Source organism: Dicentrarchus labrax, unplaced genomic scaffold, assembly GCF_905237075.1.
Source record: "Dicentrarchus labrax unplaced genomic scaffold, dlabrax2021, whole genome shotgun sequence".
NCBI lineage: Eukaryota > Metazoa > Chordata > Actinopteri > Moronidae > Dicentrarchus > Dicentrarchus labrax.
This window is the reverse complement of record NW_026136705.1, coordinates 11,886,609-11,956,957: the sequence shown is the minus strand read 5'-3', so window position 1 is coordinate 11,956,957 and position 70,349 is coordinate 11,886,609. Positions and strand designations below refer to the sequence as shown.

The window sequence follows — 70,349 nt, the reverse complement described above, 5'->3', positions numbered from 1 at the left end:
CTACAAGGTAAGCTTTGATTTTGATGTTCAAAAGTTACTTAGTGGTCATTACAGTGGTCTGATATCTTCCTCACTGTGAGGACCTTCAAACATGAGCAAATCATATTTGGAAAGCATATAGTAGGCATCCTGTTTCGCGTGGCTTTGATTGTCTAATGGAGAGTTATTCATGCCAACATCTGTTCTTTCAGCATGAAATGAAACTTTGTTTTGCTGCTCCATTCATAGCATCATTCACTGGTGATTTGTAATGTTGGTACATGCTGAACGGGATCTGCGTATAGCTTTACTTTTTATTTGGTTCATTCAAAAATGGCAGCATTACTGGCTAATCAAAACAGGCAGGTGTTCGAAGCAGCTCTGTAGTAAATGACTGCAGGATCATTTAACTGAGCGCTTTTGTGAATTGTTTTCTGTTTGTTTTATCAGATTCTTTGGGAGGCAATAGCCACACTTTGATGATTGCATGCATCAGCCCTGCAGACTCAAACATGGAGGAGACCATCAACACACTTCGATATGCTGACAGAGCTCGCAAGATTAAAAACAAACCTATTGTCAATGTTGACCCCAGAGCTGCAGAAATGAACCGTTTGAAACAACAGGTACAGAAAATCTCTTTTCAGTTGACCTCATAATCAGATTTCAAACTGCCATTGAATTATGTAACAATGCTGCAAGGTAAATGTAGTTCACTTACTTGTTTACAAGTTTGAAATGTTTGTTTGTATAGATTACTGTTTAGGAAAGAGATCAGGGATTGATAGACAGAAATTGTATGCTACACACCTTAACTCTTCTATTTAGAATTGAATAAATATAATATAAGTGTCCTGATTCATACACATGTTTAGGTTCAGGAGCTGCAGGTGATGCTACTTCATGCCCGTGGAGGAGTAGCTCCGGTGCTGTCTGGGTAAGACATAAATTTCCCAATAAACCGATGTCCAGCCAGGATGTCAGCTAGATGCATCCCAGGGTACCTATTACCCATAACAAAGAGCCATAATGGTTACTCAGTCCCTCTGTTACAGGTCAGAGTCAGCAGAGAATGCGGCTAAGCTGTTGGAAAGGAACCGCGCTCTGCAGGACGAGAACAATAAACTAAGCAGGGAGCTGAGTGAGGCAGCTGGACAGACTGCCTTCATGTTTGAGAAGATCATTATGGTGAGCCAGACCTTTTAATAACATGTACTAATCCTTCCTCCACAGCTGCTGAAAGCTGATGGGAAAACTGTGACTACAAGTGATCATGTGTTTGTTTGTAGCAATGGGTGGAAAAAGGCAAATTGAAATTGGCATAAAAATAAAACATAAACTAGTAAAAGAAAAAATTATTAAATTGTATTAAATTACAATTATAGCCATTTTTTTGCAACCATTATGTTTATCACAGTGTGTTTGTTTTAATTTATAGACAGAACAAGCAAATGAGAAACTACAAAGCAAACTGGAACAACTGCAGCACCATGCAGCGTAAGTTCACAAAGGCATGGAGCCAGGAGGGCTTCATGATTCAGCTGTTTCTTGTTGACTGCTGCAATGATCATACTGAGCCACACTCTTTGTTTACCTTTGTTTCAGATGTACAGTGGATCTTGAGAAAGTGTTGGAGACACTGGAGGACCAGGAGTTGAAGGAGAACGTTGAGGTTATGAGGAACCTGCAAGACATCATCTTGGAGCTTAAGGTACACAAGTCGGCTTACATTGTAAGGCATCAAAAGAAATATGCATTGAACATTATGTTTGACTTTTTATTGACTAAATTGATTAATTTGGTTATAATTAATGTGATACTACAAATATTTTTTGGTTGTTCTATAAGAACATATGTAGCGAGTGGAACAAATTTGACTCCAGCACTGTTGATTTAGATGTTCATAATAGTGAATTTCATGGTTTTATGGTTTGTTTGTTTTCTAAGAATGAGAGCGCAGGCATCGCTGCCTCCATAGATGCTATGGCTGCTGGAGAGGATGGACCGGAGGCATCTGGTAATGGCAGCAAAAATTCAGCAGATGAGTCCTCATCAGTACGTTTTTAATTTTGTTCTCTTTATGTTTAAATTGATTTGAGATTTCTGCAGTGCTTTCCATTACAGTAAACATGCACATTTTACCCTTTTTTTAATAAGATAATGATATTCAATATATATATTTTAATCAAACATACTGGAGTAACATGTTCCTTGTCTTGCACACACTGTCTTTCTCCTCAGCTCTTATTTTATTTCTGGACCAACTGTAAAGTAAAATGTTTGTCACCTCTAACACATTAAACAGGATGCCACTGCCATCGCTGGTAAAGAGTCTCCGGAGGGCTTTACAACCCACCATGCACTGCGACAGGCCCAGCTCTCCAAGGAACTGATTGAGCTGAACAAAGTGTTGAGCTTGAAGGAAGCTTTTGTGAGGAAAATGTGCCAGAATGACACCCAGTTGGAGCCGATGCAATCGGAGCACCAGGTGAGAGGATTTTGTATCCATTTTTTACATTACATAACATAAACATTAAAATCACTTAAATTTCAGTTTGACTTAGTGTTATTATTTTGGAGAATTGTATTAATTGTACATTTGTGTATTTGTGTTGTTTATGACCTTTTTGTACTTACTGAATTTTTTCAACATGTGTATTTGAAGTGTTTCCAATATCAACATGAGCGATGTAGTGTGGTGTGTATAATAACACCTGTGGTACTAGGTTTCGGTGAGAGTTGAAATGTGTTAAAGCACAGTCTTTTTGTGAGTTTGTGTTAATCATGAGTGTTTTCAAAAATATTGTAAGTTTTAATCTTCTGTGCATTTTGCCCAACAGAAAAATGTCCATAGTCTACAGACAGCGGTGGATTTGCTGCAGAAGGAGAAAGAGGACCTGGTTTTTGCACTTCAGTCTGCAAAGAAAGACACTAACCAGGCTAAGTAAGAAACACTTTTTGGGTTGTGGCTGTATTAATTTTTATAAAGTTCATTTGTTTTTAACATGAAAGTAAAGTAATCACATAAGCCTTCACCCTTCACTTCCTTCTTTATCTGACATGCACCACCTTTTTTTAGGCTTAGTGAGCAGCGGAGGAAGAGACTGCAGGAGCTTGAGGGACAGCTTGTAGACATGAAGAAGAAGCTTCTCGAGCAGTCCAAACTGCTGAAACTCAAAGAGTCTTCCGTTCAGAAGGTTGGCAAGCTCATGCAGGAAATACAGGTAACCAGTGATTTTCTTTACTGTCATTGAGCCCTTTGATGGTGAGGGTTGCATTGTGTATGTTAGGTTTAAACACTAAATACCAGTTTAGTTGCAGTTCTTTCTTTCTAATATTTTCATTCCATAGATATTGACAGAGGGTTACTTTTTTTTAGTCTTTAACCAACAGAGAAATACATTTTATGTGAAGTATAAAACGCCATCTTGTGGCCCATCCCTCATGGGATTATAAAGCACCTTCATGTGAAATGTATGTTCATGTGCTATAAACTACAGTGAATCAGGTTTCACATCCTGCACTTTTCCTCAGAAACCCAACAGGTTTGAAGATCTGATGTTGATAAGTATTAACATAATCTAATCAGATATTCAGAAACTGAACCCCTAATATTAAAAAAATTATGTTACTTTGCAAAAAATTATAGTTATAATTATCGTATACTGGTAGTTATAAACTGTGTACATGAACAAATGATACCATCATAGAACTTGGGTCAAAAACTCAATAATATTAAAATATATTTGTTAGTCTATTCTTTTAATGTCACATATGAAGTACCAATGACAATAAATCATTGATCTATTTGGTCATTCACTCGAGTATATAGAACATTGGAGAAGTAATAATTTACAATACAATAATTTGTAAATATCTATCTCTATCTCTATCTCTCTCTCTCTCTCTCTCTTTGCACTGAGTTGGAGTAGAGCATTGCTAATATTTAATACTACTTGTGACACGCATAAGGATCAGATGCCAAATCCAAGCACATTAACACTGTGTTCTCACAGGCCATGAAGGGCCAGCGTACACAGCTGATGAGGCAGATGAGGGAGGACTCTGAGAAATTCAGACAATGGAAGAGCAAGAAGGACCGGGAGGTGCTGCAGTTAAAGGAGAAGGTATGTGAAAACCAAGTTCTTCTCGAGACACTGAAGGACATTTGGTTTGACCGACATTTTATTCACAAATTGCCTTATTTTATCTGTTTTACAGGACCGTAAACGGCAGTATGAGTTGCTTAAACTTGAGAGGGATTTCGAAAAACAGGCCAATGTTCTGCGTCGTAAAACTGAGGAGGTGAGGCCTCTTGGTCTGTTGTCTGTCTCAACATAAGTTCATTATATTTTATATTTTAAATATTAGGCTAATGTCAAACTGTTAATCTGTATATGGAAATTATTTCAAGCAGCTTATTACAAGTTTTTTCCCCCTACAGGCTGCAGCGGCAAACAAGCGGCTAAAAGATGCCCTACAAAAGAGAAGTGAGGTAGCAGAGAAACGCAAAGATACCCATAACAGAGGAATGGAGGGAGCTGCTGCAAGAGTTAAGGTAGTAAAACTTGGCTGGTGGGCTGTATGTGGTCTACTAGACTTAACCAAGTCAAAGCAACTATTATTTATTATTTCTAGGGAGGCACAATATATCTGTGGACAATGTATTATTGGAAGATAAGAAAATAAAATTATTACTTTATGAACTAGGAGCGACACTTTAAAACGGATTCTGAGTGGCGATTTTACCTTTCTGCCTTTCCCCTTTTTTCTCCTCTGCTCTGTGTCGGTGCTGGTTGACAACTAAGTTATCAAACACATGTTGAACAAGCAGAACAGACTAGTAGAAATGTGACAGACTGATAGTCCAGAACAAAATAAATAACAGTGTTGTTGTCCACATGTAAACATACCCAACAGTGTCAGACAATGAGAACTTTGTTCCCCTAACTCTGACTGTATTCTTGTGATCAGACATGGTTTCTCAATGAAGTGGAGGTGATGGTCAGCACAGAGGAGGCCCGGCGCCACCTCAATGATCTGCTGGAGGACAGAAAGGTCTTGGCTCAGGAGATCAACCACCTCAAGCAGCAGATAGAGGCAGGGGATCGTCCTGCGGCCAAAATCAGGGTGAGATGTACTTTTTTTTTTTTTTTATGTTAAGCACACTCACTTATGAGAATAGGCAAAAAGTTGAGAATAAATGAGACATCCAGTGCACTGACAAAGTAGAAATATTAGAAAGAATCAATCTTTTGCTTTGTGGGTCCCTCCATGCAGCGTCGGACATTGATTATTTCTGAGCTGGAGACCCAGGGGGCGTTGGAAACACCTCTGACCAAACAGGTGGAGAACCTGGAGACAGAGATGGACCTCAGGTGAGTCCGACAAAGCAGCTCAGCTATATGTGCTTTTATTTATGTCAGGTCATTGTGACTCTTAAAAAACAGATCAGTTTTACAAAGCTATCTATAGGCAACACAGAATTGATTTAGTACCTTATTGCAGGAATTGTTAAGATTTGTAGATTTGTATTTGTTTTAATCTTAACAGGAATGCCCAGATAGCTGACCTTCAGCAGAAAGTTCTCGTCGCAGACAGTGAGGGCCGACTGAAACAGCGCATAGACGGTATCACAAGCATAGTCGAAGCCAAGTCTGCCCTTAGGGTCCTGATGTCTGAGGTGAGCAAATGCTAATACATTATTTTACACTCACAAGTGTGTTAAATAAGTAATAGTACATCAATTAGTTGAGCTTTGTATTTAAAAAAAGAATCCTTTTTATTTAGCTGGTGTCTACTAAAATAGCCAATGCTAAGCTGGAGAGCGAAGTCAAACAGGAGAAAGGGAATGCACAAGATTTAAGGAGGATGGTGGCTGAGGAGAGAAATGTGATGTCAACCATGGACATGGAGCACCAGCAGCAGTTGGTGGAACTAGAGCAGAGACATCAAGAGAAGGTGCTCATAGCTTTTACTCAAATACCAATTTGTATATCTTTTCAGAGGTACATGCATATTTATGAAATATTGCTTTTTTTTCTCTGTTACAGGTCCTTTATCTACTTAACCAGCTACAGAACAAACCCATTGGTGGAGAGTCAGACGAAACAAAGAAAGATGAGGACAGTTCAAAGGAGAAGGAGCTTCTCCAGCGCATCAAAGTTCAGGAAGAAGAGCTTGAAAAGCTGCGAGAACTAAGTGAGCAGAACCAGAAACTGGTGGAGCAGAATGAGCAATACAGACAGAAAGTCTCATTGCTTCACCTGGCAAGTGGGAAGAAAATCCTTGTGCCTACGACCAACAATGAAAACAGCCCAGATGACTCGTTTGACTACGTTCCTCCAAAGGTAAGTTGTTGCAGATATTCAACTTCCTGTTCGTTGTATGTATTTATACAACGTTACTTCAGGACCAACACACCTTTGATGTGATGTGAGATGAGATGTAGATGTAAGATTCTCAGAAGTATAATATTAATTTTAAAGTCCAAGTGTATTGATTTTTCCTTTGCTTATGTAGCCTAAAGGGAAGCGCTTGACCACAGCTAAAGCGCCACTGAATATGGCAATCAACATCGAGGAGATAATGTCTCCCAGTGAGGATGAGAATGATGAGGAAGAGGATGAGTGGCGTCCTGAGAAACCTGAGAAGGGACGCAGAAACTCAAAGAAACCAAAAGCAACTGGGGTAAGACGGGGTTTAGGATTGGGATTAAACCAGTAAATTCATAGAGCCTGACAGTCTGCAGTCTTCACAAATCATCATCATTGTTCAGAGCTTTAAGTAAATGTTGTAAATCTGAAAGCTTGTTACATCTCTTTAAAGGGAACTTAGTAATGAACCTGCATTACAAATCTGTATGTATTGTTGTAATAATACAACGTTTTTAGAATCCGGTTAGTCGCATTGCTTATGAACAAAGAAATGCCTTGATGCTTAGTAGATTATCTTTCTTAAGTGTGCATGTAAAGGTCGCTGTGGCAACAAGCAGTGCAGGTGCCGCAAAGGAAAGATGAGCTGTGGGGAGAACTGCCAGTGTGATCATGAGAAATGTCGGAATATGGACAACCAGCCGCCTGTGGAGGTAAGTTAGCTAATGATTTTCAGCGATCTACCGATAACATCGTTATCGTAGGTGGCGCTATTAAGAGGCTAGAATTAACACTGAAACCAGCTTCCTCAAGTAGCTGTATAGTGCTGTCAGTATTACGCTGATATGAGTTTAGTAGAGTAGTTTGAAGTAATATGGCTGATCTGGAAACTGTGCTGACTTTGTTGAGTTTTATGTGGCCTCTGCTGTATTATATTCTCTCTCTTTGAAGTTGTATCTGATCGGCTGCTGATGTGTTTGACTCTTAAGCTGTTGGTCTGGGTAGACTAACGTGCTGTTTTAGGGCCACTCAGTAAAATGTTTTTGAGGTGGTCTCTGTCAAGTTTGCCTCTACCCACCCTGGTCTGGTCAGCGCCTACTGTATCTAGCATTATCGGCTTATTACTCGCTTACACACACAAACACCTTTTTCATTTGCGTGTGTGTATGACTGTAATGTTCATTTGTGTGAAGAATGATAATCAGAAATTTGATTTAACTGGGAGTGAAAGGCTCACAGTTGAGAAGGTTTATGATGAAATGTATTTATTCATCATTGGGAATCTGTCCAGTCAGATTTGGCTTTCATTGGCAGAAATTCTTGTTTTGCTGTGTTTGAAGGATTCTTCTTCTGGATTCTTTTATGAAAGTACAGATCAATAGGCATTGTTCTCAGTTTTGGCCTTTTTTTTTTTTTTTTTTTTTCAGGACGTAAGTCAGACAGAAAGTGTTTCCAGAGACTCCGTGTCTCTACAGGATCCCACATCCGGCAGCCCTGACAACACTACATTCTTCAAGCCGCCATCTTGTACACCCACGAAGAAGGTAAGCTGGCTCCTTCTGAACACTACAATACAAGGTGTAATCATTCATGTGGTGGCCCAGGTGAACGATCGGCATGTTATGTAGATGTTAATGCTCATACATGCTGCATGTTGATACATTTAATCAGTTTAAAATCCATCCTCTTAATGATCGATCTGTCACTACTTTATTATTCCTGTTAATTCAGGCAAACACATTTCACAAAGATCCAACCAGGGACCTGGCAGTGAAATGTAATCACTGTTAGGACTGTAAATATGTCCTTTGACACGTAGTATCTGGCCTACAGTGCTTGGTATAACTGGAACCATACAAGGATGTAATGCAGAGCTAACACCACTGTACTAATGTGCACTTTCGTAGGTGCTAAAGGAAATCGGAGACATGGGACATGCCACTGCAGACCTGAAGTTGGTCAGGAAACCTAGCCTGCCAGAGGAAGAGGAGGAGGATGACTATGATGAGGAGGACAGAACAACAGTCAGCTTCCTCAAGAAGAAGAAAAGACTCCTGACAAGTTTTCAGAACAGTTTTTTCTCTGGATGCACTCCTATCAGAGAGGAATCTTAATCAGTACAGAGCAGGGTAGGGCTTTTACATTAGGTGTCTGTATGTGTTTAAATGTTGTCAAGTCTTTTTATATGTGCCTAAACTGTTGTGTACTGTAACTTGAAAGTAGCTGTTGATTCTAAAACACTTTGTTTTCTGTAGAGGATAACAAAAGGACTGTGAATAGCATTGAATCCTTTACTGGAATTCACAATGAAATGATCGAGAAACCTGTAAATAATATTGTAGTTTAACGTAGTATGTGATATTTCCTTTAAAGTAAGACTAAATTTACTTTGCTCATATGTAAAATCAGTAGTCCATCAATCTACAGTCAAGCAAATCTTAGTACAATTCAACACACCATTAGAACACAATGTCTCGGGGCGCAACCTTTAGGTTTTTCACTGTTTTTACTATCAGAGCTGAATAAAGTCTTGCAGTCAAATCTTGTTTTTAAAGAACAACATACTGTTTTTGTTTTTGTTTTTTGTCTGAATGTGTATTAGTGTTTAAAATCTCAGCATCACATGGAAAATAATTTATTTCATTCATTAGCCTGTTTTGATTAATGTTCTACTTTGGACCCATTGCTCACTTTCATTGCAGTTTCTTAGCAGCAGTTCATCTTCAGTGGAAAGGTTTTTGACATGGAAGAAATCAATCTTAACGGAAACACTGACCTAATATAATGCTAATCCAAATTTGTACTTTTTGGTAAGGTTTTAGAACTGAATATAAAGCACTCACATGTCTTGCTAACAAATCCCACAAATTCTATGAAGAACAAAAAATAATGCAGTTGTCTGCTGCATGAAAATATCCATTTTCTCCTTCCATCAGTTGGTTTCTATAATGACTGCAAAGCCTGAAGCTTTGATGTCAAGAATTTTAATAGATTTAGCTGTCAGTGGATCTTTTTTTCTTATGTATTTCTGTCACATCTGTTTTGTGCCTATTTGGGTTAACAGTCTGCTCCTCAGTTTGATTCAGATGCTTTCTGGGAGATTTCCTTCAGGTGGAATTATGAGCACAGGACTCAGTGTTCGACACAAGCATTTCTTGACACACGATCAGTAGTCCATGACATTTTGGTGAGCGACCTTTTTATATGTTCCACACGGTTTTTAGTATCCGATGAATAAAACTGCAGTTCATATACAACTAAGTTGTGTCTGTATGTAATTACTGAATGCTTAAGATCACATGTTTTTAACTGTTTAACTTTGAAAACCAATTTATTTTTGTTTATACGCCGAACATTTGATGGTTCCAGTGATTTAATGATTTGTTGCTGTTCTGTTTTTATAATTTTTTATAAATTAATATATTTGGGATTGTGGACATTTGTGATGGGAACGTCCCATTAGAGCCTGCCCAATACTGGATTTTTGAAGTCTAAACAGAAACCTGATACGACTGATATTCGTTTTTGCACATGTGTTTTGAGTAGGGCAGTGTTTTTGGTTTGTCAGTTCTGCGCTATAATGAAAACATACCTATGAATATTATGTTCCATTTCTGCCAATAGAGCCTCCTAAACGTTACACACTGGACCTTTTAAACTTCATTATTAAAGAATTATGACCAAGATATGTACCGACGGGAGAATTTCCAGTTGAAGATTAAACTCCTCGCTCCTTACTGGAGTCATATTAGTGGGTACACTGTTTCTAAATTGCATATTTTTGGCGTTTCTGTGCTGCAAATTTTGTTACCTACTGACTGATGTGTGCAGATAACTCATTTTGATGGTGCCTTAATATCTCTGTGGCCTTCCATTTTAAAACGGATCACGATGAAGCATCGTCAGGCTGTTTGGGTTTGACTGCGCTGATAATAACGGCAATAAAGAGGTCATTTTCTTTCGTACCTTTTAGCTGCTCTTGAAGGTTCTCCGGGGTCTCTGAGGAAAATTGCAGATGTACAAGGGTGCCTCATGTCCCGAGTCTGCCCCTGAGGTCTCCTGAGGCCTCATACACACCGCCTCCACAACTGGTGCCTGAGGACCAGTGGCTCCACGTTCTCCTAGACTATAGAGCTCCTCGGCTGGCAAACAACTCCTTAAGAACACAAAAGGTAGTTTAACCACAGCGTGTATTGTAGAGTAGGAAATCTCAATCACTTAAGAGACTGTGATGTGATGGCTTCTGGGTGTGAGTGCCAATAAGCTCTACATGAGCACGCTGTTGAACCCTTTTAGCAGCTGTTCATTTTTTAAATTATTTTCAATTATAAACATTAACCTCTAATGTCCTCCAGTGGAAAACTAAGTTATAGGTAAACTAGTTTTTTTTATCAAGCAGTTGAGGTGGCAGTTAGTATGACTTTTACTGCCTTACAGCACGAGGAGATTATAATATACCTGTGGGGGGTTCCAAGGTGTCACTACCCAGCCTGCACTTTATTCTGGAACAAAAACTCTCCACCTGGTAGCATTTGAAATCACTGCCAATTCTTCTCCAAACATTTTCACCTAATCAACAGCAGACGACGGTGCTCTGAGCAGGGGACATTTTTGCCTGTGATGGCTGCTTTCCCAGGCCAAAGACAAAGCTGTATTGTTCGACTGAACAATTTGTTTATTGATTTTTCAGATAAAAAGCAAAGCACATTCAGACTTCAGACGAACAATAACAGTAAAGATATTTTACCAGAATACATGAGGAAGAATACACGAGTGGCATATTACAGATTCAAGCATGAAAATAAATCCACTGGATGGGTATGAGTAAGCCAGTCTGAAAGTGAAGCAGCAGAGAAAGCAGGCACATCTGGTTTAAGAGGGGAGAGATTTCATCAAGCCTCTGGGAAATATATTCTGGAGACTCCATGAATACAGAAAAAAATAATAATTTAGTCTAAATAACAGCGTTGTGGGACAGCGGGATGTAAGAGAGGTCGCTTCCAGTTGATGAGAATCTCTCTCTCAGCCAGGAGAGCTGAGGAGGCAAAGGCTTTGTTCAGGACTTCCGAAATAGTGTCTGTAACAAAGGGCCTCTGCTCAGGAGGTTACACTGAGCCAGAGGCCTGCTGCTGTTGCAATGCATTCTGGTCACCAATAGAGGTCAGAATACATATCAAATGCTTGATGAACATCCATGTCATTTCCCAGTACCAAGGTTTATTTCTGCTGTTGTATATGAGCTGTGTAGATCATTACTGAACCTCGCTGTATCAAACAGTATCCACTGCGGTTTGACAGCTGTAAACTCTCCTCAGCAGAGACCCAGAAGGCTTTATTAAGGCTCCAACTTTCCCACATTTGATGATTTATGTGTAATGATGATCAAGAAATAAAACCTCGAAAAGAATATGAAATTAGATCTTAACCAGCAATTAGGATATGTCTGACAGGAGCCGAGATGAAGGCTTGATTCTCATTTGAAAGCAAGGAAGGGAAAAGTGTTAGAGGATTTTCATTTGTACAGTATTTAATATTTATTACGTTTCACAGTGAGTCCATAGCACGCTGCGCAGTAGGTTTATGTGTATAAAATTTTAAAGATTCAAATAAATAACTCCTAAAGTTACAAACTATATTTCCCTTATAGAAGTGTCATTATATCTTTGTAAATGCCATTCTGTCAGTGTCAACAGCCATAGTTATATTAGCACAGTGTAATACTGTTAGTACTTTTGATTCTATTCCTTTCATTTCACCTCCTAGTTACATGTATGAGATTTCTTTGTACAGATTTGTACATTTTGGCTGGGGGCTACTCCACCTTAGTCAGCTTCTACTAATCACCCTCTTCAGTATCGTGGTTTTAAGATAGGGGGCGGTGCTGATATTTGTAGTGTGTACTTGTATTTGCAGATAGATGAAATAAGAGAACTCCAAAGGAAAAGCATCAATTATGTGTATGTAGATAATTTAAAATGATTTTTTTTTTTGCAAAATCATAAAGATTAATGTAACTGTTTGCAGTTCTGATTCACTGTGTATATTTTAAATAGTGCAAATATGAAGTGCTGGGCTGGGTATTAGCAAGCTGTATACTAAAACTCTAGCACAAATGTTGGTTTATGAGACTTAAATATGGATTAGAATCTGCTGTGCACTGGACAGCACAGATACAGCAAAGTGCAGTTTCTAACATTATTATTATTTTATCTCGAATATTTCTCAGTGTTGGAAAGTTATCACCATGAAACAGCTTGTTCTTTAGACCCCCAAAACTAACAAATGCTATTAAAAGATTACAGACAAGTCAAAAATATAACTGAATATATTATTAAAAAATCTTGTTAGTTAAATAATTAAAGTGCAGTGTAAAGAAATATACTCTCCCAATGGAGTGAAGAATAGCTTGCTAGATTCACTTTAAACATTTGCAGTTAAACACACTGAGCTCCAGCATTTTCAGCTTGCTACTTAGCTACTCATAAAAGTACAGCAGCCAGTGTACGTAATGTTACACTTACACTACTTGTAAGTTTGCTTCTATCTTCATAACATTATCTTTATGAGCATGTCTCTTGTCTTAATCAAGGATCACAATGAAAATAATGAGTTCAAATAAAAGGAGTTCACTGTGAACTCCTCCAGTGAAAAGGAAATAGGAGTTCTGCAGGTTGAACCCTGATGGAGAGAAATAGTGTGAATCCAAAATGGGGCAAATATTGTAGATCCGTGTTAAAGGCCTGATGAACTGCACAGATATTTTAAAACCTTTGAAAACTTGCCTTTGTTTTTTTCTACAACATTAAATATGTCTGACATTGTACTCTGGTCCACAAAACAAGTGGCCCTTCTGGAGTTGGCGGTTCCCTGGGAGGAACGGACTGAGGAGGCACATGAACACAAGCCTGAAAAATATCAGTCCCTCATCTTTGAAAATCAGCAGAGGGGGTCGAGAGCCTGGAACCTCCCGGTGGAAGTTGGTTGCAGTGTCTTTCCAGGGCCTTCACTCTGGAGAGCATTGGAAATCCTTCGGGTCAGAGGGGCACAACCAGGCTGGCAGAGGAGAGGGAGGGCAGGGTTATGTGGTGAGACATGAGGGACTGAGGGCATGGTTCCAGGAAGCTGGTTATACTGTCTGTGTACTGTTTGTGGGCCAATTGATGAAACACCAGTGAGGGGGGTGCCCAGTTAAAAACCCTATGAAGTCACAAAGGTCCGACCCACAAGGCTCTGCCCTAGGATGATGGAAGGGCAACGGAAGAGAGCAGTTTTTTTTATCGTCTGAAGGTTAGACCATAAAAGTTGTGAAATAATAGCCTAAAGATAACTTTACATTGATGCTTTGATGCATGCTCCCAAAACCCTCCTAGCAAGTTCAGTTTTTGGACCTCTGAATTTCTACTCGAATACAGCAATGCTGGTGATGTATTCCTAAACAACAGCATCTCTGTATTAAAACACTGTTTCTAACGGTATTATTTTTTTAAAAGGTTAACACTAATCTACTTCATCGTGAATGCATGGGTGTGGTTTAATCCAACTAACAATAATCAAACAACCCAGAAGATTAGATTCAAATATTGTTAACTCCTGATTGGTGTCCAAACCAGCAAAAAGTGACAGAGAAAGACAGAAATCTCTCAATAAATGAATAAAAACTGTTCCAAAAAGAGCCAGAAAATGGCTGTTCTTATATCTGTCATATAGGATCCCATTACTCATAGTTAGAAGGTGATTGAGAATATACATTTTCAGGGCCTTTAAACACAGGCAGTCCTCTCACTGCAGCTTACTGAAAGTAGTTTTTTCAGATACAACTACCTGATGGTGGTGGATGGTCATTGAGACACGGGATCTCATTCTCAAGAGAGACCTGCAAGACAACAGCAGCAATGCAACACAAAGTTAGAGACAGACAGGACGTTCAATACAGAGACAAAATTAAAAAAAAATCATAAAAGTGCCAAAGTGGTAGTCAGATTTTAAATACCATGTACAGGAGTGAACACCCTCTCTCGCGATTTTCATAAAAGTATTTTAAACAGTTCAAATATCATCTGTTACACTGATTTCTCTAGACTTAATGTTAAAAAGTTCAAACCAGGCATCCATGTTTTCTCTATATGTGAGAAACATAGTCATCAGATATGTGAGCCCTGACTGTGTGAAGCAGAAATGTGTCTGAAGCTTTGAAGTAGCTGGAAAAGTGGACATCTTTGTGTTGTCACATGTTTGTCATGTAATAGCTTTGAAAAAGCTTGCATACTTTTTCTTTTGATCTCGTGCTTCTCGGGTAAAATTAGCATAACTGGACCAAAGTCCTGCATGTAAAACTGGGAGGAAAATATACAAAAAGCTAAAAAGTAAAGTTTGAAATATGTAATAGAGGGAATTACAGCATTAGCGAACCTCTCTTTAAAGCTCGATAGACATAAAACACAACATAAAAGTAAAGAAAAGGGAAGTAACAGACTGAATCCAGAGATTGTTTTAACATTAAATAAGTAAATTGAGCTTAAAAAAAAAAACGAATATCAACCACCTTAATCGAGTCAATCATTTCTGAAATGAGATCAAGACAAGATCAAGCTCAGCTAAGATTCGAGGGCCGCCTGTGACCTTGTGCACAAGATAATTTCATGCTCAGCAGATTGATGTTGTTATCTGATCTAAATTGCAGCAGGAGTTATTATGACCCTCAAACGCTGTCGATTCAAAGGAGCAAAAATCGGCTTTATCTGTGTGGCAGATTAATGCTGTGCACATATTCTCTCTCTTAGAGACACTGGACTCTGCACTCAGGCATACCAATCCCTTGAACTTATGAGATAAGATAGCCCAAGTTTATGAATAAAAGAGAAGGCATAACATGTAAGAAAAACGCTATTACTTAGAAGAAAAATGTCTATTTCACTATACATATTCAACTTTTTTGACTATGTTAAAGAAGTTTGTGCTTCAGTCGCAGAGTGAGCAGCATAAAACTGTGATTCTGATGAGGAAATGTCCACTAGGACAGAAAGATGGCGGAACAACAGCGTTTCCTGCTCATAAACATTCTGTTTCATTATGAATCTGTTAACTTAAAAGATGTTTGCTCCTTTTAGATCACCAGATAGCATCTCTGCTATTTTCCAGGCACTCCTCTAACAGATCAGCGGGGAAAGATATTAAGATGATATCCACGACAGAAGAGTCAGATCCACAAATCTCGGGGTACATCAGAGTAAAATATAATGGACTGATGCTGGGAGATAGGAGAAAGATAGAAGCTCCTTTAAACCAGCAAAACAGTAAACTTTAATGTTTGTCCAATACTTTACTACCAGTACTTTGTGTCACATGTCATGAATCAGTTTACAGTTGCCCTAAAGTTAAAGAATTACATATCTGGTATCATTCAGGGTCCTTTGTTGTAACTTAATCTGTATTCAATGATAAAAAAGCTTTCCTGCTCTCAGTTTACTTACTACAATTGTTATTCCCACATTATTCATAATTTGTAAGCGTCAAAGTGCACTCTGCACCCTTTTAAACACACCGTTCAATCAGCCTTTTATTGTGCTTTCCTTCACTCTTGCACTGTGACTGCAGTCCACAGTCTTTTTGCTTCCTCCTCTACTATTGCTTCATAGCCCCGAGGTTCCTATCTGCTTATTGCAGTAAAGGTGCATAGGTGTGTGTGTGTGTGTGTGTGTGTGTGTGTGTGTGTGTGTGTGTGTGTGTGTGTGTGTGCGTGTGTGTGTGAAAGATTAGGCTCACGTGCTGACACTTCAGCACATCTTGCTGTAGCGTGTGTCATTTACACCAAAACACAAAAAGCAGAGGGAGTATCTTTCCACTCATTTTCTCCACCGTTATGGTTGATAAGTCGCTGGCTCTTTTACTATGTAAATCTCAATTAATCTGTAAAAAAACAAATCTTATCTTACGACATGGTAGATCACACTGAGTTCAAGGTTTTCAAATCACAAGTAAGACTTGGCTAGATTTGATTTCTGCAGGCCATGTGAGGCAGTGAATACATATTTTGTGCAGGGGACAAAAGAGATGTGCTTGACACTGGCCCTACCCTCTGTGTCAGTCAATGTGGAATCAGGATGTTGGACCGAGGGGCAGGGCGCTGGGCCTGTTAAATATTGACTGCAAGTGTAATAATTAACCTTCCACCAACTCCTGCTCTCTTAAACTGGCTGCTCTGCCTCGCTGCCATTGCTTCGCCGTCGTTGCTGACATTTACATCTTCAATGTGCCTCCTCTAAGTTCTCTGCTCGCTGTCAATATCGCCCGTCTCAGCTTCATCTGTCTTGGTCCTCTCTGCTCCGTTTCTACTTTTCTGTATCTTCCCCTCTGCTGCTCCGGCCCGGCTCCCTGTGTCACGACACCCTGCTGCTCGTCAAAACCTTTGGCCTCGTCCTGTGAAAGCCACTGGGCCATGTTGCATCTAAAGGTGAGTACAGCCTTTCAACTGAAAACTGAGGATTCTATGTGAAATTTACAGACTTAAAACAATGAACGAGGACAACTCCAATTATTTATTTTTAAAGAAAACCTGACAAAAGGAGGTGGTAAACAAAAAAAACCCTATTTTCACCATAATTTTACCACATTAAAACAGCTCTATGTTGAATTTGTAAGACAAAATCTTTCTTCTCTAACATGCTGAAGACTTTAGAGCTTACATTTTGTGCTCTTTTTGAAAAATGTACACATTAGTGAATAAAACAAACTTGTTGTAATTCTAGTAATTCTCTAACTAATGGTAATGTTTCTATCTTTGAAGAGGCAAAAAGCTGCAATCTGATTGGTCTATTCAACAGAGGAGAAAAACACCATGTACAAGCATATATGGCTTAACAGAGCTGCTAATCATTTAATTGCTTTATTGTTCTGTTTTTCTGTGCAGAGTTTTACTGCAAGGCAAAGTCTACAGAGCTATTACTCCGCAAGCTGAGCAACATGGGATGAAAAAAAGAACAAAATGTATTGCAAGATTTAAAAAAGACAACTCGCTTAGGTTGAAACTGATCGAATATTGATCAACTATGAAGCCAATCTTTTAGTAATTATGAGGACAAATGTCAGTGTAAGCAGGAAATGCGTGGCCTACGGGTACATAGGTCAGACACACCCATATATTCACATATTGAAAAGCGGCCTCATGTTGACAGCTACCATAAAATCTGTGTTATCTATACAAGCTTTGGCCCTTTGGCCGTGCTGCTGGGAGAGTGTGAGCAATGATGCCGTCTACTTCAGGCAATAAAACTGGGAGGAGGAAATTGCTGGGTCAAAGTCACTCTCAAGTGGAGACTCCTCACCTACTAAAGCAGCTGCCTCCGATTCAAAATCCTGAGTTAACCTCGATGCTTTCTCTTGCTCCTTTTCTCCTCTCTCTCTCTCTCTCTCTCTCTCTCTCTCTGTCTGTCACTTTTGATTTCAACTCAGGTATTCCCAGAGCAGCACTCGACCCCCTCTGAAGAATCTGGAAGTGTGGTCTCATCATAGGTTTGTCCATCTGTAACACGACCGCCTTGGAGAACAGGCGAAGCTGTCGGCGATTTGCCTTCTGGTGCTTGCTGGATGTAACAGCAACTCCATGTGGAAGCGGTGTCAGTTCCAGTGGAGGTGCTGTTACCTGCAGAGAGCCACCCAACGCAAGCTCTCATGTTAACAAAGATTGTTTTTTCCCTGGTTCTTGATTCTAGGATGTTTTACTTCAATTGATCGGGAGTCTCGATGGGGCACAAGGTGATGACCTATGAATTGACAGCCAGTGGTTGTTGGCATCTGCCTGTCAGTTCTGTAGGCCACTGCTGTGTTTGTCCTCCTTAACGTGTACAGACATTAACGAGAAGGTTTTTTTTAATTTATTTTTTTGAATCCTTTTTACAACAAATAAAGTCTGGATGAGTTGCTCTGTGCGTGGATGAGTCTGTCATTTATGCCCTGTTGCTGTGTGTAATAATAAAGTGTGTTGCCAAAGAATGTCACTTTAAAATCACAGATTTGCAACTATGCATTTATTATTTAGCTTACTTTGGATATGTATAAACAAAGTAATAACACAGATACCATAACATTACATTATGATATACTAATACTTACAGGATCATTAAAGGAATTGCAAAGATTAAGTTATTTTTTATATTTTTTACAGTTTTAAAGTTAAGTTGAAATGAAACAGAGTGAAATGAGTGCCGGTGCCATTGTTGACTGGCGTTACAGCCCCATGGCAACAAGTTGCCACAGGCTACTTGACATTTGAGAGGCACAGTAATTAGGTTCATTTTCACATGAAGATAAACAAATATATCTCAAAACCAAACCATCAAATTACAATTTGTCAACATGAAAAATTGACTTAACAATGGATGTTTTAATAATATATGATGTTGCAACATGCTATGTAGTGTGTCAGGCTGCAAACAACACTAGTATGTTTGTTTGGTCTTTTCTATGAATAACTATGAAAATGTTACAGAGGATTAAATCTAATTATCTATGTGCTTGAATCTATCCAGGCTCAGCCATAAATAGTGATAATGGGATGTTTCCTATTTCACTATGTGCTAACTGATCAATGAAAAAAGTGCAATGAACAGAAAATATTGATTTAGACTAGGCGAAGGTATGTGCTAAGTGTCACCATGTGGCAGGTAACTGAAGACTAATCTGATCTGAATACCTTCATCAGAGGATATGGGGGTGGAGGGTGTGGTGATTACACACAGTCTATACCAACAGAACTCATGATATAATTCAGTGATCATATTACTACAAACATTCAAATTACTTTGTGTCCTTATAAGTCAAACCACACATTACTACAGAAATACAACAACTCTACTACAACAACTGTACAATGAGACAGATGTGAGGACATTACTTGTTTGCAGGTACACTCTGTGCTGTGTTTTCATTAAATGCAAATTTGTATTGGATTACGCACCAGGAATAAAAACAGTATGACCTGGAATGGCGGGGGCCCTGCAAGCATACACACAAGCTGAAAATGCTGCCTTTGCTGCCACCTAGTAGCACTTGATGAGAGCACACATTGCAGCATTGAATCAGTGTTAGGTGTAGTCAGATAGGCAGCAGGCCTGAAGCTCAAGTGTCAGTGTGGAGTGGTACTTGCAAGATAAGACTACATTTTGACACAGGACCACTTTTTTTTAATGAAGCACAGCTCATTTGGGCAAAATCATGTCAGTGACATTCTGCACCAATCAAATTAATCAAATAACAACACACCAGTTGACACATGATGAACCAAGGAAGATAGCGCCGTTGTTTGGTAGGTATTAATCACTGGAGGTCAGGTTAAAAGGAACAATATCAAAGATTACTCGCACACATAAAGGAAGCTGTGTAACCTGCGCACAGGATTAAAGCGAAGGCGGAAGTGGAGAGGGGGGAGTTATTCTAGTTTCGTGTACTCTTCGTGAATGTAAATAATATATGTCAATGGTTTTCAACGGCAGTGGGGTTTTATTTAATAATCACTCAAACAACACAAATGAATCGAGTGAAATAAAACGTTTCTGTGTCAGTTAATCGATTACACTCAGTGTAACAGGTTTATATGGAGAATCAAATGATGGCTGTATTTTGAGGAACTAGTGATAGAAGAAGAAACACTGATATCCAGCGGCGAGTGGCGGACCAGCACTTCCGTGAAGCGGTTTAACGCGCTAAAACGATTTTCCGGTTTGTAGGAGGGTAGCAGCATGTCTTCCGACAGCACCATGGCCAACGGTAACGGACGAGAGACCGTCCCGAACGGGGAACCGGTCCTTAAGCGGCGGCGGGAGAGCGACCCGCAGGAGCCCCGGAACAAAGTGACCGTCGTGCTCGGAGCGCAGTGGGGCGACGAGGGCAAAGGAAAAGTTGTGGACTTGCTCGCAATGGATGCGGACATCGTGTGCAGGTGCCAGGTACACAGCCACACCGTCGATTTAACTTCACGGTTAACTGTTCAAACTGACCACTTCTACCAACAACGGTGTTTGTAAGAAAGTCGTTAGTTGCCGTTAAGCTTCCGTTAAATATTCATGACCTGGTTCTGACGTCGACAGCCTTGTCAGAGCTCCCGGATGTGGATGTGCTAAAATGGTGCTGGTGACGACTGTTTAACCTAGGAGCCCCTCCTGGGCTCAGCTGCTTAATGAAGGAGCCATGTGTTAATCTGTGCTCTGGTTTACTGTAAACTGGGCTCTCGGATTTATAATGGGCGCCCACCGGTGTGTAACCCGAACCCACGGGCGCACTGGGCCGGTAGCCAGCCGCGGGAGGCCCCGTATGGCTTCCGGCCAGGAGATGTCACTGTACAATAAGGAACAGCTGCAGTCATCTGTATCATTTAGCTTCTACCCGCATACATTTATTATCTGAGCCAGACATCATAACGATTCATTTAAAATACTGCCTATACCACTAACGCACCACCGATAGTAGGGTAAGCACAGGTCGCGTTCCGTTTAGTGTAGCAGAGTCTTTACATTGGCCCCATCGTCCACAGCAGCAGCACCCGGACTCTGTTTGACCTGGATTGAATGGAAGCTTAATTAGTATTTTGAGTAACATCTGTGATTACCCTACTGTTTCATGTCAGAATGGCTGCTGTGAAAAAGGTCTTTACACAAATGATACCACACATGGTATAATCATTCCTAATGTTACACCATGTGTGGTGTCATTTGTTTACTGTTTACACATGATGTAGCAGAAGGGGTGTAGTAAGTGTAGGCAGAGGTGAGTTGTTGTGAAATGCTCGACCAGAGATTATAGTGGAGGAATAAACACGGTGGACCATCAGAGCTTTGACTGGACCTCACTCAGGGAACTTTATTGACACACATTAACATATACACACACAGCACACCACAGCAGTCCCAGTGCATCTCATTGGCTGTTATCATTGTCCGTCATACAGTACCTGCATTAATATGTATGCCTACTGTTTGTGACACTACAGCATAAAGATTATGTTTCCCAATTGAGAGCATACTTTTCACACATGTTAACAGTAAGATTTGTGAATTCATTGTTATGATGTCAAGTAGATGGAAGTTGTTTCTTACTGAATGGCAACATGTTTTTGCACAGAAGCCGGCCTCCTGCTGCTGGCTACCAGCCCAGTGTGTAAACCGAGAGTACACATTTTCACATGGCTTTTTTTTTTTTTTTCTTTCTCTGAGCCCAGGGAGGTTTCTCATGTTTTTTTATCTGCTGCCGTGGAAGCAAAATGTGTACTGAATCCAGTGAATGACCTCCACATACTGATAACCATATCCAGTGAATGTAAGGTTATGTAAGGCACTGACCGGCCATTTTCACCCAGCTCGTCCTCTGCCTCTCCGCAGTAACCCAGTGACATTAATCGTTTTTTTAATCTTGTAACTAAAGCTGACTGGACCGTCACTGAAACGCAGGCTGAGGTGTTACACAAGAACGGGACACAGTCCTCACTGTTAATGGATTCTTGTTTACGTGCCCTCATATCAGTGTTGTCTCTTCAGAAAAATGCCTAGTAGCAAGTTGAATGTATGTACTGTTTACAGGGAGGCAACAATGCAGGTCACACGGTGGTTGTGGACTCTGTGGAGTACGACTTCCACCTGCTGCCCAGTGGAGTGCTCAACAAGAAGGCCGTCTCCTTCATCGGTAAGAGATAAAACATGTTGTGTTTTGAAAGACTTGAAGTTGGCAGGAAGATAAAGATCCCAATAAAACATCAGTATGTGACCATTATCAGGGTGAAAACCACAGCAGACAGTCTTATCAGTTATGTGTCCACTTTATGGACTACATGGCTGTTATATGACACTGTTTACAGTTTATTAGGTACTATACACCTAACTAAAAACTAATACAGCACTGGCCTGTCCTAAATGCTACTGGCCATTTTTTCAGAAACATTGTGTTGGCCTCATTTCTATCAATGAGGGTACACTAAATAACAGAAGCACCTCTCAGTGTAGCACTATAGGGTTCAAACTACCACCTCTAAAATGACCAAAAAACTGAATGAACATCTCTTCTGCATTTTCTCTTTTTGGTTGCTATGTTGTTCCATTACTGTGAAAACATAAACTGAGAAAAGGGCAAACATAAAAAGGAACACTTGTGTTATATAAATAAACCTCAGGAAAAATATTAGCAGTTTGTTACTCATAAACAATTGATACGATGAAGTTATTTCTCTCTGGGACTGTTAAAGTTTTATTTTACATTACAGGCAACGGGGTGGTGATACACCTGCCAGGTCTGTTTGATGAGGCTGAAAAGAACCTACAGAAAGGCAAAGGTAATGTTTTCTAAATGAGGTTGATGCAGTGATATGAACACTTCTTCCTGTAGAAAGCACTGTCAGTATCAGTAAATAGGCGTTTTCCACAGAAGTAATGTGGGATTTGTTTGTACTGCTTGCAGGACTGCAAGGATGGGAGGAGAGATTAAAGATTTCTGATCGTGCCCACATTGGTGAGTATGCATTCTCTCATTCAGGTTTTAGATTTGGGAATATTCTCTTATTGACGATCCCGTCTGTCCGCCTCTAGTGTTCAACTTCCATCAAGCAGTCGATGGAATCCAGGAGCAGCAGCGCCAGCAACAAGAAGGGAAAAAGTAAATCTGCCCTAATTGGTTTTTAAAAATCGTAAACATCTTTACTTGGTGAAGTGTATATTATGTTCTGTTCTTGGGTTGGAGTGATTTTTTTTCTATCTTCTATTAAATAGTTTATTATGCTTATTAATGTTGTGTTTCTATATGTTCTCCAGTTTGGGAACCACTAAAAAGGGTATCGGTCCTGCCTACTCCTCCAAAGCTGCCCGGAACGGTCTGCGAGTCTGTGACCTTGTCTCAGATTTCAAGGTTTTTGAGGAAAAGTGAGTTTTCTTTAATTTTCTATGATCTAAAATTAGATAAATTGTCGAAGACTGGTGGTGGGAACCCCATATCAATGTTTAAAATCCCTATTCCAGGTTTAAAGATCCCTTTAAAACATACATGAAGACACACTGAAACAGTCAGCTTGGAACAGTAATGTGTGTGTATTTTTTCCACAAAAAAGTATAATTTCCATATTAAGATCCTTTAATAAGGCATCTACTCCTTTTAAAAATTCCAGAAAGGGAGGAAAATATTAACACATCAGTCCAAAACCTACTCTCAAATACATCATTCTGCAGGGTTAAGCACAAACATCAGACTGTAGAAACAGGAAGAAAAATTTACATTTTTCTTAAAACTTGAAAGAACCAACCAACCACATTTTCTACATTTATGGGGCGACATGATTGACATTAGCGTCCTAGTTCACAGTGAGTAGATTTATTTGTTAGATGTCGTAGTTCTGTCAGTAATTGTAGAGCCAGTATTTTGTGCTGCCACCAGGTGGCGACATCTGGCTGTGGTACACATGTGAAAACTGCTTGCTCTCTGCTTTCATGCATGCATTAAGGTAGACCCTTTTTTAAAATTGATGGCTCCATTCCTTTAAGTGTAAGATGTGTCAGTGAGTGAGAATGGAAAAGTCCTTGAACACGTAAATGGAATGCAGCCATCATTAATGTTATTAATTCCACCTGTGCTTCTCCTGGTTCAACGAGTCAATATGTCTGCTGTGAAAAGGGTCTATAACCTGCCTGTCATGTATATCATGTTGTGAAATTAAATTGTGGGGGTAAATTTGCATGCAGAGGGCTGCACATAGACTTAAATGAACATATAAGCTAACTCTTTACTCTGTGCTCCTTACAGGTTCCGTATGTTGGCAGACCACTTCCTAACCATGTATCCAAAGCTTAACGTTGACATTGACGGGGAACTGAAGCAGCTGAAGGTGAGGACAGGTTATCGTGTCAGGACATACTGACACCTGCCTGGCATTGATATTGTGACAGCAGATGTTTTTCACAAAAGACATGGTGACATGTCACAGCAGGGAAAGCACGGGTGTAAATAATAAAATGAATTATGGCTGAATATTTGTGCTGGCTCACTGCCACACTGGCATGGCTCACTGGGATTCTTGAACAGAAAAGAGCCATCATTAATATCATCAGTAACACCTGTGAATTCCCCACTATGACAACTTGAAACGTGAATTTCTCATGACATTCAAGCTTGAGAGTCATGAACAGCTCCTTTTTTAAAATCAGATTTTCAATGAGCACAGTGAAACTTTGAGCAGATGGATGTGAAAACATCAAACTTATGTTTGAGCTTCACTGTGCAGAATGATGTATGAGCAGAAAAGCATATTTTTGAGCGGAATATGACGACATTACAGTAATCAAGATTGTTTAACTACTAGTTCCCTATGACGAGGATGTGTATTTCTTCTCACTCGCAGTTTGAATGGATGACTGTTGGAGTTGTAATTGGCATTTATTGTTGAACAGTATTCAGTGTTTTCATTGTTTTTAGTAAACAGTTCAGTTCACACACACACACACACACACACACACAATAAGTTAACAGATTTCAAACAGATGCTCTAAGAATGTGTGTTTTTCAGGATTACACAGAAAGACTGCGTCCCCTCGTGACTGACGGGGTGTACTTCATGCACAAAGCTCTCAATGGACCCAGCAAGAAAATCCTGGTGGAGGGAGCCAATGCTGCTCTCCTGGATATTGACTTTGGTGAGCAACACAGGGTATTGTGGAATTAATTATGAAGATGGATGGATGTTTTGCCTCCTCAGGTTAACAAATATGTCTCCGTTCAGGGACGTATCCTTTCGTGACGTCTTCCAACTGCACTGTGGGAGGAGTGTGCACTGGTCTCGGCGTGCCTCCGTCATACGTTGGCCGAGTGTATGGTGTCGTCAAAGCGTACACCACCCGGGTGGGCGTTGGTGCTTTCCCCACAGAGCAGGATAATGTGAGTTAAAGACACGTCTGAAAAAAGTCTGTTATTCAGTGTGATGATAAAGATCCTGCTGATTAGAGATAAATGTTATGAAGGTGAAAAGTCGTCGATGTTGTCATTAAAGGATCAAATTGATCACACTCAGGCGCTCAGCAGAAGCTTTTTGTAAAATAGCCAACATACTCCACTGGGGTGAGATACTGGATGTGTTATTGTCAGATTACCACACTCACAACAGCCAAGCACATTCAGTCTTAAGATGGCAGCAATGGAGATCATTAGGAAAATGTTCAGGGAAAAACAAAAACTATTTATTAAATACTATTTCTGATAATATATAACATCACTAACTTACTGATGATGAAATATTTTTCTATATGGGTGGGTTGGATTTGTTGACATTATTTATTGGTTCCTAATAGATTTAGGTTTTTCCTCATTCTGAAAAAACTTGAACTGTAAAATAAAGGAACCAGGACAATAGTAAGTTCCGGTTTGCCTACAAAAATATGTCCCTGCAGCACTCTTTACCCTTAAAAACCCCAGAAGATTTGCTGTATTTTTTTATTTGGAACAATATATTACTGAACCAATTATAACAATTATTTTCATTATCTATTATTCTGTCGATCATTTTCTCAATTAATCGATTAGTTGTTTGGTCCATAAAATGTCACTGAAGAAAATCACTGTTTCCCAAAGCCCAGATGTCCTCAAATGTCTTGTTTTGTCTGCAACCCAAAGAGTTTTTCTTTAGAGGACTAAAGAAACCAGAAAAGACTCAAAGCAGTTAATCAATTTATCATTATAGTTGCTGATTAATGTAATAATTGACAACTAATCGATTAATGTGAAAAATGCTGCATAGCTCAGCAGTGCTGCACAGAGGTGCTGAGTAAATCCTCTCCCCTGTATGTTCAGTAACTTCTCAATTTAAGCTCACAGTACCCAGCGTGTAGCTATTACTCATTTACTCCATAAATTGAGAGGAGATGTGATTAGACAGCAGAGGAGAGTAGTTGAAGTTACCTGACATCCCATGTTGTCCCAGTAATGCAGATTCTGTGAGCCCAACAGGCCTCAGTGACATCCTCAGTTTTCCAGGTATTGTGGTCAGCTTCAGCCTTGAGGTTGCAGAGGCAGACTTGTGGTCAGATCTAGGTTAGTTCAAATCTCTGAGACTGCTGGGAAACCTTTTTGTGGTAAGAAAAATTCTGCCACTGATGTGCACTTTATCAAGAGAATTGTTGCTGCTCAGTGGTTGACAGTAGGGGATTGTGTTTGTGCTGGGAAGTGTTCACATGTGAGTGTGTGTGAAACTGAAACAGGATGTTACTGGAAAAGAGCTCGCTTAACTATCCCTAGAAGTCCAAACACGCTGAATCAACACAATCTCCCTTAAAATGGAAGTAAATATGATTGATTGATTTTGAAAGTTTTATTTATTTTCTCACACAATTGACGGTGTGTGCTTCTTGTTTGTTGTGTTTTAGGAGACTGGGGACCTGTTACAGTCCAGAGGGAGAGAGATTGGTGTGACGACGGGCAGAAGGAGACGCTGTGGTTGGCTGGACCTGATTTTGGTCAGATACGCCCACATGGTCAATGGCTTCTCTGCGTAAGGAACCATCACACCATTTCAGAATACTATCCTCACCTGCTGTTGTAATTACTGGAGTGACAGTTTACAGAACTCAACAATAAGGATTGCTGGCCTACAAGTAAAATACCACATGGGGTAAAAAAACAGCAACTTTGAATTAAAAATTGACTTTGGGCATGTAGCAAAAAAACATTAATGTTGAACCCTGGACATGAGATCCATCATGCACTCTGACAGTCCATTGTTATCAGAGTTGCACATAGTGACTTATTTATTTATGTTTTGTAGAATTGCCCTGACGAAGCTGGACATTTTGGACACGCTGCCGGAGATTAAAGTGGGCGTGGCCTATAAGGTTGATGGAAAACCTCTGCCAAGTTTCCCAGGTAGGACGTTTCTACTTGTTGTATAGAAGTGCTCTGTGTCTGCCCATTACAGAAAAATAATATCAGATGTAACAATTACTTCAGATGAGGTTTTAGTGTTGCTTTATAGTAGGGGGCAGAGTTTAATGACTGTAGGGCTGCAGCTAATTATTATTTTCATCTGTAAAAATAGTAAAAGGTTGCCACTCAATGTGATGTTCATATAGCCTTTTGTTTCTGACCTACAGTCAGACACACCATTTTCAGTGATGTATAGTAAAGCAGCAAATCCTCACACATTTGAGAAGCTGGAAGCAGTGAATGTTTGTTATTTTTACTGAAATTAAAGGCTTAGATCATTTTATAATTGATTAATAATCACATTTTTGCACCTGATGGCTGCAATGCATGTTTGGTCCTTTGGCATGGTTTGACCTTGATGTCCTAATATTGAATTGAAAATACTAATTTATCCACAAAAGTGTTAATACCAGAAACATAACTGCTGTAAGCACAAGAGAGGACCTGCCTCTACTGAAAAAGATTATTTTCAGAGCTACTACTTGGAAGTTGGTTATAGGTAAATAAACAGCTTTTATGCTCTTTAATGTCTTATTTCACATGGGTCAGCTTTTACTTGCAGGAAATGGTACAGCTGGGCTTTTTGAAAATCTGTTTTGCAGCAGATTTGAAGAGGTATTTATCTTGTGTATCTCTCTGCTTTTACCGCCAAATGGAGCAAATTGAATTGTTAAGCTAATGAGCCTCGGGAGGATTAAAAACCCCCCCCCCAATACGACACTGCAGCTGCTCTCGGCCTGCATTTTAACACTGATTTCCTTTATACATTGATCATTTTTATGGTTGATGTGCTGGATGTTTGAAGTGGCTCTTCTTCTTGATCCCGATCTGGTTGTGCTACAGTCTTTAATTGTATGTACACGTAGGAACAAGAACAAAAACATTTCACCTTTCACTCAATGTTTTTGATGTGCTTCCACTGTAGCAAACATGGACGTTTTGACGCGAGTGTCAGTGGATTACCAGACGTTTCCCGGCTGGTGCTGCAGCACAGAGGACGCTCGGAGCTTCAAGGATCTGCCGTCACAGGCACAAAATTACATTCAGTTCATCGAGGACTTCCTGCAAGTGCCAGGTCCGTAAAAAGGCACTTTACATTAATGCAGAGAAAGCAGCCAAACTCTTCTTCGCTTTGCCAAAACCTGCCACTCACAACTTTTTTTTTCTCATTTCAGTGAAGTGGGTTGGAGTCGGCAAGTCCAGGGAGAGCATGATCAAACGGTTTTGATCCGTCCGCGGACCTGAAGTCCTCCTCGACGACAGCTCAGATAATAATTTCAGGTTTTGATAGGATTGACAGAGGAATTTAAAATGCAAACGCTTATCCTAAAGGAAAAACTTCACCAGCAAGGCTATTTGTGAAACGTTTAGTTGCTGCTTGTCCATCACATTTACAGTAATTCTTAGATGTCATTTATGCATTCCACATGTTGTTTTCTATATTTATAAGAGCGTTCATTTTTAAAACCTGGTGCAAATGGATCAACCTTTCCTTATTCCATTCCACAGTAAAGCACGGTTCAGTTCTGTAGCATTTGAGGCTAATTAACCTTAATTGATATCTGTTTGTCCCATATATGAAGAGCCATGGATTAACAGACGTAGAAGCATTCATTTTAAAGGGTGCCACAATAAAGCAAAAGATTATTTTCAGGCTTTGTAATGAAATGGATAAATGATTGAAAGCCATCATGCAATCAGTAGATTGTGAACTTTTTTTATTTTACAATTTTAAAAAACTTGAAAAACATGAATGCATCTCAGTTGTTAAGTTTGTAGCTATTTTCATGATTGTTGGAATGAATAAAGTGGTTTTTAAATCATCATCAACATAAATCAACACTAAACAACTTGAGTTTGAAAAGATATTTTCTTCATAATATTTGTGTAAAAGTAAATAGAAATCTCACGTCCACACAGAAACATTGACTGGTGTTGTAGAAGTTTGTGTAAATGTGAAAAAAATGGCAAACGAGCAGTATTGTATTGAGTACATTCCATATTTCCTACGCCATTTCATTCATTTTGTCAATAATGTAAAAGACTCTTACTGTGTTTTACTCTTATCAATAAAAGGAAACTGTAACATTTAGTGGGTGTTTTTTAAATGTCTCACATGTCTGATACACAGCTACAGTTTATTCTCTTTATATGAATATTCTACGGTTTTTGTAGGAAAAGTAAAATAACAGGACCAACAATTATTTCATTTCTGGTCACTGCTGTCATATTCATCATGAGTTGAACATGATCCTTTTTAAAAAAATGCACTGGCCCACATGAAATCTGCACCTTGGATGATGTGTGATGCATCTCTAAATCAACTTTAAAGCTGCCTTAATCAATATTTTTATGTTAAAGACTGATCAAATGGTTATGCATAATATGAATGGAGTAGCTTGTATTGATAATCAGAGAACTATGACCTCAATGCTCCCCCCTAAGTAGTCAACTATTTGCCAAAACATTCCCTACATCCACTTTACAAGGTGATAATTTGTCAAATTTGTGTTCACAGCTTGTTGTTCTGACCCCAGGTGGCCAGAAAAATATATTATATAGTAATAGTAAATGCAGGTTTAAAGGAATCTACCAACAGAAAATCTACCATTCTTGAAGTTGCTAAAATCATTTATAATTCAGGATCCTACAAGCAACAGATAAATGGACCCCATTGTTCAAAAGGCAGATCGAGAATAAAGGTTTTTGGGGTCTTTTTTGTGTTATGTATTATATGTTGCATTTACTGAGCAGGACATTGTCAGTGCTTTTTGTTAGAATGTATGTATGTATGTAATGGGGACTCTGGTATTTCTGTGCTGTCATTTCCTATTACTCATAGGTTCACAAACGTATACACTGACCAATACTGATATCTTCAAAAGGCTAAAGTCAGGCAAAATTCGTCAAGCAGATTTATCAATTTAATTATTAAAAAACAGTTTTAAAGAGATCCCTAACAGTGGCTTTGGTGCAGACTTAAATGAAAGACCTCTTCAATGATGGTAACTAATTATCCTGCTGATTAAATTGGGCAGAGAAGTAATTTCCTCACCAAAAGGCCTCCTCCTCCTCCTCCTCCTCCTCCTCCTCCTCCTCCTCCTCCAGTATGACGGAACTGCCACACATCTGCAGAAATATTAGTTGTTGCTTTTTAAAGGGAGGCATGCTGGGTAGTAGACACATATTCTCCCCTGCACCTTCGCACACCTTTCAGTCAGCCAGTAATAATTTTTTTATCTCTCTCTTACTTTACACCCTCCTTAGTTATGCTGACTTCCTCTCACAATTTAAAAGCTTTTCAGGACCGGGAGGGATTAGATTAAAGTATAAAGTGGATTCCCTGACAAATCGATTGGAGGTGTAACAGCGGAGCTTCCCAGATATTCTAGGGTTTCTAATGCATTAAAGGCCCTGCACACCCACACAGGTATTTTCAGCTATTCAGGGCTGATTAGACCGCAGGTTGATATTGGGCAGAGATATGTTTGGAAGTAATGTAATTATAGTCTGCATATAACAAAGGTTGAAAAAGTTGCTACGTGTTTTACCAAAACTTACAGAACACTAAAAATAAAACTTGAAAATATACCAAAAGTTTGTTGGGCCTTCAAACTGCAGATCATTTGTCATCAGAAAAAACTATTCAATCTCAGTGTTTTCTTTGCTTTAATGAATAGGACTTTAGAGCACAAATTATATTGATTATGAGAAAATACAGAAAGTGGTAAATTATTAAAATTACATGAACAACTTTTGAATCTCAGCTCATTATGGAATGTTTCATCATTATTAGTTTATAACTTTTAATTGAGTTCAATTTTATTTCATCATAGACATTTTTTATTTCCCTTTAAACAGGAACCTGATGATCATTCTGCTGTTTTATAAAATCTCATTTAATTCAAACCAAGACATGTCTTTTTTCTGATTCCGCCCCATTAAATAAAAATGCTGTTTTTCTGATGTTTTTTATACTATGTTGAAAGTGCATGTTCCGTTATATGAGCAAAGTTGCAGACGTTTGCTAACCAATCAATTTCCAGTCCAAGAAGTCCCTGCATCATCAAAAATGGCAGAAAGTGAACTTACAGTAGATGCAAGAAGGCTTAATTGAAAATAAAGTGCTCATAATAGCGCTGTAGTCCTCCTCCCCCTCACGTTTCTGCATGTCCCCCTTCCTCTCTCTCTTTTGTTTACTACCACCTTCCTTGTAATTGTGAGCACATTTATCATCAGGTCAATCAATTTGAGCCTTTTATTCAAGTGTAGCCTCTTCTCAGATGTTCATCCCTCTTCAGGTCTCTTTCCAAAATCTGCCTCTTGTTTTTCTCCACTGGCTGGACCTTAATTAATTTATTTTCATATCGCCAACTAAACCTCTCATTAAATCAAAAGGACATCTGAAATTGAAGCCATCAACCTACAAGAAGTAAGGATTCTTTTTTATTTTGCATTTTCTTTCTTGATTTTCTTATTTCTTTGCATGTGTGATCAGGAACTTGATGGGTTTCAAAGCGGATTGTGTGTATCACATGTTGTGATATGACCAGAAACCAATGAAGCAGATACCAGAATTATTAATACGCTAATAATATTAATGATAAGAAAATCTGCCTGTGAATACTACCCTGGATAAGAATGTCCATTGTTATTGGTAGTACAGCATGACCTCTTTCAGTGTAAACTATATTAATGTTTGTATTTTGTTAGTGTTTTTCCATATTTGAACTATTTACAATGATGAAAACTCAGGAGTTTTATCTGACTATGATTTATGCAGTAGGAAGCAAAGTTTTTTGTGAGTGATGCAAAAACCACCAAATGTTGCCTTTCTTGCAGTATTCTCTCTCTGTGTGTATCCCATTGAGCTTTCTGATTAACATTGAACACTGCATTTATTTCCCCTCAGAATAAACAATCATTCCTTCTTTTGTTTCCACAAACCTTCCTCATACTGCATTGTGTCATGATTTATGTAGCCAGAGCAATGAGACACCTGTTTCATTGCAGTTGGACTGTGCTCAGTTTTCATAAGAACAGGGAGACAGCAGCTCTCACACAGATTGAATTGAAGGAGCTAAATGTGTTTAACAGTTTATTTGGTGAGTGCATAAAATAAATCCAATTCTGCTGCTCAGCAAGTAGAGATCAGGTACAAAGTATTTGCTGGAAAAGATGGAGAAAGATATGTCAAGTTCTATCTCATTACAACATACATATACTCATTTGACAAATGCATCTAAATACATTACAGCACAATGTACTTGTCTAATGTGTTGCTATGATATATGCATTTCTAATTGTTGTTTGTTACTTAAACCCAACTACCGTAATGTAATAAGAGATCATTTGTTTATTACAACTAACATTGTTAATACATGTGCACATCTTACCTAACTAGTAAACAAAATATGTGGGCGCTATAATTGTTCGTATAGGCTGAATGACATACAGCACAAAAGTGGAAATTGTACAGGATATCAGTGTTTTCTGGTTTTTGGTACCTGATATAAACACTATTCTGTACCTCTACAGTCACACTATTTATTGATACATGCTAGTATATGTAAAAACTGCATTGATCCATGTTTCTATGTTATATGAAATCCCACCTCTTTCAGTTCATGTAAAGAGTATAAGAAAAAAAAAGTTGCCAACTCATCTTTCTCAGTAGGGCGTGTCAAACATTTCATCCAATCCGATGTGAAAGAAAGATCTGCAGTTGTGCTGATCAGTAAGGCGACATCGTGCGTATGTGGGTGGCAGCTGTGTTTGTGATTAATACATATGTGTGACTTGTTTGTCCAATAAACAGAAGAAAATGTATGATCTCTTTAATTAAAATATATAATAGAAACCATTTTGGTTGAATTTTCTCACTGAGTCATGCTTAAAATCAACAACCATATTTTAATACAGGGATGCAACATCAGGTAACATACAACATTTAATATGTTTTAACTATATCATATAGATATACATATCTTCTCTGTAAATCACAAGTCCTATGTTGTCCTTTGAGAAAAAAATCTGAAACCAAATGAGAGAAAATCTAGCACTAAATTCATGGCAAACCAATATTTTGTCCTTATGCAGTAACACTAAGACAGCGTTGCAGTTTCACTGCTGTGTCTTTTTGATAAGTTGCACTTATAGTTTGGTGAGAAACATGGTGTCATGCTTCATTGAGGACCTTTGTCATTCTTTGTGGTAAGCAGGCAACTGTAGTGATCAAACTCCTTTCCAGAGGCTTTGAACAACAATCACATTAGCTATCCCGCTAAAGCCTCTTTCTTATCTAACCTACAGACATAAACACATGTCCCGTCCTTCACCTTAGCTCGTTGGAAGACCAAACAAACAAACATTAGTTAGTTAGTTAATTAGTAAAACATTTTACTGCTTAGTTGGAGTAAAACATCATGTAAGCATAGCTGTAAATATGTCTTCAGTCCGTTTAAAAACCGGTGTGATTGTAACTATTTAGTACTACTGCTAACAACACGCTGTCTACATTATACTTGTAAGCTCCAGCACAACTTTGTTAACTTCGTTGTCCTGCTGGGGCTCAGTTTGCCAGATGCTACCAATTAAACACAAAAAGAGAGAGATATATAGAGAGATATATACCCAAATACCATTTTTCCCCATACAGAACTATTTGAAAAATAAAAAGTAAATAAATATCATGTTGACATTATTCTAAATGGGATTTCAGTTAGTCAGTTAAACTGTAAAGCTGTCAAATGTGACATTTACAGACTTATGTGCAAATAAGTATCAAAATCAGTCTTTTCCTATGTTCAAATAGCCTCTGGCCGTTACAGATTTTCAAAAGATTTCATAGAGAGTTGCAGTGACACAGCAGAACAGCTTCACACCTTCGTCGCTCAGTAACATCCAACCACACCAGTGAGCTAATGGGATCACTCGATCTGCTCCCAGCAACCTGCTCTTCTGTCATGGCCTGTCGCAGTTTTCTACCACCTCTCACTTCACAGATAGAAAATGTAGAGACAAACCAACAGCACAGAGCTCCTTCAGACCACTTTCTTTGAATTATCACAGGTATCTTATGTTTGACGGTGCCTTTATGATCTCTGGCTATTCTCAGCTGTGTTAAACTTTGCCTGCTTGCAAAATGACATGTACAAGTCCATGTTTCTCTGTCCTCACAGCTAAAGAATATTTTCCTGCTCTGTTACTGTCAGTGGTGGCTGCCAGGGTACTGTGCCAGGGCAATATATCAGGCTAAAGGGGATGAGCCGAGTTATTGTTTCGAGAGGAACTTGGACTTGGAATTGGAGCTGGTACAAGTAACAGCACAAGGTCACTATAAAAGGATTAAACATGGCATCCAGACAGTAACCATATACCCCAACAAACAACCAGTCTCTGAGTGAGTGAGTAAAAAATTACTTTCCACTCCTGATTAGGATGAACTATTGAATGGAGATTTCTAGGATTGTTTGAGTAATTATTGATTAATTACCACCATCCCAGCTCCCCACCCAGCAGCTACAGGAGCAGACTCCTGATCTGCTTTGTGGTCAGAAGCAACAACATTGATTGTCTCCAGAGGGAACATGGGTTTTCTCCAAGTAATACACACAAAATTCATTAAATCCTTATTCACAAAATTTCAAATAAAACGTAAACGTTTTCCTTTAAAATAGCTGTTTAGCTGAGTAACAGCAGACTAATATATCTGATCTCCACAGACAGTGATGGTTGGCTCTGACTGAGCAACATCTTGGGTGTTCGCCAACTTGTCTTTATAACTTTAGTTTAGTCTGTGCGGCCTGTCTCTCTTTCTGTCTTTTACTATTTATTAATATGATCTCCCTTTGGTAATCTTGTATGCCAGTTAATTGACATTATTACTTATTAGGGTGTAAGAAAATATTGAATATAATAATAATAATATAAAAAATATTGTATCGCAATATTGTGTTTGGTGATATTGTTGATTCTCAAAAACACTGTATCAGTATTTGTGTTCAAACCCCAAACTGCTAGATAGCATTGTTGTAAACATAACTGAGGGCTGTGACGGATGTGACTGTGCTAAAAACAAATGAAGATCCCACCGTGCTGGTTGCATTAAAAAGTCAACTTGTTTACTCTTTTTTTGGGACATATGATGGTGTGTTCTTTATATCATGACAGTTTTCCTCAAATTTGTATTGTGATACATCTCGTAGCTGCAGATTCTTGCCAATAAACAGCTCTATTACTTATACTGTTTATACAGCAGCAATAACAGTGGCAATAACAGTATAGTAAACTGTCATTAGAGAACATCTATTCCCATTTACGTGGTCAGGTTTACAGTAGAACAGTGCCAAAGATATGAGAAAAATGTTTATTATTAGTTATGCAAGCAGCATGACCCCTCACAACGTCAGTCTGTCAGTCCACAACATTGGTTCTGACTGATCATCTCTCAATGACTTCTGGATGGAGTGCCACAAGTTTGTAGGACTTTTCAGCTAGCTAACATGATAAAACTACGATGGTAAACATGGTAGACAGTACACACAGACACTAATAGTAGCATTTAGCTCAAAGCTACTTGCACTGTGCTGAAGTACAGCCTCAAAGAACCGCTAGCATGCCTGAACACTCTCAAATGTTGGAAACAAAAAACGAAACTAATATTTATTTTGATTGGGCCGAACAGACTGTAGTGAGACAAGATGTAGTGAAACTGTGTTAAAGGGGAACAAAAATTACAACTATACATGTGATAACGATAACCTGAGGAAAACCATCTCACTGATTTGAATAGATGTAACCAATGACACTATTAAACTTTGAAACCAGGAGTCAGAAATCAGCAGCAGAAATTTCCTGACCCGGCTGGTGCTAATGATGCCTGAGAGTTCACTTCAGTCTGAGAAACCTTTATCCCCACCCCTGTGAACACACGCAAACACACACACACACACACATACACACACACACACACACAGAAAGAGAGCAGCAGCAGTTCTGTCAAGCAGCTTGTGAGGATATTGAGAGTAGGGTGAAGGGTGGCTGAGCTGGCTTCCCCCTGCAGAGTCTGCAACACCAATCGGATGAATCTCAAACATTAATCCCACAGAGATATTGACAGCATGCGGAGATATGACTGCAGCCCCTGCTGCCGCACACTGCAGTTCAACACTAACTCACAGGAGAAAACTGTGAAATATGACAAAGTGATCGAAAACTGGAGTCTGAAGACACAATAAATCCACAACCTGGGTCTATCCTCATCATCATCTCCACCTTCATTTGTGCAGCTCTCTCTCTCTCTCTTTAATTCACTCCCTCACTCTCTATATAGTCAGTTTGATTGAGTATCTTTTTCTCTCCTGTGTGCTCAGCAACAGCCTCCCTCCTCACCCCACACTCAGACACACACACTCATGCTCTCACACACCTCCCTGTATGCAGCTGCCTGAACTCGTGAAACACTCTGCATGAGGCGACTGGTACACTGGGTTCTTATGATCCTTCATTTTGAGGTAAGCACACACGGGCTGGACTGTCTGGCGCATTGGTCAGTACCTTACATCTCAAGGACCCAGAGGGACTCTAAGTGGTAATAAAATGGGATCACTATGGCTATGACTCGGTTGCAGCAGCTGCACTGTTGGCACTTAATGCAAGCCACATTACAATTTCCTTTTGTCTGGCGGTGTATAATCTGTCTGTTTTACAGTCTGTGCTCTAGATAAACTGCATATTAGTGTAATGCATCTTGTTTGGTATATGTTGATAGAGGCTGGATGAGCAGTGTGTACATTCAAATGTTCTACTTTGGCCAGAATATGCTACAATAATGTATTTGGTGTTAAACAATTATTGATCATTGTGTTCTCTAATTAATTCATGAGCTATTGAACTGTACTGTTGTTCTACAAATGCAGAAAATGTATGTAAGAACTAGGCATTTTCAGTAATCTTCTGCCAATATAGGCTTGAGTTTTACATAAATTGCTAACTTTTGGTTGCTATGTGTTCAATTTAGTAAGTGGACAGTTCCTGTAAAACAGTTTGAGGAGCAAGTGTATATTTTGCTGTCACCGTGTGACAGTTTATTGGTCTAATTTTGGATGAAGACCAACAGATCTGCTGACTAAAGAGCTGCAGTCACAGAACTTTGGAAGACGGGAGCTTGTGTTTTTTTCTTTTATTCTGGCTTGTGGTCCAGTGATGCAGAGTGACTTGCAAGCGGCAGGCCCACTGGTCCAAATGATAAAAGTCCTCCTCTCTTTAATCATTTCCGAACAATTATGAAACAAAGGGAGTGTCTGACACATCTATCAGTTTCTCGGCTGCATTGCTTTAACAAGGTAAAGATGCATCAGAGTGCAGAGCCTTGGCTCCAGTTTCAGGCAGAGAATGCTTTCTTGGTTTGAGCCGACAATGACCAACATCATCACACCGAACCAGGTTTCACCACTGGACATCACTCATCTAAGGCTTCTGCTTCTTCTGTGCTTACAAACATTCACAGCTCTCTGAAGTTCCTATCTGCTTTTTTTGGAGGTACCCGCACTACTATATTTGTTTCCCAGCTGCTGATCAGTATCACCTAAAGGACATAAATCTAAAATGAGGCATCGTTCTCATCCAAAACTGGGAACTCACCCTTTTTGTGTGACACTGCCACGCCTGATAGCTTCAACTTGTTGTTGATTGTTTTTGTCATCGAGGATTATCCTCCCTACTGACAGCTTTTGTGTTTTTGAGGAAGTGAATGTTGTTCTTATCTTACTTGAAATCTTTAATGTAAATGCTGCTAATACTGAATTGCCATATGGAAATGTGTCTCTGGCTCTATCTAGTGTCCCCTCCTTCAGAGTGTGAGGTGGACGGGCTCCCCAGTAGTTACGGATCCAGGGACGCCATCCTCAGGTCTGGGTCGAGGAAGGACTGGAAAAGACGAAGGCGTGGGCAACTAACGCGGATCAGCAGGTAAGCTCAACTATTGTGGGTGCATCTGTCTTCAATCACATCTGTTCGATGTGTGAGGCAGGCCCGATGACGTTTTGTCAGGGATGTTGCATTTACTGTGTGTCAGCAGTGTGGTCCATTTAATGCTTCATGTGCAGCTTATAGGCAGGCTGCTGCAGGCGTGTATACAGCTGGGGTTGCTGTCAGGCGCTGTGGTCAGTATGAAACCCTTGTCTTTGTGTGGTTGCTGATGTTTCAGCTGCAGCAGCACTGAGGCTGGCAGAGGGAAACAGCAGCCTGCGCTTGGACTGAGTGGAGGTGCAGCCATGCGCTGCTCCACCCTGCTCTGCATCCTCACGGGGGTGCTTCTCTACTTGGTGCTGGGAGCTGTGGTGTTCCGCGCCTTGGAAGTTCCACGAGAGGAGGGCAAGCACATGCACCTGCAGGACACACGCCGGGACTTCTTGTTGAACTTCACCTGCGTCAGCCCAGAAAACCTACAGGTCCTTATAGAGGTACAGCAGATCGTGACAAGAGCCGCTCATTAATATGTGATCAGTGGAGCACCTAGCAACGGTGTAGTCTCTTCAGTTCCTCCAGTGGGTGGGGCATCATGGTGGGTAGAGGAACTCAAGTTCTTCCTCCTCTTGGGATTTCAGTCTAGTAATGGGATAGTAGCAATTTACTGACACATCACAACCACCTGTGCTACCTAAATCAGTTTTTTGTATGTGATGCCTAATCACAGGTTATGGCTATTAAATTAGTTGTGAGCAGTTTTACCAAATTATTTTATTTTCCTTCCCAGTTAATGTCATTTAAGGAATTTTTACAGGCCTAATTTAAACGTATTCAAGATTTTACAAAAAAGAAAAACATTTTTTATTCATATCTATGATATATATATCATTTTGTGACCCCATAGATGTCCTGACAGCCAGGTTGGGAACCACACTGAAAAGTAATCTAAACAAACTTGTGACTGAGGATAATGCTGCACTGTTTTCTTTCTTTCATTGTCATGCGCATTCAATTTTTTTTATGACTTTACAGGCTGAAACATACCTTTAAGTTATTGTTGTATAATCAAAAAAGCTGAAATGCAATGAAATTAACATGTAAAGCTGATTCTTTTATGGAATATTTTCTTCAATATTATAGTGATTACTACTTCTGTCCAATATACAACAGGGTCTCAGTAACTGAACCTACAAATTGTGAATGCAAAAGGGACATTGCTTGTGAATAGGTTGTTGTTATTTATATATAAACAAACTCCAATCTGAAGCTTAGAGACTGTCCACCTAGCTAAAAATATATTTTGGCCTGGTGTCCGACAGATAACTGTCTCATTGGGAACTTGGTTGACTCTGACGCTACAACTTCAATCAGATTTGTGGGTCCACAGGGTGACCATTCAGATTTGTAGAGTGCTTGGCACTGGTCAGTGAAGCTCTCTGTGACCCTGTGGAGCAGTACAGCACACTGTGGGCCAGAGAACAGGTGTAGTCAGAGCAGCTATGTGAGGATGGGTCAGCTCTAGTGAGTGTGTGTGGGTGTAAGTGCATGAAAGCTGATCCATGCATAGGTTGAGTGTTAGAAGCCAGGTTGGCAACCGTGATGTGATCCTGAGATGTTTGTCCTCGTTCCAGAATGAAAGTTGTAAACTACTGTTTTAGCCTGCAAAGTGATCTATAGATGCAATGGCTGACATTTACAAAAAGGTTAAAGGGACTTAAGAAAACAGTGCAGCCTTCTTCATCCTGGTTACTGATTCAATGAAAAGACTTAAAGGATAATGAGGACACATGTATTGTGGTTCATAATATTAGCAGTTAATGAATGACAAAGTGTTCAATATTAAATGAAGAAAACATACATGATGAAATAATCCTGTGGATAAATTGTTTAAAAAATACAAATTAACCAAATAATTACTTTATATTATTTCATGATGGCATTTATCATAATGACACAGTTTGTTTTAATAAATAAAATGTCAAATATGCAATAAAAATCAAAGTTATTACAAAAATAAAAAATATTTAATAGAATTTCATAATTAGAAGTTGAGTTTTAATAGTTTCTCCGCAAAATATTGTTTAATTTATTCAAAAGAGACAAAAAGAGAATTGTTGGACCAATAAAAAAAATGTAATTACTTAAATGAATAAAACACAAATAAGTTAAGTTTTTTCAAATTAATTTTGAAGCAATTGTCTAACTTGTTGACTTGATTTGAAAAAACTTTTTTACTGAACACAGGCCCCATTGATAAAAGCTACAAAGATGAACGATTAAATTCAGTCTCATAAGGACATTGTCTCATTCATCTTTAAGAAAATAAGGTTAACACAAAGAATTTGAAATTTGTTGACTTTCTAAAACAAAAGCTCCCAGTACAATGTTTCCACATTATTATAATCATAGAAACACACTTAAGCCACCCGATGATATGATGTTTCTATTGTTAGGTCCTGTTGGAAAATCATTAGAATAGTTTAGATGAGCTTGCACTGTAGCACACTTTAACACATGTGCACTTCATGACAGCTTACATAAGAGGTGAAGTCCTGTTATTCATGAGTGAACCAGGCAGCTGTTTTAAAGTCATTTTTCAGATGTTGTTCAGTTCATCAAGTACCATTGTGGGTCAGTTTTCATTGAACCAGTGTCAGCGGATGTCAACAGGTCTTCAATAGATTCAAAGTACTTTCCGACTACAGTATGTTTTCAATTTGAGTAATGAGAGATGTCACAATACCACTGCTGTACCACTGGCTGTTAATGTGGATGATCACGTGTATGGTGATAGTACAGGATGGCTCACTTGCGATGTGAAAAAATAACAAACAGATGAATCGATAATGAAAATAATCTAAATAGAAATCTATTTCAAGCAATCTGTAACACAGTGTCACTCCTGTCATTGTATATTTTCTGTTTTGCAAAAATAGATTTTTCATTAACCCATAAGAACCCATGGTGACACGTGTGTCACAAACACTGTAAATGTCCTTGAATCTTCCATATACAGCTTTATGCTTGACCTTAACTCATTAAGTCCTTAAGTGACATCTACAAAACATCCTGGTGTGGTGGTCAAATGACAATCATGTGACTGTGACAGGAAAGTGTCCCCTCCAAAATGTGGGTGTGACTGAAATGACAGAATTGACAGAAATTAAGGAAATGGCTAAATTCAAAAAGCTTGTTTTTTGTTACTAACGTAAGTTTAAACCCATTTAACAATTCTAATGCTTTAATAGTATGTCCTGTATTGCATTTAATCTGTTCTGACCATATTTCCTGAACAAAATAATATAAAACAAGTTACGAAAATGTTGCTGTGACGTATACGTCACATCGGGCTTTTAACCGTAAAGTTGTCATGGAAAATCTGATGTGACGTCTGTGTCACAATAACAAAAAAGGTAATAAGCCCCTCAATTAATTTCACTGTTTCAGTTATTTAGAATTAATATATGCCCTGTCAATTTAAAGTATATTTGAAGAAATATGAAACGAAAAATGAATGTCAAATTATTAATGTATTCATAGAGTATTTATTTACCAAAAACGCCCATTGTGACTTTTATGTCACAAAACAAATATTTGACATTTAAAAAGAAAAAACATCAGAAATGTGTTCTATGAGTTCCACTTGGTCTGTGGTATATCCCCCATAGTTTTCCTTAAAGAAAAATGGGTCTGGATTCTTATGGGTTAAAACACAAAAGATGATCTTTTTAATGGTTTTGTTCTTCAGAGCACTCAAAAACTTACAGACTGAATCTCTTAAATGCCCACATGTGGTTACTTTGCGGCCAGGTATGTCAGTATATTGCAAAACTGAATTCAACTGCTCTCCCTCATCCCCATATTTCCCTCTACAGTCTTACTCCCTGTATTGTACAGCACTGAAATGTGGCTAAATAGTATGACAGAATAGAGTGTGAGACAGTATTGTTTCTTGGCTTTAAATAGTTCAGACAAATTCCCAACAGTGCACATTGCTAACCTCATAATTTACCCTTTGACCCTGAATTCTTTTAATTTAACATGAGCCAGTTGAGGTGGAGAAAAAGTTTAAAATTCCACATTTAAGATCGAACAAGGCCCGAAACCAAGGTCATCTATTGAATGAGCGAAGGCAATGTGTAGAACCCAATAAAATCAACATTTTTCATATGAAATGTTTTTAAAAGGTGAATAAATAAATAAACAAATGGTCATATAAAACCAGATGTTAGAGAATTATACTAATATTAGCTTTAATGTTGAAAACAACAAAAAAGTTTGGCAAAATCCTTGTCCATGTTAACACTAATTAGAAGCCTCTGCGATTCAAATTAATGCACAACTGGAACTGGGAAACATTCCAAATCAATCAGTTTTTGCAAATGAGTTGGGGCGGACAGATGCAGTGGCGTCAGTCCATCAGACGGGCTCAACCAGACCCAGCCATGTCTCTGTGATCATAAACTTAACAATGTTAATAATGATAATGCTCAATCACAACTTCATCATAGTCAGCTTTAAATTCAGAGTTAACAAACGTCTTCAAGTACCAACAGACATAAAACCGATAATTAGATCAGGGAATTAGATTATCTGTGCTGGCAGTGGTTCGATACACTCGGGACAGAATGGAGCCGTCACAGTTGTACATCACCAGTCACTTCGTTGTCTCTGATTGCCGGCTGCTGATGCAGTGACAATGCAATTTCCACACTACAGCATTTCCTACATGACTGGGGGACCTAAAGCCTCCAGCCAAAGTAACAGATTATAAAGTAATACATTGATTGTTCCCATCCCAGGAACTGGTGGAGGCCGTCGGTGAAGGTGTGGATCCCAGCAGCAACATCACCTTTGTCAGCCAGTGGGATCTAGCCAGTGCCTTTTTTTTCTCAGGGACAATCATCACAACCATCGGTGGGTGTCCATTAAACTGTTAAGACCTCCAAAATGTGACTGGAATCTGTTTCATTTCTGACCTTTACATTTTACAATTGGTGCCTTCAAATCATCTGCTCCTACACCTCAGGTTTTGGAAACATCTCCCCCAAGACAGAGGGAGGGAAGTTGTTCTGCATCTTCTATGCCCTGGTGGGAATCCCGATGTTTGGTATCCTTCTCGCTGGAGTCGGAGACCATCTGGGTACTGGGCTGAGGAAAGCTGTTGCCAAAATAGAGACTCTCTTCCGGGTCAGACCTCAACAGAGCTTTCAAAGTCTTCTTTGCTTGCACCGTACATGTACTTCCCTTTATTTGTCTCTTCCTGCTACGTTGTTTTCCTCTGCTGACAGAAATGGCGAGTTAGTCCAACCATTGTGCGAGTGATCTCAGCCGTCCTGTCCATCCTGCTGGGTTGCCTCCTGTTTGTCGCAGTGCCTATCCTGGTTTTCCAAGAGGTGGAGAAGTGGACTCTTCTGGAGTCGGCCTACTTTGTAGTTATCACCCTGACGACAGTGGGGTTTGGAGACTATGTTGCAGGTATAGAACAGTTAATCAACCACCCACAGGTTTCTTAATGTACCCTGACAGAGGTGTGTACAGGCTCTCTGAGGGAAAATCATAAAGGAACAGCTTTTCTTAGAGGCCCCAAAATAAGTGAGGCCCCATAATGGCTATACTTAAATTGAGATGCTTGGATAGAAAACATATAAAGTATGTTTCCACTCTAACTTACTGTATGTTTATACACTTAAACATACTTGTTGCCAAAGACACTGAAACTTTGGTGTTTTAGCCTCGAGGCAATGAGCTATCCTACACAGCATCAAACCCTGAAAAGAGTCATCACAAGGGGCAATTTAACATAAAACATACGAGTGAAAGTAGAACGTTGTTCTTCACATGTAAGTGACATATTGAAGGTCCAGTGTATAACATTTATGATGTTCTATTGGCAGAAATAACCATAGGTATGTTTTAATTAGTGTACCAAACCCTGGCTGTAGATAGGGCTTTTTTTGTGGCTACTGTAGTTTCTCCTACACACTTCACACCCCGTTCTCATTCCAGGCTGGAATAGAAAGTAAAGTAGAAGTATCTCAAAATCATATTTAGATAAAGAAGTGAGTAAATGTACTTTTTTGATGGCTGGTCAGTAATATAGTTCACACCAATAATACTGGGTGAGAATAAGGCATGAGGGAGGCCTGGAACCTGGAGCCCCCAAAATCACAAAATCTGCTCTTGCCCTGTCTGCATGCAGAAATGACGGTAGGGTTATTTTTGCACTGAGGTCACATCAGAGCTGAACCTGAGCTAACCAGAGAGGACCCTCAGAGGCCAAGGGGCATAAAAGTATATTCAGTGCACTGATGCATCCCCATTAAATAGCCAAATTGTCCTATTTTAAAGAGGGCCCTGAACCCTGTCCACACCACTGACAACCTATGCCATCTTGCTTTAGGATACAGATCAACTTTACTCTGTTTGTGCAAAGCTGCTGAAGTGAAAATGTTGTAGTCTAATTTGTTAATATCTGACTTGCACTTGCTTTTACATATATTTGCTTTTTCGTTGAATTTATTGACCTGTAGATGCGCTGCTGGTATGACTTAATTAGTCATCCATAAATATAACTGTCAGTTGCAATGCATTAAGTTCACTTAGCACAGACAATTTTCATTTACCTTATAAATTATTTAGGATTGTGTTCTTGTAACAGATGAATTATTGATCATCTAATCGACTAGATAATATTTCCTATCTTAAATGTTTATCTACTCTACATAAAAGGACATATGTATGTATGAATGTGTTGCCTTTACTCACTGCTGCTGTATACTGTGTCTTTGTATCTTCTTAAAGGGGATTCTGGAAATGAGGGGAGTGACCACTGGTACAAGCCTCTGGTGTGGTTCTGGATCTTGCTCGGTCTTGCCTACTTTGCATCTATCCTGACAATGATTGGTAACTGGCTTCGGGTTCTATCTAAGAAGACCAGAGCTGAGGTACTTCTTCGTCTCTCATGTCTGTTTTATCATGTCTTGTCTCTACCACTTCCTTTCTAACAGCTCTGGTTTCATCCCCTTCTCTTAGATGGAGGAACTTCGAGCCCATGCCACTGACTGGACTCAAAACATCCAGAATATGTCAGTGGATTTTCGCATCCCAGGAAAAATTGATGACCCATTCAAACGGCGTCGGCGAAAGCGCCGCCATGGCCCTCGCAGCCATGGTCACAGTGTGTCAGCTACCGGGGCCCCTGAGGGGAAAGAAGAGCAGCATCAGAGTCAGACAGAGTCAGGATCTTACACTTCTTCCTCCTCCTCTAACGAATCAGGGTCTGGATCAGAAACAGACTCTCAGGCCACTCAGACGGAGCGAGTGCCTGAAGAAAAAACTGCAGAGCCTCCAAAGGAGGAGACTCTTCCAGATCCCCACCTGTCTCAGCCTCTGGACTACTTTGGGGAGAACCTTGCGTTCATTGATGAGTCTTCAGATACCCAGAGTGGTAAACTACATTTGGATCCTCTGCTTGATACAACGCAATCCAACTCTGTACGCTCTCGTCAGCCCAAGAGGAGACGCCACAGGAGACCTGTTCCACAGAGAAGCCCCAAAATCAGCCACTCCAACCTTGACAGGACGGAGCCCAATGGAAACCCAAAACCAGTTTCAGGTCTACCACTGAAGCCTTAAGATCGAACCTGACTGCTAGCACATGAATCGACTTGAGAGATATGAAATGCGTTCATTATCTGACAGAGGAGTTCTCAGTGTAGCAATTTATTTGTGTATATGTACTGCTTACTTACAGACACTTAAGATGAAAACATGTTGCAGAAGCCTTAGCCACTTGTGGTTTGCATTTAATGCTCTTAGCATGCGAGTGTGTATGCCTCAATCAAAGATGATGAAGTGATTTTTATGCCAATGTTCCCATTACTTTTCTGAGGAGTTACTGCTCTCTACTGGACCAAGACAGAAATGCACTACCACTCTCTCAACATGAGGGCTCCCGCCTTTTACTAATCCAAATAGTGCAAGAAAGAGCAACAAAAAACCATGTGGTCAGAAACTTGCCACAGCAGCATGGTACTCATGTTGAAGAGGGGTTGCTTTGGTCTGAGACAGTTACTCTTGAATCCTGCCAACAATTTAAACGGGTACCAAACTGGCTCTTGTACATTTTTGGTATGTAACAAAACCTTTTTTTAAATACTGTGTACAACCATAATATTTGCATTTTGATGGCCAGATGCATTAATCCTACTGTACTGCATTAATAAAGAATTTTTTTAAATGAAGCAGCAGCACTGTGTCTTGCAATCATGTTTAGCACATTATAATAAGCTTCTCTGGGAAACATTTTTATCAGTATGACACATCCTGTTCTTACATAAAAAAGTAAGTAAACATCTCTCACAAAGCTGTGGTTGAGCATAATTCAGGAGTGCTGAACCGCAATGGGGACTTTTCACCAAGCCCCTGAAAATCAGTACCGTGTGTCCCAGATCCAATACTTATTGTAGCAATGTCAGCATGCAGTTTTCACAGTGCCCAGCATACAGTGCAACTCCATAAGGATCATCTATGGTATCAGGTTCCATACCAGAATCAATTACTCATGTCCAATATCTTTTCCTGAGGGGCTGTCCTGTAGAAAATGTGCTGGTCACAGAATCCGTCACATTACTGAGCTCAGAAAATAACCCACACCAGCGTGTGCTTCCACTAGGATGAAACAAGGGACCCTGATTTTGTCGTCATATAAAATGTCCAAGTCACTTTTTATAGATGTCTGTTAATTTAGTGTCTAAACACCTAGATTAAACCTAAAAAAAACCACCTTGATAGGCAAAAAGGGAAGAAGAATCACTTTATAGTTTTGGGAGTAGTTTTGAAATATACTGTTGGTATATATATATATATATATATATATATATATATATATATATATATATATAAAGTGTAAGATTTAGTGGTATTTAGCTGTGAAATTTCAGATTGGAACTAGCTGAACACCACTCGCGTCTGTATTTGATGATCTGGGAATGTGAACGGGCCGTCTGTGTGAGAAACTACGGTGGCACAATCTACAGCCAGAGTTTGTTTTGTCCGTTCTGGGCAACTGTAGAAACATGGCAGTTCAACATGGCGGACTCCATGGAAGGAGACTTGTGTGTGTCTGTAGATAAAAACAGCTCATTCTAAGGTTACGAAAACACAATTGCTAATTAAGGTGATTATACACTAATGAAAACATACCTATGAATATTATATTCCTTTTCTCCCATCCTAAATATTACGCACTGGACCTTTAATAGTTGTTATATTCAGACAAAGTAATCAAATATTCAGGGTAACAAGATGAAGTTTATACACCTATGCTTTGGGTGGCTTTGTCAGGCTGTACTTTGCCACAGTGATGCTATGAGGTAAATGCTAATGTCACCATGCTAACAACCTCACACCTACAATGCTCACAATGGCATGAACCTGATATTTAGCATGTTCATGCTCAACTATGATGTTCAACTGCAAGAATTAAGTCACAAATCAAGATACTGACAGATATACATTTTGACCTGATCATGGAGCTAGAGCAGTGGCTCTCAACTTGGTGTCTGAGGGTCCTTGAGGGGGTCCCCAGAAAATGGGGAAGATTTAGATTAACCATTATTTAACTAGAAGTTAGCCCAGTGAGAGAATGCATGAGAACGACTCTTTGTCACCAAAAAAGGTTGAGAACAGCTGCACTACAGGAAAAGTCTGAGGATAACCGACCTCAAAGAAATTCATCCTCTGGGTGCCGTGAAAATCTGTACAAAACTACCCAGCAATCAATAAAATGTTTGTTGAAATATTCCAGTCTGGACCAAAGTGGTCCACTCCGCTCCTCAAATCTTGGTCTTTTATCGATTCCCCGCTCCAACTGCAAAACTAAAGGTGACCCTCTGGAATCATCTTCCCCAATCGCTCAGATTTTCTGAATCTTTGCGCTGTTTTAAGCGGCTCCTTAAATCCCACATCTATAGGCTGGACTTATTATTATCATCAACTCCTTTCCCGTGTTTATTTAATTATTTTTTTTGTGTCTGTTTATTCATCCATATCTTAGTATTTATATGTTTTTATGTATGTGTATGTATGTGTATGTAAATATCTATATTTATATATACATGTGTATGTGTATCTTTATATTTTTTTGTAACTATGTATTTTAAAAAGTGCTTTACAAATAAAGCTTTACTTCCTTTTCTTACTTAATGCTGCTAGCATGGCTAAAAACAACACTACCAAGAGAAACAAATACAAGTCAGTGTTTAAAATTTATTCCAGGTAATGATTCTCTCATTTCTCAGACAGGCCTTATTATGTGAACCAAGAGTCTTATAATTTTATGGCAAGGGTGTAAACATTCATGTGGCCTAATGCTCAATACAGACCAGTTCAAGTTGGCGGAGGCAGGTGCTGCAGGATTCGCACTTGTATCATATATACAGCACTGTCTTGTGGAGCTACCTAATAAATGCCCTTCAAGTTATCAATATTGCCCTTTTAGCATGTGCTGCCGCTCCTCAGTTGATCCATGTAAGTGATACTCCGCTGGAAACTCTACCTTGGTGTTTCAATCTGAATATGGCACCAAGGACAAACTGCGGCTGCCGTTCTTTTGTTGTCTGTATTTTTTTTTTTTTTTTTAAAGAAAAGCTGCTGTGCCTTAATGTCAAAAAATATCTGAAACATAAAAGTTAAAGCTGTTACTGATTTATATATTAGTGTATATAATATAGTAAATATAAGTCTATGAATGCAGGTTGCTTTCTGTTTAAACACAGCCAGCAGATGGCATACAATGACACATTTCCCTCCATATGACAGTCCAAGACTAACCTACATACTTCCATACATCCAAGGTCTCTGACTGAAATTGACTTACATTTGCTTGCTAGTGACCATTTGAATGATCTAAAATAAGAGAAACAGCAATTTGTCTGTTGTCGCCCTACTTTCATGTTTTCATGGTGAGTAAGCAAAACGTTTTAAAGGAGCAGAAAGCAGGTGAGTGTTCATCTACCCTTTGGAAATCTGACACTTTCCTGCAGGACATGTAAAAAGGAAAAGGCAGCCTTGTAGCATTGCGATCGGGAAGTCAGCAGGCAGTGATGATGTGCTGTGGCAGTGGGTGACCTTTTACTGGAGGACACACACTCAGCTGCTATAACGTCATCAGTACAGCTGCTGCAGTTCCCCTGTGCTGTCACTAGGGGGCAAATAATGGCCAGTGTTTATAGTGCTGATGTAGGCTACACGCCTCACCTGGCGTTAAAGGGAAGCTCCACCCTAAATTAGATACCAATTATGTTATTTCAGCTGAATACAGACACAGACGTGTCACTTAGAGACAAATCCTGGAGCAGCTCCATAATGGGGACATTTTCTCATTCACAAATGGTTGAGCTGTACACTCACTGGGATGAGACATTTTAAACTAAACCTCAGAATTAGTCATTTCATGGCCTGAGACTCCCTTAAGCTTAACTGATGACAATGTCAAGTAAAGATGATCTGATCTCCAATTTAACAAAACACAGTCCACATAATATATATAATATAGCAGAATATAAATCCTGTTTTAGGGTGAATTTTCTGTTTAATGTTAATGTAAATGCAGTATGTAATACAAGCGTGTGTGAATGGAGCAACACAGATATTAACCTTTCTTAGAAATAATCTCAATAATAATAAAAATGTCTTCTGTTTGTTCAGCTGTGGTCCAGGACCAACTGACACTGAAGACTACCATGTGAACTCCTTAAACCCACTCTGTACTCAGTCTACTACAGGCTACTAATAAGGATGACGCATTAAGGCGTTAGTATAGGTGTACTAGTACAATATAGGTGGAGGCTGTTCTCCATCAGTTGTGTTATCTATGACTCATTGATGCAGTGCCTGGTTGCTATTTGTGTGCCCACAGAGCCACAATGGTTTCTTGGTAATCATGTAGCCTATCAGCTGACACCTGTGTGGGGTCATGACCTGCTGTAAGGAGCACCCTGGGGACCCCAGCTGCCATTCCCAGTCTGTATTTACTCCTCAACTACACAGCTATTACACCACAGCAACTGTCACACTGCCTCCTGTAAGACAGCTGCTTATAATATTATAATGCAGTAAATCTCAAAACCTTCTGACAAATCCAATGTTCCGGGCTTTGAGTGAATCCAATGAATATAGCATGACCGGTTTGGTCTCTAACAGGATGATAATGCAGACTCTGCACCAGTATGATGCAGCCCCGCAGAATTGCAGTGTCTGCAGCAGAGACTCAATGACCTTGCTTCAAGGTCGCAATGACACTGCCGTCAGTTTTTCCTCTCATGCGCGCACCACGAAAACCCTGTCCCGAGCCCCGAGCCCGCTGCATGCATGTGACCACATCAACACACACACACACACACACACACACACACACACACACACACACACACTGCCGTCCTGCACTTGTGACACAGCTAGGGGAATGTGGCTCATTGGTTTAAACAGACTAGACTAACGTTTATTGGTCTGTAATTAGCCAGATAATGCCGGAGTCTCCGGGGAAACAGTCACTTAACTAAAGTACACCACGGTGCTACTCCATTGTCTCTGTATCCAACGTCCTGCTTCTGATCCTTTCTTTCTTGTGAAATTAGTGAACAAGGTTGTCAGCTCCTCTGTGGCAACTTCTCTCCTCTCTGTGCCAGCTGTTAGCAGGCATGTTGGAGAGCGCAGGGGCAACCTATTTCGAGACGCAGCAGGCGACAAAGTTAAACAGAAAAGTCATTGTATGGTTGTTATCCGTTACATTACGCAGAGCGCGCACAGCGAGATATCCGAGACATGTTTTATGATGTTTCATTGGTGACTCTTTGGGCAAACTGCACTGCGGTTATACTATACTGTACTATACATTCAAACGTCTACCGCTTGATTAGTTCCCTTTCTAATCCCATTGGTCTCCTGATCTCTTCTTCCTTGGCTCATGCCCAAGTAGTGTAGTGGTGGATTGAGCCGGGTCAGTGTCACAAGACCGAAGGCATGACTACATTTTCCATAGAGGTGAGCTGTAAGAGACATGCAGCTCTTTCTGCAGCAGTCCCCTGGAGCTTGTGACATAAGTGGAATAAAAATATCCCTCATAATATTGAAATGTGTGGAATGTTAACTTAAAAATACCACAACAAAACAACTAAATTAGGACAAAATGCACAATAAGGACAATTGAAACGTACATTTAAACTAGTATTTAAGTTCCTCCGACGGTCATTTTATGATTGTTCTGTTAAATGTGGGGAGTTGAGCTGCTGAATATCTCCAGATTTGGTCAAGTGGCATCACTGATTCGTAGACAGCTGATCTGGAAACCCAAGACTGTTCCAGTGAAATAATACCTGGACTACATTGGGATTATCGGAGACTGGGTCATATTTTTTCACGAGTTGCAGGCCCTTATTACAATGCTGCTGATGACGCTGGTGAAAGGTGCGTGCGGACGTAACGGAGACACAGCGGACGCAAATTGGGCAGAGGGAGGAGACAGGAGCATAGGGGACGACGTCACTAAGCCACGTCAAGCTAGCGAGAGAGAGCTAGGCGGAAACCGGAAGTCGCTCAGTTTGAGGTTGCAAAAAATAAAACCGTGGTTTGTGTTTATTTTAGTAGTATTAAATATTTAATGGTTCTGGGTAGTATGTTGCTTATGTAGATAATAAAGAATTGCTCTCTCATGTTAGACCCCCGGTTCGCTTTGGGTTGTCGTCTAGCTCGAGGAAAGTTAAAATATTCTGTGCGTCGACAACTTTTATTGTGAACTTTTTGTTTTTTACCGGATATTCAGTGTTTCTCCTTCAAAGTCTTGACGCTGACTTTCTAACTACAACGGTTGTGGCAGCCGAAGACGAGAATTTATAACACCAGCGTACGGAACCGAAGAGGCCGATGAGACAGTGAGTCGCCGGTTGTTGTTATCGCCTCATCGTACGGTAACGTAGTGATGCGATGTGAGAGACCCTGCGAGGCTTGTACAGCGCCGTTACACCGGTTAAACCGACAGTGGACTTGGCAGCCGCAAAGACTTGACTGACTTCAGATTAAAAAAACAAAAAAAAAACAACAACCCTGCGATGTTTTTACATCTCCCAGTAAGTAACTGTCCTTTACCCTACACTGCTACACTGCAGACACACAGCTCATAGTGGGTCTAGGCTATTATTAATCTTTTTATCTCATTATGAATGTTTGCGGAGATGTCAGCTGCTTAACGGAAGCCTGATGTGCATGCACGATTCGCCTGGCAGAGCTAAGTTCGCGTGGCCACGTTATTGGGGGTAGGGGGCACGAGCTGCTGAATAAATATTTAATACATTGTGTAATAATTTGCAGTACAAGCTTCCTGTCCAGGTTACACCCCACTCATAAACTACCCCCGGACTAATTCACACGTAAATAAATGGTATAACACTCTATGTAATGGCTTGTGCTCTAATCGCCGATAAACACCCTGACAAAATGTCATAATAACTGGGATGCATGGTCACTCATTGGGTAAATTAAGAATGCAGGGCCATGGTTGAGTACGATGCAGCAGATAGATGTCCTCGTATGGCTCACAGCATGTCGTCCTCACTTAAAAGGCGAGCCCTGCATGAGCAAATAACAGTCCGCACTTCTTCAACTGTACACACTTCGGCTTTATTCTACATATATGTGTCTCAACCCCCGTCACTTATTCTGTTTTTTTTCTGTCTTAACACACTGAACTGTGCAAGATACCGAGCCTGCTGGACCAGGATTGAGGTCACTGATCTTAAGGCATAATCCACTATGGCAATTAACCTTTCACCGGTCCGAGATCAGTAGGCAAGGTCACCCCTGGGTGCTGTTCACTCCGTCTCCACAGTGCGCCGCGTTTAAAACCCTCAAACTGAGTTTTCATGTACAGTCAGTGTGATGCATTATCTGTGACAAAGACCGCCGATGTCCCCTTGACTGAACTATGATAAGACACCAGTCAAGACAAAGGAAGGACTAGTTTATGTGCTGTGACATTTGACTTTTAATTCATGGGGAAGAGGTGTCTTCACTAATAACATTTAACAAAAGTAATTGTTTGAGTTCATGCCAATTACTAGTTTGCCTGATTGTCTGCTATGATTAAAATCTAAATCTTGTAATTTAATTGAATCATCTTTCTTGAAATGTTACTTAAGAAAATAAAGTTCTGCCACAAAGAATGGGAGTAAAGAAGCATAGTTTGTTTCCACCTATTACAACTCGTTGCCCAAGTTTAATGTTGCTTGCTGCAATTTGGCATTTAATGTTGTCTACTATTTGTCCAAAGCCAGAGTTACATTTACACTTAAACTCAAATGATGTCTGGTACAATGCTTTATTTCTTAATGTTTATTAAAACTGGTCTCTTTAATTATTTACAGAGAGTTATCACCAAACTTCAGCTTATGACTTTGTGTGAGCGAGAGACAAGGTGTTGGCATTACTCTGTCTGTCCTTCAAGCATTCCTGTGACTGTGACCTTTGGAGTGTGTCACGCAGTGTAAGGGGGAGGGTACTCGTGCAGCGTTCAGAAATCTGGATAGATACAGTGGAATATGTATTTTAGGAAGGAAAAGTCACTGTTATGATTTGACTTACCGCAGAGCATACAGAACTATTGCCATTATACAGTATATCTGGTACATGTGAAGACTGACACTGTTATTATTGTTAAAAGCCTTTTCATAATCTAATATGTACAGTTTGTTCTGAGATGGTTATTATGAGGCTCAACAACTTGTAGAGTTGTTACCATTAAAACTACATGAAACGTGAAATGGCTGTAATAATCTGTGATGGCACTCAAAACCCTTTGCTTATTTTGCAGGTGTCCTGAGAACTGCAGACTTCAACCAAAAGCAATAGCACTTCATTGAGCTACCACTGGGAGTCACAAATATATATAGGCTTCAAACTCCAGCTCAGCAAACAGGTAATCTGTTTTCACATCGCTTTTTATACTGATGAAATGTTATGATATGCTTCCACCAGGATTATGTCTGCTATTTCTGTAGCCAAGTTCCTCCCCCACCTCATAGTTCACTCTTGTAAGGCTGTCATGGACTGTTATTTGGCAATATTAACGTCTTCTTGTGAAAATACTCATAGGCAACAGAGAGATGTGGATGGAGAAACGCAGCAAAAAATAATAGACAATGATTTTGGAAGTGTTGGCTTCTGATTTTCAGTGCAAATTATAGGGCATGTTGAAAGGGTGGGCGATGATTGCCCTGCAAACCTAAAAGGGCTAAATGAGAGACAAGTAGTACATGGAGAGGAGAGATCATTGCTCTCTGCTTAAGTTGTATAATGTTTGTGTGAGGAGACAGGAACAACCAAGGTATCAGTCAGGGGGGCCCAGTGATGCCACAAGTTTTAAGTTCTCTGTGTTTGGGATGCCGTATGCAGCCTGGGAAAAAAAAATAAAAGCATTCTGCGACAATATATGTTGAGCAGAATCAAAATGTTTTCCAAACACAATGTGCATAAAATGTCCTAATTTACACACACACACACAAAAAATTAATAAATAGAAATCACCAGTTAAATGTCAGTTTAACTTTGCCATTCATCATTAAGAATCTTTTTTTTTTATTCTGTCAGGTAAAATGTGTCAATACTCTTAATTCATGACTAATACACGGATAGTAAATTCATTTCTGACCTTGCCAGTCAGCTTATTATAGACCTATATCAAGTTTTAAATTAGGACTGGGGACATTTCTCCAATGTCACCTCTTGTGCTGTTCCTCCATCATATGAGAACAAAAAAAAGGGCATAAAGTAAACAAATTATATCATAAATTACTCTAAATAACAGTGTCTTGTAAAGTTAGTATAGGACACTCAAGCATATGTAAATAATACAAATGTCTACTAACATTCAGCAGTGAAATAATGATGAAAACTGAATCAAGAGTGAACCAATGTGTTACAGTATATCCATCTCATAATCATCTACCAGCTGTTAGAGAAAGCCGATTGTAGCCCGGCCCATCTCAACACACAACCAACACGAGCTAGCAGCCGCTGCCAGTTTGGAAACCCATTTTCTGTCAAACCTGTGCCATGATATCACACCGTGCAGAGACTTAAGTGCTGTACCAGTCACCGTTATCAGGTAAGATGCAGACTAGTCCGGGTTAGAGTGATAAAAATAAACCTCGGCCCCAGGAGGAGAGAGAGCTGGTCAGTCCAGATTAACGCTAGCCGCTGCTAGCTTAGGTAGCTAAGGGTAGCTAACCTACAGTTATATAGTGTGTCCGCTGTTGTTGAGGCTAATGCTAACGCTACTCAAAACATGCGGGTACATTAGTGTATAGTACACACGACACGTTTCTATATGGCCAGTTGAATAGATAACAAAGCACGCTAGCCCTGTTTGGCTGGGTATACGCACAGTTTAATCCGCTTTAACCAAACTAATAGTAATCATATCGCTATTGTCGCTGGCTTTTGTAAAAACATTTTCTTTACTGAAACTGATGTTCCCCATTTGCCAAAGCAGATGTTGAACTGGGCAGCGGTGCACATGGTAGATGGATACTTGTTGGTCTGCTTAAACTCTGAGCACAACCTTGTTGATTATCAGGGCTCATGTACTCGTCCTGGTGTCATTGGCTGATCCATTCACTGAGCCTGTAAACTCAGTGGAAGTAAGCTAAACTTTAAACAGGCGAGGTTTGCTGTGACCCCCCTTGCTGCTTGCCAAACAGTGCTACAATCAAGTTCAGAGGGGGCAAACTCCAAAGAAAGTGTAGACTGCCAGCTACTATAGGAGTGGATTATCTGCTGTAGCAATAAATATGATAAAGGAATACTTGGTTTGCAATCAGTGATATGTGGAGCAAGTAATAAGTTCCTCACTCAGTGTCTTGAACACAGGATGTCAGGTAAAAAGTCTTTATCTGCAAACACACCTACCTGTATTACATAGTGTATTGTGTATATGTAAAGCATGTACACTCTGTGAGATTGTGTTTGCAAGTTGACATCCAAGTAATTACTCTTTATCAATGCAATGTAAGCCAACTCAGTTTAGATGCCTGATATTGAATATCATCTTCAAACCACTTTTTCATGCTCATGCACTGACTGAAGGCTGGAGTCTAAAGTATTTAACAGACGGCGTCTTATTAGTAGAATGTTTATGTAAAATCATATTTTTCCAAGTGTCATGTCCAATAAATGCCCTCTGTTGTGAAGTTCATCTGCATGTAAAGTAGAGGCCTGTTCTTTATAGATGTCTATAAATGAGTAATACGTAACATATAATCATAGTCCTGCGGATTGACATAGACTAACAGCATGCACACAGGTCAGGACTGAGCTCTTACTGATCATATGCCATAAACACAGATTGTTGCCTGATATTTTTGTAGTCAGGCTGATAGTTAACATGTGTAGAGACATGCCAGTGTTTACCGTAATTTAGCTGTGGTGAACTTTGCAAATACAACAGAATTATTAATTAATAAATTATCTAATCCTCAATTCTTTAGGTCAGTAACCCATACCAGTGTGTACAGTACAAACAACTGTATGTAATGTTGTCACTGTGGGCAGGGCAAGGGAATGAAGCATTGAACCGACCACAAGCAATCCATTTTAAATATTGCAACACTTTGTAAATACACTGGTTGCAACTAGATTATCAGCCCAACTGATAAATGAGGAAAAAAATGGTTGCTAATTGCAGTGGAATGACAGTATATATACATGAGATAATCACTTTCAGGTCTTAACTGGATTGAGGTTATTTAGGCTGCAGAGATCTCATCATCGTCACACAGTGATCTATTAAGTTGGAACAAGAGGACAATCGGTCAAGTAAGGCTCAGCATTAATATATATCCACTGAAGAGGCCCAGAGACAGACACAATACAACTCTTTCCTCGGCCAGCCCTGTTATTCCCTTGTCACCCGTGTTTCCGATCCCTGAGGTGCTGTGGATAAAGTTAATTTAACAACAGTGGCATCTACATTTCTGGCATCCTCCAAGAAGTCCATTTCAGACTGTATAATAAAACAGTGTACTGACTGGGCCTCCAGATTAATTACAGGAGTGGTAGACCTGCATTCTGAATGTATTATTACCATAGTTTGGGCCGTGGCAGAGTAGTGGTCAGTTTGCTCACACAAATATTCACCCACTTGTTTGTTAAGTTACTTGAATGCAAAAAAAAACAGTTGCCTATGTGATATTACTACATTACACACCGGTATGTGTCAAAGAGATCAGACTGCTTTTAGGCTAATTATCTTATTTATTAAGGTTGTAATGTATGATTGACATTAAGAGCCCTGGCATGTGGCATTAGAATAAAGTTAATAGAAGTTGGTTGTGGAAGGTCATAACTGTAGACTCACTTAAGAAATTAAATCTTCTTTTAATTGTCTGAATGTTTTTTTGCCATAAGGAGTTTTATTTCTCCCACAGTCTGTCTGGGCAGCATTTTGAATCAATTCAATTTAATAAAAGCCTTTCTGTATTCAACTGTAGATTTTCCCATTTGTGGTAATGTTGACCTCAGATCCGCCCGCTTACTGAGGAATCTCTAGTGTACAAGAGTCGATGTGTGTGTTAAGTATTTTCATGATTTTGAGGAATGTTTGTTGTTGTCACTCTTATTGAATTGGAGGAGGAGATTGTCATGGTTAACTAATGGATTTAATGATAAAAGTCAGTGATTATGTTCCCTGCAGTGCTGAAATTGTGCTACTGATTTTCATGAGTACAATATATATTAATTAGAATTTTGGACTCATGAGACTTCTATGTGCTTGTATATGGATTCATAAACATACATTTCATTTCATGGCAAGCATGAAGTGTTTGCCATGCTTGTTCCTGTAATGAAATTGAGAAGTACAGACAGCCTCTGGCAGGCGGGTTGCTGCAGTGCTCTTACTGCCATACTCAACATAAGTTATGTGTCTGAATAGGGAAGAGCGGTCACTGTACATGAGCATAGTGACCTTCATCCAGTCACCTTGGCTATTTTTAATGTATAGAAATGTCACAGACAAAGACGTCACACTGTGGAGATGGTTGGAGGACTGTATAGTTTTAATTTAAGCGTCAAAGGTTCTGGTTTGGTGGATCTAGGGTATTTTTGATGGCTCAAAAAGCATAACTGAGGAAAAAATAGCACAAACAACACAGGGTCTAAGTACTGCTAAAGAACAAGGGAACAAGCAGTCCTTTTGTGATGTTAGCCTGCTGATAATGCAAAATCTGGGTGCTGTACACAGTCCATGCTTCCAGAAAACAAAATTACTTGGTTAGTAGTCTCTGGGGGTAATTTAGCATAGTTTAGTCAGACTTTAACAGAACTTAGAAGTTGGTCTAAATGCACAGGAAAATTTTACCTGCATCCATTTTCTTCTTTGTCTGCCTGTTTCATCCTGATTCCTGTGTTTACACTCAAACCATTCCACATGGATGATCTAAAGGCATAGGTGAAAACAGTATTGATCAATAATAGTTACTGTAAAGGTTTGGAGACTGAATTTTACTGAATTTCTTGAATTTCCCTCAGGATAAATAAAGTATCTATCTATCTATCTATCTATCTATCTATCTATCTATCTATCTATCTATCTATCTATCTATTACTGACACTTTTAGTATTTTTTAGTAAAAGATCAGACGTTTACAAGAGAACTGCAATGGTTGTGATTGTGAAAATACCTGTGGCATCTGTACTTAGATGCATGTTTACATGTCATAGTCTCACCTGTGGCATGTGTTTTACCAGGTGCTGTGAAGGTAGTTTAAAAGACAGATATATGAGGTGAAAGATTGTACGCCTTTACTTACTTTGACCTTTCCTTGTTTATTTTTCCCCCTGTAGACATCATGTCTTCCAGGGAGCGTCGGTCCGATGTCTACATAAAGGCAGAACCAAGCAGTCCAGAGGGAGGTGGGGGAGGTCGAACCAGCCCCGGCGGAGCTTCCTCAGACTCCTCTCAAAGTGGAGGTGGAGGAACTAGAGGAGACGGGGCTAAGCGTTACTCCCCGCCACTCTACACACCAGCTCTACGTTGCCACTTCAAAGACGAGGGTGGCGATGGGGCAGAGGAAGGCTCCACAGGAAATGGAGCAGGGCGCTGCAAGTACGCCCTAAGCACACTGCCCAAGAGGCTGTGTTTAGTATGTGGGGATGTAGCCTCGGGTTACCACTACGGCGTGGCGTCCTGTGAGGCCTGCAAAGCGTTCTTCAAGAGAACCATCCAAGGTGTGTTTTGTGGTGAGGTTAAATTGTTTGCATAGCAAAACAGCAGTTAATATCCTCCCCTGACACCTTCTGAAATGTTCCAGTTGATGGGTTTTACACTCTGAGTTCTTTGATCATGTTAAATGTGGAGCACACTGACTTCTATTGACCACCAACACTAAATAATATTTCAGAGAAGTAGTGCAATATTTATATTTTTCTCACTACAGCTGTACACTATTCTAGTATTCCATTAAAAGTTCTTATTTAAGTTTAAAACACAAGAGCACAGTTAGTTAAACAAGTTAAAACTATTAAGCTATAGTAAAAAAGTCTGAAGAAAGGAGGAGTCTCTAAGGACCCACATCATATACTAATGGTGTTATTCTTTAACTTGCTTCAGTACACTGTTGCTACAACCACACCATCTGGTTTATTATACTGGTCTGTTAAACAAAAAACCACCGACACCCTGCAGTTACTGTACTGTATGTATGTTGGGAAACGTTGTGTGTAGGTACGTTAGTTTATGCAATTTCCACCCTGAGTATGTTCAAAAGATCAGAAAGGTTTAAAAAATAGGAAATAGAAATATAAGAAGGTGATTTTCCTTATCAAATGATTATTCACATTTTCTTTTTTAATCACCTTCTGAGCAGTAAATTGATATTTTTTGTTCTTCCATAAAGGTAACATTGAATACAGCTGTCCAGCATCGAATGAGTGTGAGATCACCAAGAGGCGCAGAAAGGCTTGTCAGGCATGCCGGTTCACCAAGTGCCTCAAAGTAGGCATGCTGAAAGAGGGTGAGTGTTCATGGTGTGCAGGAGCTCTGTAGCCTTTCTTTCATCATTGTCTTTTTTATTTATGTATATGGAGGGTCTCTGTGCTAATATTTTAAATATGGTTTATGTTTATTCTGTGTTTTCCCAGAAGGAAACCTAAAAATTATTTAATTTTTCACAATGTAGGAGTTCGTCTCGACAGGGTGAGAGGTGGAAGACAGAAGTACAAAAGGCGTCCAGAAGTAGAGAATGCCACATACCAGAGTGCCCCTCTACCACTGACAAAGGAGAGTGAAAAAGGTGGGATTAATATTCTTGTCATTAGTTTTTTGTTCTATAACAGGCCACTGTTTTTTATTATTAAATGTCCACCACTAAATGTCAGAACTTAAAGACTGTGGGTGCCACATGTCACTGTTTAAAACTGTAAAGCTGCACTCTCACTTTTTCAGTCAATACAAGAGTGAAATACTGCAGCTGTGCTAATTTGCACAAATTTAGATGACCTAACTTAGAGCTCTTGATTCATAAATCTGCCTGAGAAGTTGAGCAAGTTAAAAACCAAAACTCTCATTTGTGAGAATATGTGTCAGTCAGTTGGCAGGTTTAAAACCTATATTTGAAATAAGGATATTGAAACTTGCATGAATATAGTACAGTATATAGTACAGAGTTACAGATTGTTTAGTTGATAATGACCATACTGGATGACAGTGACAGTGAGTTGATATTTTTGGTATCAGCGTGTCACTGCAATTTTTATTTGTGTATTATATTAATCCATTGATTTGTGTGTTTTTATGACATAGGTTCCTCCAACATCATTGTGTCCCACCTTCTAGTGGCAGAGCCAGAAAAGTTATTTGCCATGCCTGACCCGCTGCAGCCCGACACAGCCCAGCGCACGCTCACCACCCTTTGTGACCTTGCTGACCGTGAACTGGTCGTCATCATTGGCTGGGCCAAACACATTCCTGGTAAGAGATGCAGAGAGGATCAAATTAGGGGAGGAGAGCCAGTGATTGAATGGCAGCAGTGGAAGAGATGTAGTGATCCAATCTCACTGACCAGGAAGAAACTCGCTGTGTCATGTCCTGACTCAGGCCATGACTTCTACGTTTATTTTTACAGAACTGGAATACTGACTATTATAAATGGCCTGTGTCAACCCGATTCTGATGGCTGAACAGCCTAATTGATAGGTACAACAAAATTAGTAGGTAAAACAAAATCTGTGGAACAAAATATATAGTCAACACCAACTAAATTCATTTACTAGTGTGTGTGTGGTTGTGTTAGAAGAGGAGACGCTGACAGGTCAACTGAACTGTGCTTGAGTGTATTACAAACTAGAGTTGGGTCGCCAGCTGCCTACAGTATGTAGCCCATTACTTTGCTACTATAAAGACATGGGACCATTGCTTGCTGTGTCAGCTGACACCAAAAATGTGAGTTTTTTTGCCAGTTTGCCTCCTCTGCATTTAAATTCCCCTCTCTGTTTCTGTGTCTGTTTATTGCCCTCCAGGCTTCCTGTCACTGTCCCTAGCAGACCAGATGTCCGTGCTGCAGTCAGTGTGGCTGGAGGTGCTGGTGCTGGGTGTGGCGTACCGCTCGCTTGGCTGCGAGGATGAGGTGGTGTTCGCAGAGGATTTTGTCCTTGATGAGGAGATGTCACGTGTTGCTGGACTGACAGAGCTAAATGCAGCAATTAGTCAACTTGCTCGCCGTTTTCGTGCACTAAATGTGGACCGGGAGGAATTTGTCATGCTAAAAGCCATCGCACTCACTAACTCAGGTATTTAACACTTGTGTAGTTGAACAGATATGCAGACCTGAAGATTATATTGTGTGTTAGGTGCAGTGAATGCTACTGCAAAATAAAAAAGAATATTATTCTTTGTAATGGACTTTGAGCCTTTTTTAGACAGATCTGTCATTGCAGAAACATTCAGTGTAGAGTAGAAATCTTTAATATTAATATAAGTTTAGTCATAACCTTAATATAGATATCTATTAAAGATTCACTTAAGACTACTGTCAACAGTAGCATCAACACTAGCATATCCTGCTTGGCAACAGGTCCACTGTTTGTTTTGTAAACAAAGGCTGCCATTAGTTTGTATTTGTGGTAATTTGCTGGGCAACACTAGCTTTCTTTATGTGGCAAAAGCTGTGAAAAATTCACCCTACAATGTGCCTTACCATGTGCTTCCTGCTGTTCTGTCAGACTCTGTTTACATCGAGGATATGGAGGCTGTGCAGAAGCTGCGGGACCTCCTCCACCAGGCCCTGCTGGAGCTGGAATGTCAGCGGCGCCCAGACGACCCCCAGCGGGCAGGACGCCTACTTTTAACGTTGCCTCTCCTCCGACAGACTGCTGGTCGTGCTCTCACCACCTTCTACAGCATCAAGACACGGGGTGGTGTACCCATGCACAAACTATTCCTGGAGATGCTGGAAGCCATGATGGACTCTCCCTAGAGCGGACAGCAGCAGAAGTGCAGAGGATGCAGAGAAAGACCCAACGGAGACCTAGTCTTGAAGAGTGGATGAGTGATTCGTGAGAAATGAAAGATTTTATTAGAGAAATAATAATGAGGAAAATGGTCCTTTTTCCCTGGGATACTCAAAGAAAGGAAAAGAAAAGAAAAACCTTGTATTCATGTTCCTAAGTGGGAATTGGTTATTTACAGTAAGATGTAACTGCCAAACTGGTTTCGAGATCCAAGAGTGAAAACATATAACATGAATGCCAGAAAACTTCTCAGTTTCAACTATTTTCATGGCGTGTTCCATCACAGCATCGAGCTGCAGTTGCATAACCACTGAAGAACAACATTTAGGTACCCTAGAACAGACTGCAATCATGTGGCTTTTGAACATTTTTTAAAAAATAATGCAACATCTACTCATGAAAGCCATAATAACATATCTGGTGAAAGGCTTGAGGGTCCAGTATAGGGTCAGATTGACATGCACATGGAGTGCTTGTATTTACTATAGTTTAGTGTGCCGTTATAGGCAAATTCATAGGAATTACTTGCAATATGTTAAAAGCAATATAATGACTCGATTATTGTCTGTCACATTTAAAATGTGGTAAAAATGGTGAGACATCTAGTTGTGTATGTATATCAGTAGTTCTTCACTCTCAGGACCCCAAGTGTTGATTTTATAAACTTCTAGCTTCGAGTAGAGACTGGTTTGGGTCGGGGAGTCCAGGTGAGTAGGTTTAAATGTCTGGTAAGAGAGAGAACCACGGACACTTTTGGGGTCACATAATGGAGTTGGGAACCACTGGTGTACATAGTAGGTGCAGGATTCTTTATACAAAGGTTGTGCAATGGATTTGTAGTCGAAGAGAAGTGCATATTAAGATTGTGTGCTCATAAAATGCTCTACTTGGAAGGTAATATATTCAGTGTTGTCTGTAAATCCTATTGGCACACAAAAAACTGGCTTCCATACAAGCAAGCGTGTGCGTTTGTGTGCAGTCTAAACCAATGAGCTACACTGAGATCAGGGAAGAACACAAGTCTTTGACATTAAAGCCAGTGTGGCAACAACTGTGGTTAGAAAAGAAATGCATATGCCTCATCTGCTTTTTTATACTATCCTCTCCACTAGATCCAATTACTATTTTTTGACTTCAGCAGCTGTGCTGTCCAGGAATAATGGTCTGACCTATTTGATTTGTGGGCTAAAATGTCTAACACTAACCCATATGATTGTTAGGTGTACGATGCGATTTTGCTGCATTTTCTGCAGTAGTGAAGAAGGTTGCATAGAAGGTCTCGATTGTTTTAATGTGAGATCCCTCCTTTATGTATGTACGTCTGTTGAACTTGAACTTGTAAGTGGCCGTAATGGGCTCAGGACAACAAGAAATGCAACATATGCAACATCTTCCTTTTGGATGTTGAAACCTTGTCTGACAACATCCTGAAAGTCCTACTCATTGTTCAGCAGGTTTGTATTCTCACAATAGAAATGATCATTGTAGGAAGCTTCACATGCAATGCAAGGCTACAGTATCCGATGTCAACATCAGATGAGTAAATATAATATTTGGTGGTCAAAGGGCCATTAATCTTTTAGCCATGTACAGTTCCATTTAAATAAATAGAAACATGCAATTTATAGTGGAAGATAATAAAGCCAGCAAATGTGATACAAATTCCCCATTACAATTCTATTTGTGCAGCTTACAGTGTTCTAAAATTTGTAAAGACTTGAAACTTGCTTTTTCATACATTTTCCTTTCTAGGATCTAAGGGTATTTTATTTACATTGTGACACTGTTGTGGATTTGGTATTGAAATGAAGCTTTCCATTCAGGATGTTATGAATACTAATTGTTTTTGGTTTTTTTATGTAAGCAGTGGTGTGTTTTCTGAAGCTGATTGTCATTTTAGGGATCAATTTACATGGCTCTATAGATTTAGCAGCATGGTGAGGCTACGGAGGGCTACCTCAGAAGGCAGAGTAAGCCAGATGGCCAAATAACTGTGGAGACAAATGTAATTGTTGATCTTTTGATTTGTCAATTTGAATATTGGGTTTATTGAATGTCTTGCAGTTGCGCAAACACCTGAAATCATTTTTTCCTTTGTTTTCATAACTTTAAAGTGTATATGGCTCATTAATCATGCTTTATAAGATGCCCCACTGTGTCTCACAGTCGGAGGCAAGCCTACAGTCGGTATACTTTCACAGGAATAATGGTGCAGTACGAAAACGCTGGAGGTCATTTATGGCAGATGAAATTGAAAATGGTTCAACTTGTAACACGCAGGTGTTGTGTTGGCGACAACTATCACTGTGGAGCAGGGACTGATGTCTCGGGACTCTGATTTACCTGTTTGGTGATTCATAGGTTACAACTTACAAATTACTGTCATCTAAAAAGGTTTTTTTTGGCCTCTGATTTGTTTACTTACCTAATGTCTCAAATAGTAATCAGAATTCTGAAGCAAACAAATAAATATAGATGCCTGGGTCAAATTAGAGCTGTTAAAAGACTCTTCATAGTAATTTGGTCATTTACACAAAGGTAGATTTTCATTAGCATACAGATGTTTTAGGTACGGTGGGTTAAGGTGAAGGCAAGGTCATTTGCAGTGTCACTGTTAGAATAATACACTCATTTGTAGTTTTATTAAATATGTGCGCATTAATATAAATGAGCAATACAATAAATTACCAAACCTCACATTTCCTTGTATAGCCACAGTGTACATTTAACATTGCCAGTTATAATGAAAAATAGCAACTAAACGTTATATTATTTAGAAGTTCAAATCAATGTTTGTATTTTGAAAGACTATTTAAATGATTAAATTCTATTTTTTACTCAATTTACCGTTGTTTGTTGACACTGCTTTATTTTTGTGTGTGATATTGGCTGTGAATTTCTGTGTCTAGGCTATTTTTTGTTTTAATTAGAACAGTTTGATGTCCTTGTCTAAACATGTCCACATAAAAATCACTGTGAAAAAAGTGAGATCTTCCACTGTCTGACGCAACAGGGAGTGGATTATTGTAGGTGCTTTGTGTTGTGTAATAAATGGACACACCACCACCACATATCATTGGTCTCATCTCTCCCTGTGTACATTTATGTATGTGTATTTGTGTGTGTGTGTGTGTGTGTTAGATGGAGGTAGTGTGAAGAAGACAGCTGTTGAAATGTTCAACTTTGTGATTTCTGTTTGTCCTTGCAGTGCACATTTAGACACTCAACTGATGATGATGATGATGATGATGATGAGGGACAGTTCCTTCCTTCAAATATTGTGCAAAACACTAAATGTTGCACCGTCTTCACATGAGAAATGGATACTTCAGAATTAAACAATACATATTATGGTAGTAGTTGATAGTTAACCTGACAATACTACCATTATAAACCATCTGATTTAGATTATGTTTAGCTGCTTTGAAACAGCACATGTTGCCACAGAGAAGCTTTACTCTCTGTGGCAACATTACAGTGTCATGTCTGTGTATGACTAGTTACCAATGAGTGAGCGTGAGCTAAGATATTGAATTGGTTCAGGGGTTTAACTATCACTAACCTTACTATAGTTGAAAATGTGTTTATATTATTCAAATAAAATAAAAAATACTGTATTTAATAGACATATAACACGCTACATTAGACATATGGCTTGTTGCTAGCAGATGGCGCAGTAAATAAAGATTTAGCAGGCCCAGGTCTGGAAGCTAGTTAGGTTAAGTCCCGGGCAGCCAAACTCACTGTGGGACAGCACTGCAGGTTAACAGTGTAGTAAGTTAGAGTGACAGTACCGCTAACTCGGGACGAGGTGTGTCTGAGGGCAGGGACGCAGCACACCGCAGATCCTGCAGAGCTAACTTACACAATATTACTCAACGCTAGCTTGGTTGCTGCAATAGCGAGCCACAATGCTTTCCATCACAGCCACTCTCACCAGGAGCTGCCGTGTCGTCCAGTGCGTGAGGCTGCTACACTCTTCTCCTATCGCCAAAATGCCCATTCAGGTAAGAGTTGCGTTTAGGTAGCGTTAGCTGTATGTGCTAACGTCACATAGGTAGTTCAATGTAGTTTTGACCGAGAATGAATTAAAGTACGCTCTACACATCCTTCTCCTTTCTCTATTTTTAGTTAGCTCACCGTGCTAACTGTCCGTCTGAACCCGTCGCCATGACAGCCGTTAGCTACGAACGATAGAATGTTTTGGTTTGTTTGTTTGTTTGTTTGTTTGTTTGTTACAACCGTGACCGTCGGGTCGGTGCTTCACAGCAACTTCCTCAGCACCTGTCAATGATTGACTGCAACACTAGCTGTCCACTGACCGACCCACTGCCTTTTACAACGCCACATAGTTGTTAGGGAAATTATAAGATCTTTTTTAATGAGCTGTTTAGGGGCCATTAAACTTGCGTTGCCCTGTCTTGGTTTCTTTGTGTGGTATAATGTCAGTAAATGAATGTGCAAGCATAACCTTATTCTGTAAGTTAGGTCTCTGAAGGCGTGCGCACTCCGCTGCTGCCCTGCGTGCCAAGTTGTTTTTTATTAAAATATCTTCAAGGGCATAACATTGTTGAAGTGTAACGTATATTTGTGAGCGCTCATTGCAAATACTTTGAAGCACTTAGTGTAATAAAGTGTGTCACTTAGTTCGTCAATGTCAGGCTTAAATTTAGCTCAGGTATTCGGCCATTTTAACGAGACCTGTATCTGTATGTGGTGATCTGTCGCCCTCCAGTGGACGCCTGGCGGAGTGCCCGCCTATTGTAATTCAAAAGGAAATCCTGTGAAGATTAACTCTACATCATTTGCTAAACCACCAGGCTCTTATCTAAGCATTACTGCGAGGCCTAATTTGGGGACTGGTTTTTTTTAATAATACGTGTGGTGATTAAGTTGAGTAAATGTGGAATTAAAAAATGCTCATTCAATGTTTCCAATAGGTTTTGCACATGTTTCCTAGGCATTCATCAAAGTATATGTGTGACTGTATATATAATAAAACAACTATCAACATTCTTCAGCTTTTTACAAAAAAGCTGGCAAGTTTTCTACAAAGCTGAGCTCAACAACAATGCACGTATATAAAACAATCTTCTCTCAAGCTGTTATTCTGCTGATATCCATAATAAAAGTACTGTTATGTACATGCAGAGTTAGCAGCATTTAAGAAGTTCAAAGCATAAAGCAACGTCTTCAGGAAATATTTGCGTCACTAGCCTATTCTGTACAGTGATACTGTGTATGTACACTCTCTGACCTAAGGAATCAGCGGATTCTACCTGCCAGTGACACCAGCAATGCAATTTGCCTGCACGGGCAGACAAATAAATGGTGTTTTTCTTTGTGGTAATTTAGGTTTAATTTTTTGTATATTGTCTTCTCATTCCCCAACAGGTTGGTGAACAACTCCCTGCAGTGGAGGTCCAGGAGGGGGAGCCAGGAAATAAGGTGGCTATGGATCAGCTCTTCAAGGGGAAGAAGGGAGTCCTCTTTGCTGTGCCTGGAGCTTTTACCCCTGGTTGTTCCAAGGTTGAGTCCACACTGTCATCTCTGTTTGCTTTGTTTTGTGCACAACCATCTTTGCATCAGCTGACAGTTGCGTTGCTCTTGTTGCTTCCAGACTCACCTCCCAGGTTTTGTGCAGCAGGCTGAGGACTTGAAGAGTAAAGGTGTACAGGAGGTCGCTTGCATTTCTGTCAATGACGCATTTGTCATGGCTGCCTGGGGAAAGGAGCATGGAACAGATGGCAAGGTATGGACTCGTGAGCAACTTCTGTAACAACCTGCACCAAGCCAAATTGTGAGATAAAAGCTGACCACATTGTCATCATTCAGAGGCTTTTAATATCATTAATCAAACATCTTACATATTAAAGAGCTGTGGACAATTCAGTCAGACATCTTGTATGAATAAATAAATGGGGGTCCTATTTGGCACCCATATGTGGTGGATTTAACTAGTAGGTAATCCCAGCAATCTGCTGAACATTATTATCGTGCACTGGGCTGTTTGCCCAATAGAGGCATTTTAGAAATCGTGACTAACTGCATGCAACCTTTTGGTCCCTTTGACAATAATGAGCTTTCACAGGTTTACTCTACTGTAAACTCACTGACATTGTCTTTGTGTCTTGTTAAGTCAGTTTAGGACTACATCATAGTTTCTAAGTGGCCTTTCTTAAGAATAGAGAAGTTGATGACACCACATACTTAAATACACATGAAATGCAAAACATAATTCAGATAATAAGGATATTGGGCTTTCTGCTACGTTCTCCTGCAGGTTCGAATGCTGGCTGATCCCACTGGAGCTTTTACAAAGGTAAAACAAAATGTTTGGTATATTTAAGTTCTATTAAATGGGATTGTATGTACTCATCTGTCTTTTTCTTTCTGCTTCTTAGGCTGTTGACCTGTTACTTGACAGTGATCAGATTGTGCAGGTACTTGGGAACAAGCGATCCAAGAGGTAATTGTCCTTTTGCCCATTTTTATAAATACAAATTGCAATTGTTGGACTTTAATTTATAGTCTGAGATCTGAATTTACTGCTATTGAGTGTTACATAGGTAGTAATGAATGAGTATGTAATGATAATACTGAGAAAACCACTGAAAGACTTGATTTGATTTCAGGTTTATGACATATTTTCACTCCTTTATCATAGTTTAAATCCTAAATCAGTTTAATTAATTATTGTATTTTTTTATTTTATTTTATTTTTTATTTTCAAGGTGCTTAAATTACGTTCAGGATCATGCTCCAAACTTAATCTTTTATTCAATCAATCTTTAAAGTGGGTGTGTCTGAGTCAGTGTCTGACTTTTACTGGTACATTTTGAAGTTTAGAGCTATAAATCAATGTGTACTTCATCCTGTGTTCCAGATATTCCATGTTGGTGGAAGATGGAGTTGTGAAGAAGATCAATGTGGAGCCTGATGGCACTGGGCTGACCTGCAGCCTGGCGTCCAATATTCTGTCTGATCTGTAAGACTATTTAGAGCTTATTTAACCAAACTGCAATCACTGAGTTACTGTAAAAGTTGCACTAACAAAGCTCCTTACCTACCAACCTGTTCAAGCTTCCTCCTTTTCCTAAAGACGGATGCAAATGTCAAATGGATGCTAGTGTTAAAAACAGAGCTGGAAGGTAATTAATGCGCACAACTATGACATTAATGGCAATCCAAAGTAACATTCATTGTCCTCTCCGTACTGTTTACTTGTGAGTAAATAAAAGTCACCCTGAAAGCAATAATCAATGTTTTCCTGTGTTGCTCATAGTTGAAGTTATTTAGTGTGTGTTAATAAAATATTACAGAGCTGTGATCTTTTATAAGTAATGCAAGAGGACAAAATGCCCAGTGTCATTCTGTTTTCATGTTATGATTTGCAGCACAAATGAGACATTTCAACTCAGAGTAAGCATGCATAAAAATCAAAGGAAGACAACCTAAGTGGTCAACACTGGCCATCTGAAAATGGACCGGCGTGGGGCAGATGAGCATATTGTATGAACGTACTATGTG

General features: G+C 39.6%; 5 protein-coding genes and 1 long non-coding RNA gene across 12 annotated transcripts in view; all 6 read left to right on the top strand.

Moving 5' to 3' along the window:
• The window catches only part of kif4 (kinesin family member 4), a 12,882-nt gene extending 3,969 nt beyond the window's left edge, over positions 1-8,913 (top strand). The window contains exons 8-29 of the mRNA XM_051401867.1: positions 1-7; positions 430-605; positions 855-916; positions 1,035-1,167; positions 1,418-1,476; positions 1,585-1,690; positions 1,927-2,034; positions 2,285-2,467; positions 2,820-2,923; positions 3,059-3,203; positions 3,996-4,106; positions 4,201-4,284; positions 4,424-4,537; positions 4,954-5,109; positions 5,260-5,357; positions 5,533-5,662; positions 5,770-5,940; positions 6,033-6,329; positions 6,502-6,669; positions 6,941-7,066; positions 7,781-7,897; positions 8,261-8,913. The exon at positions 1-7 is cut by the window's left edge and continues 113 nt beyond it. Coding sequence (XP_051257827.1) covers positions 1-7; positions 430-605; positions 855-916; positions 1,035-1,167; positions 1,418-1,476; positions 1,585-1,690; positions 1,927-2,034; positions 2,285-2,467; positions 2,820-2,923; positions 3,059-3,203; positions 3,996-4,106; positions 4,201-4,284; positions 4,424-4,537; positions 4,954-5,109; positions 5,260-5,357; positions 5,533-5,662; positions 5,770-5,940; positions 6,033-6,329; positions 6,502-6,669; positions 6,941-7,066; positions 7,781-7,897; positions 8,261-8,467 — 2,862 coding nt within the window. The 3' untranslated portion in view covers positions 8,468-8,913. The remainder of the gene's footprint in view (positions 8-429; positions 606-854; positions 917-1,034; positions 1,168-1,417; positions 1,477-1,584; positions 1,691-1,926; positions 2,035-2,284; positions 2,468-2,819; positions 2,924-3,058; positions 3,204-3,995; positions 4,107-4,200; positions 4,285-4,423; positions 4,538-4,953; positions 5,110-5,259; positions 5,358-5,532; positions 5,663-5,769; positions 5,941-6,032; positions 6,330-6,501; positions 6,670-6,940; positions 7,067-7,780; positions 7,898-8,260) is intronic.
• A 7,677-nt stretch (positions 8,914-16,590) lies between these two features.
• LOC127364126 (uncharacterized) lies at positions 16,591-18,357 on the top strand. Its single transcript, XR_007884980.1, has 2 exons — positions 16,591-16,803; positions 17,802-18,357. It is a non-coding gene; the product is annotated as an uncharacterized LOC127364126 (long non-coding RNA).
• A 1,670-nt stretch (positions 18,358-20,027) lies between these two features.
• Positions 20,028-29,379, top strand: adssl (adenylosuccinate synthase, like). The gene is made up of 13 exons (XM_051400010.1): positions 20,028-20,293; positions 21,920-22,022; positions 22,597-22,665; positions 22,791-22,841; positions 22,919-22,985; positions 23,141-23,248; positions 24,123-24,204; positions 24,883-25,009; positions 25,096-25,250; positions 26,732-26,856; positions 27,130-27,227; positions 28,213-28,362; positions 28,463-29,379. Exons 1-13 carry the CDS (start codon positions 20,087-20,089, stop codon positions 28,513-28,515), a joined length of 1,395 nt encoding a protein of 464 aa, XP_051255970.1. The 5' UTR covers positions 20,028-20,086; the 3' UTR covers positions 28,516-29,379.
• A 2,321-nt stretch (positions 29,380-31,700) lies between these two features.
• Positions 31,701-46,504, top strand: LOC127363498 (potassium channel subfamily K member 4). 4 transcript variants are annotated; one of them, XM_051400004.1, is made up of 8 exons: positions 31,701-31,719; positions 38,129-38,258; positions 38,497-38,752; positions 43,061-43,175; positions 43,288-43,448; positions 43,550-43,736; positions 45,063-45,205; positions 45,294-46,504. In XM_051400004.1, coding segments are annotated over exons 1-8 (1,596 nt in total). In that variant the 5' UTR covers positions 31,701-31,718; the 3' UTR covers positions 45,897-46,504. The 4 variants fall into 4 exon arrangements, with proteins under 4 accessions (XP_051255964.1, XP_051255965.1, XP_051255967.1 ...); XM_051400005.1 differs by lacking the exon at positions 31,701-31,719 and adding an exon at positions 36,645-36,802; XM_051400007.1 differs by lacking the exon at positions 31,701-31,719 and adding an exon at positions 36,813-36,879.
• A 5,607-nt stretch (positions 46,505-52,111) lies between these two features.
• On the top strand, positions 52,112-65,890 carry esrra (estrogen-related receptor alpha). Of its 4 annotated transcripts, none has more exons than XM_051400013.1 (8): positions 52,112-52,387; positions 54,127-54,231; positions 59,157-59,540; positions 60,209-60,325; positions 60,491-60,604; positions 61,114-61,281; positions 61,830-62,099; positions 62,532-65,890. In XM_051400013.1, exons 3-8 carry the CDS (start codon positions 59,162-59,164, stop codon positions 62,783-62,785), a joined length of 1,302 nt encoding a protein of 433 aa, XP_051255973.1. In that variant the 5' UTR covers positions 52,112-52,387; positions 54,127-54,231; positions 59,157-59,161; the 3' UTR covers positions 62,786-65,890. The 4 variants fall into 4 exon arrangements, with proteins under 4 accessions (XP_051255973.1, XP_051255971.1, XP_051255972.1 ...); XM_051400011.1 differs by having other exon boundaries at positions 59,157-59,552; XM_051400012.1 differs by lacking the exons at positions 52,112-52,387; positions 54,127-54,231 and adding an exon at positions 55,139-55,419 and having other exon boundaries at positions 59,157-59,552.
• Positions 65,891-66,528: 638 nt separating this feature from the next.
• On the top strand, positions 66,529-70,078 carry prdx5 (peroxiredoxin 5). The gene is made up of 6 exons (XM_051400025.1): positions 66,529-66,826; positions 68,214-68,348; positions 68,440-68,571; positions 69,103-69,141; positions 69,224-69,288; positions 69,706-70,078. The coding sequence occupies exons 1-6, from the start codon at positions 66,731-66,733 to the stop codon at positions 69,809-69,811; spliced, it is 573 nt and encodes a 190-aa protein (XP_051255985.1). The 5' UTR covers positions 66,529-66,730; the 3' UTR covers positions 69,812-70,078.
• The last annotated feature ends 271 nt before the right edge of the window (positions 70,079-70,349 follow it).

Coding starts and splice junctions, on each gene's coding strand:
- adssl (XM_051400010.1), top strand. CDS start 20,087: ATGTCTTCCGACAGCACCATGGCCAACGGTAACGGACGAGAGACCGTC. Junction 20,294..21,919: donor ACATCGTGTGCAGGTGCCAG/GTACACAGCCAC, acceptor TACTGTTTACAG/GGAGGCAACAATGCAGGTCA. Junction 22,842..22,918: donor TTCTGATCGTGCCCACATTG/GTGAGTATGCAT, acceptor GTCCGCCTCTAG/TGTTCAACTTCCATCAAGCA.
- LOC127363498 (XM_051400004.1), top strand. Junction 43,176..43,287: donor GACAATCATCACAACCATCG/GTGGGTGTCCAT, acceptor CCTACACCTCAG/GTTTTGGAAACATCTCCCCC. Junction 43,737..45,062: donor GTTTGGAGACTATGTTGCAG/GTATAGAACAGT, acceptor ATCTTCTTAAAG/GGGATTCTGGAAATGAGGGG.
- esrra (XM_051400011.1), top strand. CDS start 59,162: ATGTCTTCCAGGGAGCGTCGGTCCGATGTCTACATAAAGGCAGAACCA. Junction 60,326..60,490: donor AGTAGGCATGCTGAAAGAGG/GTGAGTGTTCAT, acceptor TTCACAATGTAG/GAGTTCGTCTCGACAGGGTG. Junction 61,282..61,829: donor CTGGGCCAAACACATTCCTG/GTAAGAGATGCA, acceptor ATTGCCCTCCAG/GCTTCCTGTCACTGTCCCTA.
- prdx5 (XM_051400025.1), top strand. CDS start 66,731: ATGCTTTCCATCACAGCCACTCTCACCAGGAGCTGCCGTGTCGTCCAG. Junction 68,572..69,102: donor AGCATGGAACAGATGGCAAG/GTATGGACTCGT, acceptor GTTCTCCTGCAG/GTTCGAATGCTGGCTGATCC. Junction 69,289..69,705: donor GGGAACAAGCGATCCAAGAG/GTAATTGTCCTT, acceptor CCTGTGTTCCAG/ATATTCCATGTTGGTGGAAG.